This window comes from Patiria miniata, unplaced genomic scaffold (genome assembly GCF_015706575.1).
Source record: "Patiria miniata isolate m_02_andy unplaced genomic scaffold, ASM1570657v1 HiC_scaffold_5, whole genome shotgun sequence".
NCBI lineage: Eukaryota > Metazoa > Echinodermata > Asteroidea > Valvatida > Asterinidae > Patiria > Patiria miniata.
Window position 1 is genome coordinate 30011548 of NW_024037072.1, and position 72089 is coordinate 30083636.

Consider the following 72089-nt stretch of genomic DNA (forward strand, 5'->3'; position numbering starts at 1 on the left):
GACTTTGTAACATGTTTGACTCAACTTGCCCTTTTTATATAGATAAAGACTTTCATGTCATTTTCATGGTTTTCTTAATAGTGTACGTTTTTCTGCTTTATTAAATTGCAGATAATCTCAATCTTAACCTGCGACACAACAACCGTGAGTGCTTGTCAAATAAGTGACATTGTATAAGCCTGCAGGCAGCACGATCATAGGCTAAAATTAAGGCTTTTATTGGAGTATATATATCTGTCTTATAAGGCCAAAAAAAAATAGTCGGTCTCTGATCAGTGCGCGCGTCGATTTTAATCATGCGCGTCAACCTTTTTTCTTCAAATTGTCAGCGTTGGCTACAACAGCGCCCTCTATTGCCACACCTCCTCAAATTGTTGTACCAAGGAATGGGGAAATTGCACAAAGGCAAATGATGGAGGGCACAAAGGCAAATAATGGAGGATACCAATGTATATGAGGACATAAAAAGCAAAAATAGTACCCACCTTGTCTGTACAATCCAAGCTTGGAAAAAAAAAAACGCGTCGCCGCATCAATTCCGGAACTTTGGTCTGACCAGAGACCGACTATTTTGTTTGGCCTAACCAAAACATTTCAAATGTGACCTCATATAACGGGCTCTCTGCTTTTGGGGGGGGGGATACTGTACAGTGACTTATCAGGAATGTCATGAATGCGGAGCATGACTCAACTGCATGGTGTTATACGCGAGTTTAAAATGGGGGGGGGGGCCTTAGGTTGAGGTGATTGCGGACCGCAGGCGTATACTGCTTGGGGGAATAAAAGCTCGAAGTGATCTATAGAAAGCTGCGGGCCAATGAGTAAATTTTACATGTGTACCTTCTGTCCAGTTTCCATGACATAGATAGCGCTCGTGCATGTATACATAACAAAGGATTTCACATTTACACGATTCGTTGAACGTCACAATGTAAAATTGCATGACCTCGATAATGTAAGTCTTTCCGCCCTCCCTGGATACCCATAAAACTGACACAGGGCCTCAAGCGGCAGGCTTGCCAAGGTGATGAATGGTGCACAGGTGCGCTTTCCAACGTCTGTTAAACAATAAGAGACACGATGACTTTTTGAGCTGCTATTCGCAGTTGACCCCTGCCCTATAATAGCGAATTCCCGATGAGCATTTGCGCTGGGTTTCCCAAGCTCCATACATGATACACCGCACTATATGCATGAAGAAAATACTCGAACGTTATACATGCCACGCTCTAAAGTTTTAGCGTCGTGACGGTTCCATCTGAAACCGATTGAAATCATCCTGTTTTCACGCTTTAGCCAATGTTGTATGTTTCAAGTCAATTAGTTGCCTCGTGAACGACTGCTGCATGGTATGTGTACATGGATTTGGTGAGTTTTATCTTAACTGGGTTTGGACATATGATTGATGTTTGTCCATTTTCCGAGTCAGGCAATTTTAAATATAATTATGATACCCAACTCTATATCGAATTCCCTGCTGGTCACTCATGATTCAGTCAACAATATATTTAACATATAGCTCTCCCTCTGCCATTCCAATCCTAATTTCTAGGTAATGTACTAACTCTTTGATATTTTACTCGGAAACATTGATTTAGACATGCTTTGAAAAAATCCTTGAGTATCCGTGTTCTCTGACATTAACACCTATTAGCCCCAATGATGTCGAGTCGATGTGTAGCACTGCCACTAAACCAGAGGAGCCGATACGGCGACCAGGAGAGATACCCCTTGGGAAGTTCTTTGCCGGGCAAGTCGTGAGGATCACCGAGAAGGAGAAGACAGATACTTACCTTGGTGAGATGCGTACCCTGCACGATTCTGCATCCCGTCACTACGACGTAGTCGTACTGAGAGAGGCTAGCGAGCCTGAGAAGGCGGGCCACACTTTTGAGTCGCCACCCCCGGTGAAGATTCGTAGGATCATCGTGGATAAGGACTCGAGGTCAGAAGGCGTGGGACCCTCCATGAACAACGCACAACTGGAAGGCTCCATGATTGGCAACGTGACAAAGATCACCGAGAGGAAGACCCGTAGTCTGTACCATGGAGGACTGTTGGTTACCCGAGAGGAAAGTTAGAATAAGCAGCCAACATTGTGTCCACGTTAGAGTTAGCGATAGACGCCTATATAGGAGTCGCCTGTCAAGGCGCACACAATAAAACACCATTGTTACGTTATATAAAGAGGACTGTGACTTAATCATTGTCTCCTGTGAGTTATTGGGCCTAATAGGGTGAGAGTGATTGAGTGTGAGTATCGCTGGTCCACTGCAATGCCTGGGGGTATACTTCCTCCAAACGAAGTAACGTCCCGGGTTTCCCGGTAACCGCTCATCGGGAAAGCCTAATCCTGTCAGCGTCCGTCCGGCGGCATCTCCCGGCTGGAGGCAGGGACGAAGGGTCGGCGGACCGTTACAATATGTATTTCTCTATATAGACAATTTTCTTTAGTCAGATCTGTATGCACAATGTTTGAACCTTTTCTAATATTAGTATTTAATGTCATATTTTGTTTTTTAACTCGATAAGCCTTTAACTTTTTTTAAAATGTATTATTTTTTAAATGTAAATCACGTGCAATTCAGCTGTGGCTGCCATTCGTGATTTGTTAATAAACCATGTTGAATGAATGAATGAATGAATGAATACATTCATGGCTCGCGCTGCGCCTCATGACGAACGTTCGTTCAGCTAGAGATAGGTGTGTCTGGGTGCCAGACTGTGTGGGTGAGACCCAAGTTGCTGTGAAAAAAAATCACGCATGAGTGGGTTTACAACTTGGGCCTGTATTGGCGTCAATATTTGCGACTTGGAGACCACGCGTGAATATTGGCGTCAATATTGGCGTCAATATTTGCGACTTGGGTCCATGTCGTAAATATTGGCGTCAATACTGGCGCAAATATTTGCGACGTGGAGGCCTTGTCGTGAATATTGGCGTCAATATTGGCGTCAATATATATGTGCGAGGATTAAGTTTAGCAGTTACAAAGTAGATGCAAGTCAAACGTCATTCCTGTATACAAAGACCTCTTTTTGTGCATGTAAAATCGTTTTTCCATGGTAATTGATATTGGGCTGTGAAGTGTACATACAATTGTGGCCCCCTTTATTGTGTTTCTTGTCTGAAGCATTGGACTCTAAGTTTTGAATATGGCTGTCAAAATTAAAATCCTGCCTTTACCAAAATGACATGAATACATTGTAATAATAATAAAAATGAAATTTAATTATCATTGTTTTTTTTTCAGAAAGACAAAAAAAAAATCTAAATATAAAACCATCTACATGTATGGTAAAGTGACAGTAAATGTATTTTTGTATTGTGTTTTGTACTACTCGGTAGCAAATTACATCGGACCCCTTTTGCACTTCTCGACTTCACAGCGACAGTAATAACTACAGTGAATACGCATTTTGCACTCCTAAATATTTTAGCTTAGCTAAGGTATGAGTGAAGAGTTTATGTAAATCGAAATAGGCCTACATGCACTTACGGGGATAAATTCCTGGAAATACTCGCTGAGTACAACATAATGTAATGCAGTGTTTTTCGAGCCAAATAAAAATAGGCAGAACTGATACGCACAGTTTTCCGATGGGAATCTGTTTTTGCTTTATTATGTACGCCACGGACGCGAACTTCTCTAAAAACATGAGAAGAAAATATGAATAGGGGGAAAATGAATTCGAACGAAATAAAATTCGGACTTCATTTCCCTTTTTAACAAAAATCATCCGAAGCCTAGAAAAGAAAAAACAATTTGTGTACAAATCTGTTCGAACCCACAACCTCGCGGTGCAAAATATCACCCCTATCAACTGAGCTATCGCACTGCTTTGCCCGAACTCTGGGGAAAAAAATTATATACCTGCGTGAGTATCATAAAATTATCGTAAAGGGCGCTAAACAAGCCCGGGCACGTTGTAAAAAGAGCCAGCCAACAGAGGGCGCTGATTTGTTCTTTCATTTTCTCGTGGCGCACGTGGGAAGGTCGATGTCTCCGTTGTGCAGCAGGTAAAGGCCTTAAATTTGTAAAAAATGATGCCGATTCTTTTCATTCTGGAATGCATTTTAGTGGGAAACAGTATTCTGTTGTGTAGGATAGCCCTTATTGACCATTAATGGAACCAAAATGACGTATTCAGAACCATAAGTCCACGACTATGGAGAATCATTCACGTTTGTTTCACTTGCACACCGTTCATCAAACATGTGCGTACACGCATACTGTACTGACTGCGTTGGGGACCATGTTGCATGTGCACATCACATCACACATAGGCGCGACGCGTGCGCATTATCATCGGGTACAAATCCTGTCAACACACCGTCAATACTTCACATTCTAATTTGGCAAATGTGATATACTGGAGGTGTTGACGTTGTGTTGACGGTGTGTTGACATGGTTGACGTCAGGGGCGTAAATCAAGGAGGGGGGGGGTGCTAATCCTATTTTGAATGAAACACCATGCACACAGACCATGTGGATGTCCACGGGCGAAATCTTTAAAAATCAATTTCTTCTCCCGTTTGGAAGACCCGCACTGTATCTTCGTGCAACTTTCAGTGTTTGTTTCCCTTAAAATGATTCAACTATGAGCTAAAATCGTTTGATATGTTAAGTACATGTACATGTACTTTTAAAATTATGTTCAGTACTTATAAGCACTGATAACATTTGCAGTATCGCCTCATTTAAATAAATATCACCCTTTTTGCCGGCTTTCATTGGTCGATACCGAGACCCATGAGAAGTCACGCCGAGTGACGCTCATGAATATGCTAATATAAATATGCACTTCGTCATTGTTGCCCGGGCCAAAATCGGCCAACCTAAAAACCAAGCACGTGAGTTTGGACGGCAAAAAAATCCTCGTCACAATTTTGCTTGGAGGTAAGTTCATGGTGTAACATAAGAGTTTGCAAAAAAAAGAAAGAGTTATAGCCCCATCTGAAATTCGGAACATACTCTGATGATATAGGTGTTCAACTACTCGTGAAATAAGAAGTCGGGGGATTCCTAGAAATTGACATAAATACATGGGGGCAGTTTTAGAGCGATTTCTTCCGGACTTTAAGGTCAGCTTTACTAGTACGTTTCGGCATCGATGACGGCGACTTTTTCACTGGCATGAAGTTTAGAATTTCTTCTTTCATTATCATTTGACATTTGAATCATAATACTGAGCATATTTTCTGAGAAACACAACGTTCAAATAGTCATGTTTGTTTGGTTGGTGCATGAATTTCACTGCTCGGTTATATTGTCCAAGTACGTAATCGGATTAACTTTAGACCTTGGCAGCCACACGGCTGCACTAGTGCGGCTGAAATATTTCGCTGCGCTGTATCCTAGAGCGACACTGCACGTTAAGAAAAGCTGGCTGACTTTTTTTCAAGCTTCTTGCGCTTGCGACAGTATAGAGTTTTGAGCTATTGGTTGCATTCTGTGATCAGCTTTTGTGCTCCGAACTGTCATTCCAGGCAGAAACCTCAATGTTACAGCTAAAGAACCACAAAAAAGTTGCTAGAATTTTGGATATTTTGCTGTCGTTTTACTTTTCTATTCAATAAAATAATAAAAATGGTGAACCTGTACAGCGCTTTCCATCGTATCAATAATCTCAAAACGCTATACTACAAATATGATCCCATTCATCAGGCCACGAGACCATGCAGGCGGCAGCTGATATCAGCGCACATATTCAGTCCTCTACCTCACAAGCACCCATTCACATTCTTGGCAGGAGCGCCGAGGCAGTTGTTGTAGAGTATCTTGCCCAAGGGCACAAGTTCAAGTTTTGTTATTTGTTGTGTCGCACATGGAAATCTCATTGAGCGACCCTTTCTCAAAAACGTTTCAGCCAATGTTTGAGTTCATGAACAGAAAATCCCTAAACTTAACACTGTTTTCCTCTCTTGATATAACATCAACAGCTTGTGATTTCAACACAGTCTCCAGGTGACAACCTTGACAGTGAACCCCTGTCTGGAATCTGAAGATTTGACATCAAGGAGAGACTCGGATCCAGGAGTGTTATATAACATCCGGCCAGCCCCGGTGATTTCATAGTGTGAAGCCTTCTGTGGCGAAAGACGTTTGCAGAATTTGATGTCATATTTAATCCACCATAAAGATACGTAAAAGCACTTCAGAAAAATGGACACAAAATTAGGACCGGAGGTGAATTGTCACCTAAGGGTGCACACGGATGAGAAACCATCAGTTTGTGTCACCTGTGGTAAAGCCTTTGCTCAGCAAGCTACTGGCATACTAAGCAGACTTGAGAAGATACACACGGGTGATAAACCATTTGTTTGTGAGACCTGTGGTACCGAAGCCTTCTCTGAACAAGGTGATCTACAGAAACTGGAGGGGACACAAACAGGTGAGAAACCATTTGTTTGTGCGACCTGTGGTAAAGCCTTTACTACACAAACAGATTTTCAACGACACCACAAGATTCACATCACCAATAAGAAACCATTTCTTTGTGAGACCTGTGGAAAAGCCTTTACTCACCAAATTCATCTACGGAATCACAGCAGGGTACATTCGGATGAAAAACCATTTGTTTGTGATACCTGTGGGAAAGCCTTTAATTGGCAAACTGCTCTGCACAGACATCGCAGGATACACACCGGTGAGAGACCATTCGTTTGTGAGACCTGTGGTAAAACCTATAATCAAAAAAGTACTCTGCATGAACATCGCAGGATACACACCGGTGAGAGATCATTCGTTTGTGAGACCTGTGGTAAAGCCTTTAATCAAAAACGTGTTCTGCATCAACATCGCAGGATACACACTGGTGAGAGACCTTTCGTTTGTGAGACCTGTGGTAAAGCCTTTAATCAGCATGGTGTTCTGCGTCAACACCACAGGATTCACACTGGCGAGAGACCATTCGTTTGTGAAACCTGTGGTAAAGCCTTTGTTTGGCAAAGTGCTCTGCATCAACATCACAGGGTACATACTGGTAAGAAACCTTTCGTTTGTGAAACGTGTGGTAAAGCCTTTAATCAGCAAAGTGCTCTGCATTACCATCACAGAGTACACACTGGCGAGAGACCATTCGTTTGTGAGACTTGTGGTAAAGCATTTGTCCGACAAAGTCATCTCCATCAACATCAGAGGATACACACTGGTGAGAAACCATTCGTTTGTGAGACCTGTGGTAAAGCCTTTAATCAAAAAAGTGTTCTGCATCAACATCGCAGGATACACACTGGTGAGAGACCATTCGTTTGTGAGACCTGTGGTAAAGCCTTCACCCAGCAGAATAATCTACAGAAACACAACAGGACGCACACAGTTGAGAAACCTTTCGTTGATGTGACCTGTGGTAAATCCGTTGCTCTGCAAAGTGTTCTGCGTGAACATCACACTGGCGAGAGACCATTCGTTTGTGAGACCTGTGGTAAAGACTTTGTCCAACAAGGTAACCTCCATCTTCATCACAGTGTACATACTGGAGAGAGGCCATTTGTTTGTGAGACATGTGGAAAATCCTTTGTCCAACAAGGTAACCTCCATCTTCATCACAGGGTACATACTGGAGAGAGGCCATTTGTTTGTGAGACATGTGGAAAATCCTTTGCTCGGCAAAGTGTTCTGCGTGATCATCACAGGGTACACACTGGTGAGAGACCATTCGTTTGCGAGACTTGTGGTAAAGCCTTTGCTCAGAAAAGTGCTCTGCGCACACATAACAAGCTACACACAGACGAGAGACCATTTCTATGTGAGACCTGTGGTAAAGCTTTCACTCAGCAAAGTGGTCTACAGAATCACAACAGGGTACATACTGGTGAAAAACCATTCGTTTGTGAGACCTGTGGTAAAGCCTTTGTCCAACAAGGTAACCTCCATTGTCATCACAGGGTACACACTGGCGAGAGACCATTCGTTTGTGAGACCTGTGGTAAAGCCTTTGTCCAACAAGGTAACCTCCATCAACATCAAATGGTACACACGGGTAAGAAGCCATTCGTTTGTGAGACCTGTGGTAAAGCCTTTGTTCAGAAAAGTCAGCTGCGTAAACACTACAGGATTCACACTGGCAAGACTTAAGGCAATTGTGCTGTATAATTGTTCCTTCAATCGAAGATTTGTAACTTGTTACGGGCCCAGTATATCCTGATTGTCCATGAAATTGTTACCTATGGTTTACTGCTACTTACTTGTGGTAGCAATATGCTCAGGTGGCGTACATCAAATTTCCAGAATTTCTTTTGGGACGCACAATCGTAAATGGTAGCTATTTGTTAACTTTTTGTTTTGAAAAGTATGCAGTACATGCATTTTTGAGATTGCAATACACGTATTATGTAACATTTTCCAAAGCATAACGTGACTTATGAGGAAATAATCATTCGTACCATTATAGCCTAAACTTGCATGCATTTGTGTATTCCCAATTAGTCGTACCATCATGGTAATCAAACAGCCCCCCCCCCTCCCTTTCCCGAAGGGGAAAACCCGAGATGTGCGTAATGGTCTAAAACACACATTGATGTATATGGAATACCCAACGTTTGTTTTTGCTGCAATACTTTCACAAATGAATGGATTTGGGGATTGCGTTTTATAGCAGATATTGTTACAATGGCCCATTTACAGTTTTAAGGTCGTTCACAGATTCTGGGGGGGGGGGGGGGATAAGGAAAAATGCTGTTCATGTTGCCTGATTCCCTGATCCCACAATGGAGAAATTCATGGCCATTGTAATGTCAGGGTACCAATCTAGCTGGATTAATTGCACCCGTTCACGGATGAGACCGATTGCAAACAAAATGTGGACTATAAATGGGAGATAGTCTTTGAGAAAAAGCCGGGTTTTTTTTCCAAACGATAGTCAGTATACCAAGTGTTGGAAATTGATACACAAACTATTATTATTATTTTTTTTCTTGTTGTTTCTTGAAAATAACTGCACTGGTGCCATGATTTTACAGGACCGTTGAGGCTGTCGTTCACAGTCCAGTAAGGTATTTCATAATATTTTGGTAGTTTTCGTATCTGCAAAATACGTTGTATGTTGCTTTTTATGTAAGGAAATGTAAGTAGAATGGTACAATAATTCAATATGTATTGATTTTGCGATGTATTGATTTTGCCAGGGGATTGATTACTCGGAAGAATTAGTTTCGTATTCCCGATTCCATAGTTATTCTTCCAGAGTGGTCTTGGGTACATTTGTAATTATTATTTGAACTCTGAAAAAAAATTGCCTCAGTCGTTAGCATGGATGGATGTTGCTCAACGTATACGTTAGGATCAATACACCGTGGTTTTAATTTTCAAAATTTCTTTCCATGGACTGGTTGCTATGGGGCCGCACAAAATGCCGATTTTTGTTTTTAGCCCTCTCAGTGGTTCGACCCCCCCCCCCCATCTCATTATTGAAATATATATGTACATTTTAATATAAAGCATAACGATTGCGCTATGCTTGCCGGCTACTTGAAGCAGTCTTTTTATTGGTCCTTCGTATTTAAGTTAGTAGTAAAAGTTTAACATAAAACAAACTAGTTAACGACTTTAAAACCATAGTGTCGTGGACACATGTTGGCCTAAACGACAGAATTTCGGGGGATTTTTTTGTGGAAAAGTTTGGGGTAAAACGATGGCGAATACGATATAATGCAACATGATGTTACTTTGAAAGAGAGCGCTCGATCACCATGACGCACCATGAATGTGCAAAACCAGGTTGACTCGCATTGCGTTAACTGTATACATTTGCATACGAAAATCGTATTTCGATCACAAGACACTCTTCAAATTAAAAATAAAAATCGATTTGAGAAGTCAGATTTGCGTTGTGGAAGTTGTTTTGGAATGATAAGCAAATATACATACTTGACCAAAACTAAGCAGGGGAGACAGTCGCAACTTTATCATTTTGCGGTCTCTTAAAGTTGATGACCTCCAAAGGAGTTGGCCGGCTGGCGGTGGCATTAGAAAAAAATGTAAATGCTGGGGTGCAGGTGGAGTGGAGGGTACAGTGTTATATCGATTTTCGATAAAAGCTTGTCCTGGTATTGGTCATAAATATGAGAATTTACAGTTATTTTATGGCAATTAGTTAAAAGCAAATAATTATCGCTCGTGCATGACTGTAATTATGTACGCATTATTTTGTTTGGGCCACGCCCCTCCCCCAATCGTGCGTGCGTAATTGATGGACGGCCCGCGATTTTTGCTTCCAAACGACATCCGCATATGGGTGTGCGCTATGGCGTTTGAACTTGACTTTTCCAAAAACATGAGAAGAAAATATAAAATAAGAAGGGGAAAAAAGGAATTTGAACGTTTCGAAATTCGGACGTTATTTCCCTTTTTAAAAAATATCCTCCAAAGACGCAGGTTAGAAAAGAAAAAAATTGGGTGAAAACCGTGTTTTGAACCCGCAAACTTCGCGGTGCAGAATCAAGATCCTGTATCGACTGAGATATTGCGGTGCTTGCCAAAACGTGGGGAAAAAATAATTACATGTATATACCTGCGCACGCACCATAAAAGTATCGTAGAGGGCGCTAAATATATGCTGATGTCGTTTGGGAAACGAAAATTTGCGGACGGCCTAATAATATTGTGTTACAAATGGAGGCTAATGAATGTTGTCGCTTGTCTCCCATTTTACCCTATGCCAAGATTTCAGCTAGACAAATAAACATGTACATTGTTTATTGGACCCAAAGTGTGAAACACCTTACCAGATTTTATTAAGTTTGTTAAAAGTTTTTTTTCGATCGTTGGGTTTTGTGAACATAAAAAAACTGCTTGCAATGTTTCTTCATTCATTAAAATTACATTGATTGTCAGGTTTTAAGCTTCCAGTTTATCATTGTTGTAGTAAAGGTTGTTTTTAGTTTTTGCTTAACGGTTGATTCTCTATATTTCGTGCATTTAATTGTTTTATTGACAGGGTCACTTTGAAAAAAAATAAAGTTTTACTGAAAAAACATTTGAGTTTTGTTCGTCCATGGGATTCTGAACAGCTTCGTCAAGCATTTGGTTTCGAATGTCGTGACCTTCGCTTCTCCACTGAAAAAGCCACCGTCGTGGCACTAGCGCATGCGCGGCGCGTTGGCCATCTTGTAAGCCCTAAGTCCGGGCGATATTTTTTATTGCATATTTAAAGCCAGGCTCCAGCATAACTCTACATATAGCGAGCATGTGGTAAGGACAAAAAATCGCGTCCGGCTGATCAGAGGTGTATTGCCTTATCTCTTCAATTTTCCAATTCCATGGCAAGGAACCCTTTTGTGTTCACGAGGCGGACGGATTTCCGGCCTATTATATACTCGGGTGCACCCATAAACAATGAGCAGCCATCGTAATTTACCAAGTTACCATGCATGTGTTTTTAAGAGATATTTTCACAAAGTTTAAATCAGTTCCAGTTAATTCACATTTTGGTTGACCAAGGAGATACCCCACTTGTAATTAGTATATTCCTTAATTTTATGAAGCACTTTTAATAAGTTTGAAAGACAGAATTAAGTGGATTTTCTGAAATTTTACAGCTAATTATACACTGATCAAACAACATGACATGCGTTTTAGTGATTAGATTTGACAATTAGACTTTAATTTGTAACATGTTTGACTTAACTTACCCTGTTTATATATAGATAAAGACTTTCATGTCATTTTCATGGTTTTCTTATTAGTGTACGTTTTTCTGCTTTATTAAATTGCCGATAATCTCAATCTGAACCTGCGACACAACAACCGTGAGTGCTTGTCAATTAAGTGACATTATATAAGCCTGCAGGCAGCACGATCATAGGCTAAAATTAAGGCTTTAATTGGAGTATATATATCTGTATAAGGCCAAAAAAAAATAGTCGGTCTCTGGTCAGTGCGCGCGTCGATTTTAATCATGCGCGTCAACCTTTTTTCTTCAAATTGTCAGCGTTGGCTACAACAGCGCCCTCTATTGCCGCACCTCAAATTGTTGTACCAAGGAATGGGGAAATTGCACAAAGGCAAATGATGGAGGGCACAAAGGCAAATAATGGAGGATACCAATGTATATGAGGACATAAAAAGCAAAAAATAGTATCCAAGCTTGGAAAAAAAAAACCGCGTCGCCGCATCAATTCCGGAACTTTGGTCTGACCAGAGACCGACTATTTTGTTTGGCCTAACCAAAACATTTCAAATGTGACCTCATAACGGGCTCTCTGCTTTTTGGGGGGAGGGGGATACTGTATAGTGACTTATCATGAATGTCATGAATGCGGAGCATGACTCAACTGCATGGTGTTATACGCGAGTTTAAAATGGGGGGGGGGGCTTAGGTTGAGGTGATTGCGGACCGCAGGCGTATACTGCTTGGGGGAATAAAAGCTCGAAGTGATCTATAGAAAGCTGCGGGCCAATGAGTAAATTTTACATGTGTACCTTCTGTCCAGTTTCCATGACATAGATAGCGCTCGTGCATGTATACATAACAAAGGATTTCACATTTACACGATTCGTTGAACGTCACAATGTAAAATTGCATGACCTCGATAATGTAAGTCTTTCTGCCCTCCCTGGATACCCATAAAACTGACACAGGGCCTCAAGCGGCAGGCTTGCCAAGGTGATGAATGGTGCACAGGTGCGCTTTCCAACGTCTGTTAAAAATAAGAGACACGATGACTTTTTGAGCTGCTATTCGCAGTTGACCCCTGCCCTATAATAGCGAATTCCCGATGAGCATTTGCGCTGGGTTTCCCAAGCTCCATACATGATACACCGCACTGCATGCATGAAGAAATTACTCGAACGTTATACATGCCACACTCTAAAGTTTCAGCGTCGTGACGGTTCCATCTGAAACCGATTGAAATCATCCTGTTTTCACGCTTTAGCCAATGTTGTATGTTTCAAGTCAATTAGTTGCTTCGTGAACGACTGCTGCATGGTATGTGTACATGGATTTGGTGAGTTTTATCTTGACTGGGTTTGAACATATGATTGATGTTTGTCCATTTTCCGAGTCAGGCAATTTTAAATATAATTATGATACCCAACTCTATATCGAATTCCCTGCTGGTCACTCATGATTCAGTCAACAATATATTTAACATATAGCTCTCCCTCTGCCATTCCAATTCTAATTTCTAGGTAATGTACTAACTCTTTGATATTTTACTCGGAAACATTGATTTAGACATGCTTTGAAAAAAATCCTTGAGTATCTGTGTTCTCTGACATTAAAACCTAGTAACAATGAGTGGATATAAGCATATAAAGCAAGAAACCTTTCCTTGCCAATAGTATTATGCATTAAGTATTGATAACGACCAGTAATTATTGTTGGGATTGATCTTGATAGTGTGATATTTTCTGATATTAGTCTGGCAAAGTTTAGCTTCATGGCATTTCTACATTTGAATGATAATTCGTTATTCCTGTTTAAAGTGATGGTCGGATTCGTATAAAGGATTTAGTTAGTGAATTTTTAATAACTTGGGATAACTGAGTTTACCCCAATTTTTGGTGTCTCAGAAATCTCGGAGTACCCAGATTTAGTTTCCTGTTGTTTAACTGTAAACACCTTGTATTAGTGACTTCTACTTCTACTTCTACCCCCGGGGGGTAGTCCCAAGTGCCCCCACTCAAACATTTAAAATTGGCAGCTTGCCAAGGAATTATTAATTGTCCGAGTTATAACAACAAACATGAAATTTTCTACTTTTGGCTTCTCTTAAGCGCAAGGCTGTATGAAATTTAAAAGGAAAAAGAGCACGCTGCTTCCTCCCCCTCGCCCCTCCCCTCCCCCGCTCAGTTTCGAATTTGCAGCACTTGTGGTGGCTGGCAAATTTGGGGGAAATGTTGTTGGGTTTATAAACTGGGACAATTGAATAAGATGCACTTCAAAAGACTGTGTCTTACTTACACAATGTGGGATGCTGGGCCTTGGCCTTAAGGCTGCCTTAAGGCTGGATTTTAGGGCCTTGGCCTTGGCCTCGAGGCTTGAGGGCAAAAGCCTTGGCCTTGGCCTTGGCCTTGAGGGTTCAGGGCCTTGCAATTTTGAGTCAAGGCTCTTCAAGACCCATAGATTTTTGCATTTTCCAGATAAATCTGTTTGAAATTTTGCTGTTACCATTTTAATCGTATTACCATGGAGGAGGGAAGCACCCTATAGATTTGTGTGTTGGGCACACTTCCATTTTTGGAGCATCACATTTCGTTACCATTGTAGTAGATTTGCTGCAAAAATATTCCGTACACTTGTGGGGCTAATGAGATGATCACTTTAATTGCATATAACTATGGAATAGATCTGATTGGTTGTATATGTCTCCCTGATAAGTGCTAGAGATTTGCATGTATCTGTTTTAGATAATACTGATATTTCTGACCATGTTGGCCCAGCAAATAAAAATTTCCCAAATCAGTTTCTTGGATCCCCCTTTTGTTACACTTGAGAGAATTGTGTGTCAATATAGAAGTAAATCATTATTTTGATTAGTTAAACCATATTGAAGACCTGAACTTAAACTTTAATAGATACAGTGCAGTCATAAAACGGTGTAGGCCTATGCGAGCATGTTAATTGCTATTAAAGAAATGTTGTTCTTCGTAACGAGCAATTCGTGATGATAGGGGCGGATCCAGGGTGGCCAAAAGGGGCCATGCCCCCCCCCCCCCAAAAAAAAAAAAACCCGAAACCATTTTTTTCTATGTGACGTCGTAATAAAGGCAGGCAATGAGTACACCACCATCTTTTCTTCAAAAAACATCGGTTAAAATGGTCAGAAATTGCCTCAAATCGAACCACAGAGCATCTCGAATCCAAAAAAATTTCGGGGCCCTTAAGCGGGCCCCGAAGCCCAAGCCGTAATTTTTGGACCCACTTTTTGGGGGGGACCAAAATTTCTTTGCCCCCCCCCCCCCCCCAAATTGTGTTCTGGATCTGCCCTTGCGTGATGATGTGTCACTCATGTGACTATAATTAGTTCTATATCAGTGGTCATTTCATAAAACAGGGCCTTGGCCTTGGCCTTGAGGGTTAAGCCTTGGCCTTGGCCTCGAGGCTTGAGGGTCAAAGCCTTGGCCTTGGCCTTGAGGGTCAAAGCCTTGGCCTTGGCCTTGAGGGTCAAAGCCTTGGCCTTGGCCTTGAGGGTCAAAGCCTTGGCCTTGGCCTTGAGGGTCAAAGCCTTGGCCTTGGCCTTGGCCTTGAGGGTCAAAGCCTTTGCTCCAAGACTGGATCAGACAGCTAGGCCTACCATGCACCATGTGTGAGTGACCGTCCAGAGACAAGTGGTCACCCCCTTATTTGTCCCTGGGGTCTGACCAGTGGTCTTTTATTAAAGAGGGTACGGTAGATGAGGGCGTAAACCACTAAACCCGTTCTCGAGTGACCCGCGAACAGTGTTTGACCAATTTGGTTAAAATTGGTCAAAGTATGTAGCAGCAATAAACAATGTCAACGTTTGTTACTAACTAACCAACATACGGACTAACGGGGAGACATAAGTAATTGTAGAGCTGCTACCCGCAGCTAAAAATACTCTCAACTCTCCAAGGTGTTGGAGACACACAAACATTAATTAAAAAATGTTTCATCTTCTTGTAAATTTCTGTTCAATTTTGGAGGGTAGCTTTTTGGAGAAATTGCCTCCCGAAGATGGCCAACCCCCGGTATATAGTGGTGAAGCCCATCGCCATTTTGGAAACTGATGCCTTTACTCCATTGCAAAATAGGGCCATTTGGTGCTTTTGGTATTTTATGCTTCACGAATTTGCATATTCATGAGTGCAAGTGTAATGTCATTTTAGACAGAAACCTCAATGTTACAGCTATTTCAGTACAATAATTAGTCAGAAGTTTAGATTTCAGTGCCGTCGTAAACTTTCTTTTCTGTAGTGATTCATTGTTGTTTCAGTACATGGCAGTTAGCCAATGAGCGCAGTTTTCACACAAATGTTTTCAATGAACACCTTTTGGGCCCACAATTTGCCCAGAAATCGCCCAAAGTGAACAGTACGTGGCTTCCTGAAATGACATCACAGCAATAGCGCCCTCTTTTGTCAGGAAAAGCATGGGAAATTTTAAATGTTTTAAAAAGTGCACTTTTAAATAAAAATTAACCAAAAAGGCATGTGATTGTTTTCATACATTTAAGAGGAGCAGAAAGTTGCAGAAGTTTCCTTTTTATAGAAAAAATGAACCCTTTAATACCTGCAATTCATTATGATGTGATTAGTTATATACTAGTTGTCATTTTATATGACAGAGCCTTGGACTTGACCTTGAGGGTTAAGCCTTGGCCTTAGCCCAAAGATTCGAGTGTAAAACCCTTGGCCTTACGGCCTTCGCCTTGGCCTTGAGGGTCAATGCCTTAGACTTACATGACAGAGCTTCGCTCCAATTATACTGAATGCAGCTATACCATATAATAGTTTGTATTGTTTTGTTGTGTTTATTGGAACTCGGGGACATGATCATGTAATTCAAACACGCAACTCTGACAATTGCATTCATTTATCTTGGACTGAAGACGAGTGCCATGAAGTCATGGATGAAGTGTAGTACATGTAGAACAGCATTTTGAAGCATGTAAGTAACTGTGTGTGTTTGTATGTGTTTTTAGCACAGTCTCCAGGTGACGACCCTGACAGCAAACCCCTGTCTGCATATGGTCTAGAACCTGAAGGTTTGGCATCACTGAATTAAAGAGAGACTGCCAGGAGTGTTGTGTAGCATCCAGCCTTCGTGAAGATGCTTTTGTAGTGTGCAGCATTTTGCAAAGACAGATGGTTGCTGAATTTGATGTTGTACACAATTTATGAAGTCGGCCATAATTAAGCACTTTACAAAAATGGACACAAAAGCACCTGAGTTGATTTGTCAGAGGGTGCACAAGGATGAGAAACCATTCGTTTGTGCGACCTGTGGTAAAGCGTATAATCAACAATGTAGTCTACGAAGGCACGAAATGATGCACATGGATGAGAAACCATCATTCGTTTGTGCAACCTGTGGTAAAGGCTTTAAACAACAAAGTAGTCTACGAACGCATGAAATGATACACACGGGTGAGAAACCATTCGTTTGTGAGACCTGTGGTAAAGCCTTTACCACTCAAGGTAATCTTCAACAACATAACATGGTTCACACTGGTGAGAAACCTTTCGTTTGTGCAACCTGTGGTAAAGCCTTTACTCAGCAAAATGGACTACACCAACACAGCAAGATGCACATGGATGAGAAACCATTCGTTTGTGCAACCTGTGGTAAAGCCTTTAATCATCAAAGAAGTCTACGAAGGCATGAAATGATACACACGGGTGAGAAACCATTCGTTTGTGAGACCTGTGGTAAAGCCTTTACAACACAGACACATCTTCAACGACACACGAGGATTCACACAGGCGAGAAACCATTCATTTGTGCAACCTGTGGTAAAGCCTTTAACCAACCAAGAAGTCTGCAAAGGCATGAAATGATTCACACGGGTGAGAAACCATTCGTTTGTGAGACATGTGGTAAAGCCTTTTCTACACAAACACATCTTCAACGGCACACGAGGATTCACACAGGTGAAAAACCATTCGTCTGTGCAACCTGTGGTAAAGCCTATAACTGGCGATATGATCTACACACACATCTAAGGTTACACACGGGTGAGAAACCATTCGTTTGTGAGACCTGTGGCAAAGCCTTTACATCACAAGCACATCTTCAACGACACACGAGGATTCACACAGTTGAAAAACCATTCGTTTGTGACACATGTGGTATGGCCTTTACCACACGAGAATATCTTCAACAACATAACACGGTTCACATCATTGAAAAACCATTTGTTTGTGCAACCTGTGGCAAATCCTTTATGACAGAAGGTAGTCTTCAAGGACATGCCATGTTTCACACTGGTGAGAAACCTTTCGTTTGTGCAACCTGTGGTAAAGCCTTTACTCAGCAAAAAGGACTACGTCAACATAGCAAGATGCACATGGATGAGAAACCATTCGTGTGTGAATACTGTGGTAAAGGTTTTACTCTACAAAATCGTCTTCTGAGACACGAAATGATTCACACTGGTGAGAAACCCTTTGTTTGCCTGACCTGTTGCAAAGCCTTTTCCAGACAGTCTTGTCTAATCCAACATGGCAGGGTGCACAGTAGCGAGAAACCATATGTTTGTGTGACCTGTGGTAAAGCATATGCTCACAAATGGGTTTTACGCCAACATAGCAAGATTCACACTGATGAGAAACCGTTCACATGTGCAACCTGCGGCAAAGCTTTTACTTGGCAAACCTGTCTTCGCCAACATGAGAGGATTCACACAGGGGAGAAACCATTTGTTTGTGTGACCTGTGGTAAAGCTTTTCCTCGGAAAAGTGAACTCCGCAGACATGACAGGGTTCACACTGGTGAGAAAAGAGTCCCAACAACATTCCCTAAAGATAACGAAGTCCACACATAACCATAAATCTGGTTGTGAAACTTTTGGTACACATTCACATAGTAAACTATTCTATGTGTAGCGGGCATGATATAGTCAAATGCTATACGCCGACACAATTAATTTTTACCGGTTATACGCTTGTGTATTTGGCTTGAAACCAGTGAGTTTTATTTCATTTCCGGCTAAAAAGAGATAAGATTTCAAACGTTGTATATCTAATACAAATATTCTCGATAAAGAATATCTATATTACAAAAAGGAATGAAAACCCAGGGTTCTAATAATTACAAAACAATTAATACAATTAATACAATGAATATAAAAAGAGACTAAGGGCCTATCTTGATCCGTTGTTGTACACTTGACGGGACTTGCTTGACTTGACAGAACTTGACGGGACTTGCGGAACTTGACGGGACTTGCTTGACTTGATGAAGGGAAACTTGGAGACTTGAAGACTTGACTTGACTTGACGACGCTCTCAATACTTTGAACAGTGAGAGCAAGACAACTGGACGAAAAAGGGGTCCAAAAGGATATGTCTATACCCCTTCTCTAGCTGTCAGTTGATGAATGCAAACTGTCCAGTTAAGCACTCGTGTCCTTTGTTCCTAGAGCAGGACAGAGGATGAATACATGAATATGGCAGGTTCAGTTGGAGGGTTACAGAAGACAGTTTAAACAGTGAAGCTGGGTGCTTCCAACTACCTGTCTCTGCTAATTGCAGTTCAGTGGTCAAGTCAATATAAATATTAACTTCATAAAATACTAAGTAAATGGAATCTACAAATAAGCAAAAGTGAAAGTCCCTTTAAACAATAGGCTGTGTGTAACGTTGTCATGGTCACCAGTGCTGGTCAATGCCCTCTACCACTAGTGCGCATATGTACGTACATGCACATGTACATGTAGGTTGGTCTTACCCAGAAGTGAGTAAGGTACCCCAAGGACATTATACCAAGACCAATGCCTCAGGCATGACAAGGTTACACCTGTTGCATCATAACACTTAAAACAATTCAGGGAATACAAATGACTCATAATAAGAAAGTAAAAGTTGACCAGGATGAAAAATACCAAGATCCTGAATAATCAAATTAATCCTAAAACAAAAAGGAATATAGAAGATGAAAACTTGGATATAGAGAAAATAAAGAAAAAGGCTAGCTACTGAAACAAACTAAACTAAGATAAAACTTAAAAGGCTATACTAGATATATCAAGTAAAATGAATACACTTGTCAAATAAACAAAGAGAACTGTTACAAATTCACAGAATTTGTACTAAGGAAATTATTCCTCTTTTCACTCTAGTCAAAAGTAACTGGGAACGATTATAAGATAGCTGATTGTCTTTTGGAATATGCCAAAAAGTTAACTGAACAATCAGTGGATGCCTATAATAATAAATCATGTTTTTGTACATGTAGTCCTACAAACTCTTCTTTCTTAAATAAAGTTCCACTTTATTTAGACTAGAGTCGCCACAAGTCTTTTGTACAAAAATGGCAAATCTTAGTACATAAACTTTCAGATCAATCAAAGAAAATCAAAGATAACTCAAACCGTTTAGGTAATTGATGAATTTGGAATTTGTTCTACTTTCAGAGAACATGGTTACTTCTCACATCAAGTTATGTGAAAATTAATGCATCAAACATCCAAAAGAAAATAGTGCTTGCTTCAAGAAATGACAGCAACGAAGCAATAAAAATGTCAACTGCAGTAAGAACTTCTCAAGTGGAAATTGGCCAAAGTTGGAATGTCCAAGAACTTAATATTCATCTATCAAGCTTAACATTACTTTCAACTCAAAATACAGTGATGGCATGAAAGGAACATAATAGTAATAATAACAACATGTGACGACTCGGTCTAAACTTTGAGTAAAGAATAAACACTTTAACCTAGGAGTAAAAGTAAGATAAAAGTATTATCAAACTCACCTAGAGCAGGACAGAGGATGAATATGGCAGGTTCAGTTGGAGGGTTACAGAAGACAGTTTAAACAGTGAAGCTGGGTGCTTCCAACTACCTGTCTCTGCTAATTGCAGTTCAGTGGTCAAGTGAAGGGAAAGTTCACTGGCCACCGAATTTATACAGTTCCTCCTCAAGGACTTTTGTGGTTGGTTGCAAGTTCTGCTACCAACCGCCCACACGCGCTGCCAAGCAACCCACACACTTCTAAGAAAGTGAATGACCTAAGTCTGGGGGAGTTAGGAATTCGAAAAAATGGGGGGGCACAAAATTCATCCTATTACATATGCAAATATGACAGAAAACATAATGGTAAGAACATTGGAAAACGATTCGTTTGTGAGACCTGTATGCAAGCCTTTTTCGGAGATATCTTCTTCATGCATATAACATTGCATGTCATAAGTTACATTTATATACATGGTTCTAATTTTAGTTGTACTTTTACAAGGAGTCACCGTGGACAGTTGATATCCTTTCAAAAGTCTGGAATACGGTAAGTCATAAAAACTTGCACAATCCATGACGTGAAATAATAGCTATGACAGCCTAACTGTATATCTGTTTACGTATATCTGTTAATGCATATTGTGCTCTGTGCTTGTTCAATTCACCTTTGAGATCCTTTTTGGTGCTCCGTATGAACTTGCTGAAAAGGGGTAACTTCCCTCGTCTGTAGAGCAGGGCTCCGAATAAAATGATGTCTAAGAACAGGTGCGGATCCTGGGATTTTTTTAGACAGGGGGCACACTGTTGGAGCAAAATTATTTGCTCCGAGAATTAATGCGAGCGCGGAGCGCGAAGCCCTTACGGCGTGGGGTCCGGGGCCCGCTTAAGGGCCCCGGAAAATTTTGGATTCTAGATGCTCTGTGGTGCAATCTGAGGCGATTCCTGGCTCCTTTCCCCTGAATTAGTTGAGCACAAGTGTTTAAGATTTTAAGGATTTTTGTAAAACATACTCTTACTTTTACAATTTTGAAGTTACTGTGTGCTTGAAAGTCGAAAACCATTTTACGTCTTTATATTTTCTTGCTTTTTATTTTGGAAAAGGAATTGTATTGACTTCGTTTTGTAAACTGTTGCAACGATGTGTTGTGGCATTTGCTCCGAGGACTAATGCGAGTGCGGATCACGCCTGTCTTACGGCGTGGGATCCAGGGCCCGCTTAAGGGCCCCGGAAAATTTAGAATTCTAGATGCTCTGTGGTGTATTCTGAGGGTATTCCTGGCCCCATTTCCCCTGAGTTATTTGAGCAAAACGTTTTAAGATTATAAGGATGTTTTTCATTGGTTTATAATATACTCTTGCGTTTACAAGCCTTTTCAGTTTCTTCTGTTCTTCACTTGTATAACCAAACATTTTCGTCTGCATAGTTATTTCCGTGCTTTTTTTGAAAAAGAATTGTATCTTGCAAGGATGAGTATAGGGCATCTTTCCGAAGACCAATGCGGAGCGCGATCATCTTTCGGCGTGGGGTCCGGAGCCCGCTTAAGGGCCCCGGAAAATTTAGAATTCTAGATGCTCTGTGGTGTATTCTGAGGGTATTCCTGGCCCCATTTCCCCTGAGTTATTTGAGCAAAACGTTTTAAGATTATAAGGATGTTTTTCATTGGTTTATAATATACTCTTGCGTTTACAAGCCTTTTCAGTTTCTTCTGTTCTTCACTTGTATAACCAAACATTTTCGTCTGCATAGTTATTTCCGTGCTTTTTTTGAAAAAGAATTGTATCTTGCAAGGATGAGTATAGGGCATCTTTCCGAAGACCAATGCGGAGCGCGATCATCTTTCGGCGTGGGGTCCGGAGCCCGCTTAAGGGCCCCGGGAAATTTTGGATTCTAGATGCTCTGTGGTGCAATCTGAGGCAATTCCTGGCCCCTCTTCCCCGGAGTTATTTGAGTAAATTGTTTTAAGATTACACGATTTTTTTCATTGATTAAAATATAATCTTGCTTTTACAAGCCTTCTCAGTTTCTTCTGTTCTTCACTTGATACCATGTATTTTCGTCTGCATGTCTTCGTGCATTATATTTTTTGAAAAAGGAATTGTAAAAACTTAGTTTGTAAACTGGTGTAAGGATGCATTCTAATGTTTTGTTTCAAGTTGAAATTTTCAGTTAACCAACAAGAAAAAACCGCTTGAACATGTTAATTGAATTCAAGTTTAAAATTAGTGTAATTTAATCAAACTAAAACAGAGGAGCAATTAGCCTGCATTGTAACTTCACAGCTCAGTTTTATCTCATGACTACAGAAATTAATCATACGGTCATCCAAGTTTCTCCCTCTTTTTTTTTGCATGATGTAAAATGCCCAAACATTTTAAAGAAATGTTCTTTTAATTCAGTCCAGTTTCAATTTCAAGAACAGGGCCTATTACACGTGCATGTATTTGTAAATAAACCATCGGCAGATCGACGGTGCAGCAAGACAATAATTGTGTGAGACACTGCGTCTGGTCTTTACATTATAATAGACATCGGGTCTTTCGGCGCCATGATTGCAATTTCCACATGGTACAATTTTGAAGGTGGATTCGTCATTTAGTTATGTAAAAAAAATTACAGTAAATAATTGTTGATGGTAACGTTGACAAATAGACATCGGGAATAGGTGTATACCTCCCGGTCCGGCACGGATGCCGGCCCGCGTCGCCACCGGCGAACTACGATCAAATTTATCTCGCTTGCCATTCAAAAAGCAACACACTTGCGTTCCGTCTAGCTTGCAAGAGCATGTCTCGAGTGCTAAAACTTGCCTTTGGGCAATAACTGCTGATTGTTTTTGACCTCAGACAAACAGATCTCTTTTATGTACCAAACTTATCAGATTTGTTTTTTCTGCAACGCGTAGTAATGTCAAAACCCAACTTTTGGATCTCAACTTTCTTCGTTAAAAAAACGTTTTATGGACGGATCCATAACCTTCAGGGGTGTTTCAATTTTTTCAGGGTTTTACATCGTTTCTCGAATAAAGTCTTTACGAAAATTATATGATGACGTGACGTTGAAGAAGTCAATTTAAAACAAGGACATGTTTTGGACTCCGTGAAAAAAAGTATAATTTGTAATTAAAAAGCGCGTGGAACTGCTGGCAAATTGTTTTTACTAAAACACACCCTTGACCAATGGTGTGGTCCAAAGAGCACTGCGCAACGTGGTTTGTCGCGCACATAAAGCTGCATGTTCGTAGAGAATAAATCGTGTATATACATGTACGTTCGTATGAATCGCATTTAATAACGGTATATGCAGGGTAATACGTACATGTACATACGTATGTACATACTAGTACAAGTAGTACGGTACGGGGTACGTACGATGGGATGGCGGTTTATTTGCGAAGCTTCTCGAGTCGAGTACGCAATGTTTGCAGACTCATGTTTAATATCGGCGCCGGTATTTTTGTAAGGAGGTTCCCTCCTCCTTCCCTCACCTCCCCTCTTTTTCCCCCTTCTATTCCTTTTTTTATTTGGACTCAAATTTGACGGGGGGCACGTGCCCCCGCGGCCCTCCCCTGGATCCGCGCCTGAAGAAGCATAGACGTTGGTCTTGGACAGCTCTAATTTTGTCCTGGAAAAAGTCGTGGAGAGGGCACGTTGGATTAAGACTTCCTTGGGAACGTTGTGTGTGTTTGGGGTCCTTTCAGGTCAGTGGAAGGGATCACCCAGGGTCATTAGCAGCCGGGACCCAACAGCATTGCATGGTGGCAATTTATTGGAGGGATGTCATCATCAACAGGATAGCATGTACGTTTGTTGCTGACTAGTGTCAAGGCTTTCATAAGTAAGTTGAAATTGGCGCTAACGTTGACAGTGAAATTGGCGCTAACGTTGAAGATATCAAACATATATACGTGTAGAATGATCAATTGTAACAGTCATTGTCTTGGATACCATTTACCCCCTCGGTCCTCTTATTATTTGTAATCGATCTGGCAGAGCATATGTGTCAACTTAGTCTCAAAACAAAGGGGTTCAAATCTTCATTTTACCATGGGCGGTTGGGCTATTCAAATTTTTAACTCGACCTTCACCAGATAGTTTATCCCTTCGCTTGCTGTGTTTTAGGGCATTATACACAACGTAATGCCCTTTCTATTTGTTTTTATTTATTTCATATCCAACCCTACCCTGCATCTACACGACCCTGTTCCAACGTGTCCCTTGCCCTACCCTCTCTTTCCATGCAACCCCTCTCTTTCCACCTCTCACCCCCTACCCTCAATCCTACCCAGCCCTGCTCCTCCCTACCCTACCCTACCCTGTTCCAACGTGTCCCTTGCCCTACCTTCTCTTTCCATGCTACCCCTCTCTTTCCGCCTCTCACCCCCTCTACCCTCAATCCTACCCTACCATATACATTGCCCGATACAGCTGTTTCCATCCTGTCCCATCGTATTTTTCCCCAGTTTCTTCCCCAATCATCCAATTTCCTTGAATCCTACTTTACTGCTGTCCGAGATTTTATGATTGTATAATATATAAAATAATTGTGTTTTGTGTACTTAGTAATATATTGTTTGGCTTTGTAATAAATGAACCAATCCAGGGCTGCATAGCTTAATGTAATTTATGAGCCACGATCTGGCAACATTTTTCCATCACGGACTTCACGGTAGATATATCTGGATTGCGATTGCCAATCGCTGTGGTCAAACCAATTGAAATTGGGAGAGGAATGGAGTAAAAGCAAACATTTTCGCAATGCCACTCCTTACTGGAAGGAAGCCAGGATGTTTTCCCGGGTTACTAGCTGCAACACTGCGAAATGGAATTGGGAGGGTGGACATTGACACCATCAAGTAATATAGTCGCACTTTCAAAGTTTTTGATATGAAAACACTATCTGTTAACAGGCAGTGCTACATACTTGGCTAATTATGTTAATAAATTTGGGATCCACTTTTTCCTTTCCCCGTTTCATCTGATTTTGCAAATCTGGATGCGCTCTTTAAAATGTGGACGTATCATTGAGCTATAGCAAAGTGAAGCAGACCAACCTACCCAATAAAAATTACAGTTTGAAGTCATATTATATTATTAACAATAATTTCGTCAGTTACTGTTCGGATATATGCAAATGATGGACTGTAGCTCAACGACACCAGGAAGTGATACCCGAGTGGACTTGAGTGGGTATTTTGCAGAACCCTGTTATTTTCGTTTTCACGAAGTACTCACCCAAGTTCACTGTGCGCTCATCACTCGGTACTTTTTCGTTATTGCACTCATCTTTATTTCACCCGTTTATTAATGTGCTTTTATTATTTTTTTGTGTAATCCCACAAGAATACGGATTAAATACACTCCTGTCAAATGTTTTGAAAGGTTTTTATCAAAAATGCATGTAATTCCGTAACAGTGTTGTAACTTTGTGAAAAAGGAAATCGTTCGCGCCAGTTTCCGATGTGCACACGCACACTTGGGTAGCATTTTTTACGAGGTAACGCTGGATCGTGGTGTCGGTGACGATTTACGCGTGAAAATGAATCCAACTGAGCTGCTGTTTGATCGATTGACCTGAATACACATTTTAAAAAAATGTAAGCGGCCAGACGTTTAGATCTTCTTCAAACGTAAAATGGATTCATTTTGTCTCTGAAAAAAAACACCTTTTGAATATTTACGTGGGATTTCCAGGATTTGTTCAAGTGTGCAACGTTGGGGAACAAGTATTGCTTAAAGCTATAGTTTATCATTTGCAGCCATCCGAAAAGTAACTGGGGTAATTATTGTTGAAACACAAACTTGGTTGAAAGATATGAAGGGAACTAAACTCCCTGTGAAATTATTCTTTCTGGCAAGCTGTCATTTTGAAGTAATCAACGAAAGAAGGCCTTTCCAACGGTGCGTCTTAAGACGCACCGTAGGAAAATTTATATTAGTAGTTCGTTTTGTTATTAGGCGAAGCGCGCGCAAGCATTGGCACGACGCACACGCGCGCGCGGTTGCTGTAATTCGTCGGATCAGTGCGCGACGTCGCGTATAGCTGCAATTCAAAACAATTCAAAACATGATTCAGTAACTTTTGATTTGAAATTGAGATCTTAGAATGCTGCCTTTCTCGGAATGTACAGCTGAAGCTGAGCTGAAACTTCATCAGGTTAGTTGTTCAGTATCCTTCATTAGATTTTGAACGCTCTTTTGCTGCTTCAAACGAACAAAATGCACAAATTACAAATGATGGACTATATCTTTAATGGCCTCGATCCGCAATTTCAATTTCGAACTTTATGACACTGAAATTGTTTCCAAACGTTCAACAGCAAGTTACAAGGTACAGTAGCAGTACATGCATAGTTAACTGAATGTTTGAAGTTTGTCAACAAAGTATTCACTGCATGAGTCTAGTACGTTTTGGAACCGTATATATACGTTTTGGGATCATATTAAATACAGCAGGTAGCCGCACGTGTTACTCTTAGAGTCTTATAGCCAAATCACTTGGAACTCTTATTTTGACTGCACCAGACCTAATCTAATAACCGTTTCGAACGGTCTTTCATCCGTCTGACGTGCGGTGATGAACGTATACAGCCTGCAGAAACTTCAGCGGTGTGTCCAGTTGGGGGGGGGGGGGCACGCCCTCCTTAAAAAAAATCGTGTCCCCATGCAGTCCCCCCTACTCTTCAAAATATTTTAGTCATATTAGTGACAGCCATGGTTAACGGTTCTCTACAGACGGCCCTGGCCCACTCCCCCCCCCCCCTCCCCGTGCATGCCACCCACCCCCACTCGCCCCTATGGTGAAAACCCTGACACGTACGCTGCTGAACTTGTGCTTGATATTAATTAAGCGGTTTTTTTTTTCAGGGGACAGGATAGAGAACAAACAATTTGGTAAGAGGCTTCTGGCTCTATGATTAATCCTCCTAGTCCTATCAATACCCTCGATGCTCTAAACTTCCTCCATGATGATTGGCTTTTGGATAACACACTGTGAAATCTGCACCCGCAAAGATGAAAGACAGAGATAAGGGGGATGCATGTACGTACACAGTGGGGATGGCCTAGTTCCATGGGCTAGCCCATGGGTGTCGCAAGTTTTTTTTCGGGGGGGGGGGGGCAAAGTACCTTTCCCCAATCCTTGTTCTTTCTCTGGGCGGGGACATTTACCCACCCCACCCCCATTGACACCCGGCCTGCAGACGCCCATATTGTTAAAATGTGTTAAATTGTGACTTCATACCTCTTTTTTTTAATCTTGTTTTTCTTTCTTTTTTATTTCTTTATTTTAATTTTTTTTCCGGGGGTTGGGGTGTTGGAAGCGCCCCCCCCCCCCCTTTGCTCCATCTTGTCGACGCCCATGGGCTAGTCTAACAAACTAAAACCTGGAACTTTAAGCGTAAGCTGTGATTTGGAGAAGCCTCGCGAGGGCGCCCTCTTGTTCTGTGATGGGATCACAGCAGCCTCGACTCCAGGGGCGCGTGCACGTTCCTACACTAGTCTGATTCCCGGACGGACCAAAAGATTCCGACTATTCCTGATGAATCTAAAATTTAAGACGTGGGCGTCGGGAATAATATTGTCAGGTCTGGGAACCAGACTAGTTCCTACACTAACGATCGCGCAAGGCATGATGGGAAACAACAGCACGCGCCCCTGGAGTCGAGGCTGTATCCACGGGGCACGAGGATGGGATCATAGGCATCGCACACTAGGGGAATCCCGCTGCATATGCAGCGCTGAGGTCATCTCATTGGAAATGGGTCAACTCGTACCCGAGTTAACTCGTACCCGAGTCAACTCGTACCCCAAAATTGACACCCAAGTCAAGTCGTACCCGAGTTAGGTCGTACCCGAGTCAAGTCGTACCCCGATCAACTCGTACCCGAGTTAGGTCGTACCCGAGTCAAGTCGTACCCCGATCAACTCGTACCCGAGTCAAGTCGTACCCGAGTCGACTCGTACCCGAGTCAACTCGTACCCGCACTCGCTGGTCAACGTGGTCGTACCGTGCACTGAGTGACATCGTTTTTGCCGGGCCCGTGCGCGCACTCGCCGGTCCACGTGGTCGTCCGTGCAGGGTGACATCGTTTTTGTCGGGCCTGTGCGCGCACTCATCGGTCAACGTGGTCGTACCGTGCACGGTGATATCGTTTTCGCCGAGCCTGTGCGCACACTCGCCGGTCAAAGTGGTTGTGCGTGCACGGTGTTTTTGCCGTCGCGTAGTTAGTGTCGGAACCTTCGCCGTTTTTCAACGGCATTAGGCCTTGGTGTAAGTTGTAGTTGTACATATTTAATACGGGGCTAATTTTCATACTTCAAATAAATGTTCTACCCAAAGTATGCATGCTTTTATCAATTTATTTTATTTTTATATTACAGATGATCCTGTGGTTTTCCGATGAACCATTTTCTGCTGCTCGAACCGATCGATCGGATGGTCTAGATCTAGCTGTCACACAGTTCATGATGAATCGAATCGGATGTCAAGTTTCGAGGACGAAACCCGATTAGCTCAGTTTTGTTTAAGATAATAAAACTTTCTCTTGCACTTGAATTACAATTTGCTAATGTCAAACAATCTTTCACACCCAAGGATCAACTAACAAATTGGTCCCCTAAAACTTATAGAAAGAGCATCTCTGAATGAAACGAGCCACCATTTTCCTTTATCGTGTTTACTTCCTTGATGCCTCAAATGTAAACAAATAATTAAAAATCCTACATTTCTGTTGTTACCAAAATAATATTCTAGTTGAACTTATCGCAGAAACTTTATTTAAGCTGCACAAGATTTTTTTAACGACATTTACCGAACTAATTGTACAAAAAATGACCAACATATTAAAGAATCATTATAAATTAAATAACGATGTCCGTGTGACTCTTTTAAGTTTCCTGTAATATATTTTCTCTTCAGATTTGTACTTTCAGGGCCCCCAATCTTCCCAAAGAGATTTGTGCCATGTGCAGTTATTATTCAATAAATGATGCCAAAAATGGAGTGAGTGAACGTTGAAAAATATTACTTTTACATTACAAAATTCATTTTTTAATAGCAGCTTTCTTTAAAAGAAAAAAGGTCTAAAATACTAAATTCGTAAAAAGAAAACTATGCCCTTAAAACACCTTAGAACAAAAAAAAGATGTAGCAGTTCGCACAGTCACTCCGCAATCTCAGTGATCCAGGGTCTCTGAAAAAAAGAAAGGAAAAACATCATTACTAAGAGAAAATACTACACAAATTTTAAAATAACACATCTGACGATCTGGATGAAAAGTGAAATTTACCGTTTATCAGCGAGGGCTCCGTCGACTCGCGAGTACCACACTGATGCCGTTTTGAAAATGTTCTCCGCGCAGTACCCGTCCGTTCGCGATGAAGCCCTTGCTGATGAACGGTACATTTTCCCTTTTCATCCAGATTGTGAGCAACATTTGATACCACCGCCTTCAACTAATCCTTGAACTTTATTTGTATTTCTGGCGGCGTAACTACTATTTCTCAGTCGCCGTTTTTGAGGGTAAAATCGGAAGTTTTGTTAACCATCCATCCGTACTTCCAAACTAAAAAAGGAGGGGAGTACGAGTTGACCTAGGTGCGAGTTGACCCGGGTACGAGTCGACTCGGGTACGAGTTAACCTGGGTACGAGTTAACTCGGGTACGAGTTAACTTGGATACGAGTTGACTCGGGTACGAGTTGACTCGAGTACGAGTTGACTCGGATACGAGTTAACTCGGGTACGAGTTGACCCAAAATCATCTCATTGCGACATCAGTCACTTTCATGATGACTGTGTCTTTACAATATTGCCAGAATGTTCGTTGTTACACTTTACCCAACAAATTGTAACAAGTTGTATCCTTATTTTCCGGTCCACCCACCAGCGAAATTCGCCAAAAAAGAAAACGGTAACCGTACCGTACGCAGACGAGTACGAATTTTTTAAGGTAAGACTAAGAACTAAGATAAAAATCGGAACAAACCGCCATGACCGCGTACGTGCACCACGTCTGTTCCTATTTCAGCCATTTCCTCAAACAACTTACGCTTGTTTTTCCATTTTGCAAAAAGTCTTGGAAAGCATTCCGGGAAAAATGTTGGTAATCCTTATAGGACACCTCTATTTTTTTTGACTTTTGAAGGCTAAAGCAGCCTTTTTTCTTCAGATAAACTCATGTTAAACGTCATTTTGAACATGTTGAAAACACTTTTAAAGAAAATGTGACTTTCCTACCTTTTTTTGCAGTTTTCCATCTTTGTTTTTGAATCTGTTTTCTGTTTGCCATCGTTGTCTTTTACCCCTTAATTTCCCTCATAAATCAACTGCCCTCTTCCATGTCTTCGCACAAAATTAAACCTCTTAATATCTTAATATTCAACGTGTCATTACCAACTGTTCAGATGTATCAAAAATACCAGAATATCTTTTTTGAGTGTCATTCAGTCAGTTGTTTTGGTGAGTCTTTTAACCTTAGGAATGGGGTCCTAACGCCTAAAAGTAAGGATTACCAAAATGTTGCAACCTGATGCCATTTTTTCTTCATATACCGATGTCATCTCAATGAAGGTCATTCATTGCAAAAATGATGATAATACATGAATCTGGGACTGAGAAACATTTCCAATTTTGTTAGGAAATAGGCCCTACTTAGAACATTTTCTTGACTCTCCATAGACTTTGTACACAATTGCGGAAGTGGGGTCAGGTTGCAACATTTTTTCCTACGTACAGGCCGGCCAGGATGTTTTGCAGCCGAGGTGCGCTATGCAGCCGAACGACATCAACTGTAGATGGCTATCGATGAGACTAAACAAATCCAGTCTGGGGATTCGGGCAGGCCAACCCGGAAAATTCCGAGCATACCTCACACGCGTGTACTACCGGAGCGTTGGCTGCGCATAATGTTTTACCTCTAATGTAGTGTGTCCTGGGTCCTTGCTCTAGTGTGTGGTTTGTATTGTGGGCTTTTCCAGTGGGTTTATTGAAAAAAAGGAGTCAACCTATTGGGAAGCTAGTGGAAATTTATGGATTTAAACCATTTGTAAAATTAATTCCCAATCAAAGAGAAAATAAGCCTAAGTTTTGAAACATCAGCTTAGAGCGTATTTCTCAATCTCATCACGTCGATGTTTCAGCAATTTGCAAAGCAGTTGAAATATCTACCAGTATTGGGTATATCTGCTCGTATTGGGTCCGAGTTGGTTGTACGCTAGGGTCCTGCACACCAAAGGTTTAATTACAAATTACTCGCTCAATTATAAATTCAACACCCACAACAATTTTGTGAGCTTGCCGTGGTCGCTGTGTTCGCAGCAAAAATGCTTGCCGGTCCCCAGCCGCATCAACGTCCAGCGTTCATCCACATATCGTCCACACTTGGCGGTGCAGTCTGGCTCAGCGCGAGACCGGCCGGTGTCATATGAAAATCAGACTCCTATGAAAATCGGACTCCTTTTCCCTACTATTGGTGAATCCCTTGCATGTGACAGGTCACTCTCCCACGTATGATTCTAAGAATGGCATATTATCGTTCTTACGTATGGGCAAGTCCGTATTTCATGGAGTCGGATATTCATGCTACACCGGCTCCGCACGCAAAACGTGTTGAAAGTTATACAATGACTATATACACTGAATTTACATTTCAAGGCACCAGTCTGCACTGCGAGGGTTTAGCGTCTATATGCACATGCTCTGTTATTCATGCTAATACCGTGCGTGAGGTATGCTCGGAATTTTCCGGGTTGGCCTGCCCGAATCACCAAGTCTGAAGTTGGTTCGTCCCATCGATAGCGCCCTCTACCATTGATGTCGTTCGGCTGTGGCGGCCTGTAAACGAGCATTATCCAAATCCAGACTTGGACAAAGACCATTAAGATAGAGGCACTAATATTGGGGAAAAAAATGTTACAACCTGTCGCCACTTCTGCGATTGTGTACAAAGTCTATGGAGAGTCAAGAACATTTTTTGGTATTTCTAATAAAATTGGAAATGTTTCTCAGTGCCAGATTCATGTATTATCATCATTTTTGCAATGAATGACCTTTATTGAGCTGAGATGACATATGAAGAAAAAAAGTGGCATCAGGTTGCAACATTCTTTCCCTGAGGTTTGCTTATGATCTGGATGCAAAGTAAAATTTACTGTTGGTGAGGGCTCCGTTGCGATTACCATGCGGACGCCATTTTGAAAATGGCGTCCAGGTGGTAATGGGGCCAAGTTACTCAGGCTAATTAAACATTGTTGTATCAATTTGCGTATCCAACCTCATATTTGTTGGATAATTATGAATGTGAGTTTTGGCGCACTTTGAGAGGGCTCACTGCACACTTCGAATTAACGTCTAAAACCAATGTGGAAATAACCTCTCACTTGCACCTGAGTAGGTCAGTGTATGACAAGTTGAAATGGTAGGCCTAAAGGCCTATCAAAAGTTATTTACAATGTCTATCAAACTTAATTTTCTCAAGCAAGATTGCAATTATGAAAAATCAAATGTGCACTTTGCCCGCCTGGTGCTGTCAACATACTCCATGCATGCACATTATTAGCCTGGAAAAACCCAGCTCAAAGGCTCATGACAGGAAATTCTAAATCGTGATTTTCCCATGTCATGAGCCTGAGAGCTGGGTTTTCCAAGCTGGCACTTTACCAAGAATGTTTTACTGACTGTTTGTCAACTAACTATAAATCTTTTCACTTCATTTCAAAACGTGCAAGAAATAACATCGTTCTTGAAATGGTGCTCAGATTGACACTCTACTTTAATCCTACTAATTTGGTATTGAAATTCCTGGCTTTGAAAATTCCAAATTATGAGATAAATTTTTACCTTTTTATTGTCTAAAAAAAGAGTTCACAAATAAGGGTGAGATTGTGTTTTGAAACCTCTTGCTGAACATGCTGAAGGAGATCAGGAAGAAACCCCTAGATTCTGTCAGAATTTTGACAGTTTTATGGCATAAATTAACAAAAGTTATTCAGGTTTGTATTATTCATTTTACACAATTTCTGTGTATGGGGTCATCAAAGTAATCTCTTTCCTACACATGGAGCACTTACATCATTTCCTGGTTTCCTGTCATAGTGTAATTCCACATGATGGCGGTGCTAAATGGTGCATACAACATGCATGCCATGGAATGGCACGCTACAACATGTACGTCGCAGGCATCCGCCATTCCCTTCAAAGCTCTTGAACGTATGTCATGATTTGCTTGTAAAAGTCACTCAGGCATGGAATTGTATTCTTGGAATGTTCCTTTGTTGCTACGAGAAACAAAATATTGTGGGACAGGCATCTTGTGCAGCTTGAATCGTTCTGAACTTGCAAAAGTGGCATGAATGCAGTGCTGGTTTTTTTTTTAACAAATTGGATTTGTGGTCACATGATGCCAACTTTCTGCAAACTATTATCTTCTGCGCTGCAGATATATCTAGCTACAAATATCATTAGTTTAAAAGTGTTGACACAAGCTACCTAATGGAGGTGAAATAACCTGTATGCAAAAGACGCTTACATTGTTGGGTTGCGGCATGGTGTCGTTGCAACAGGGGACATTCAGTTATGGTGTATTTATCTTTTCATATGTGGTTTTTGAAAGTTCACTAAAAGGGGCTTAGACTAAGTACATGTAGGCCTACAGTGAAAGTTAATACATGTACAAAGAATATAATTAGTCAAACTTTGCTCCGTAGTAAATGTACATGTGATGTATCAGTAAAAGACTAAAAGTGCATACTGCCCTCTGTTGTTTTTATAAATTGACATAAACTTCTAAGGTTATCCCGAATGACTGGATCTTGTGTCTTGATCTCTGAAGTCCTTGGCTTGACTTCTAGTTGTGGTTGCTCGATAGCAGATAACTTTACAATACATTTGCAAACCAATATGTGCACTTATTATTGTGTCCAAAACATGGAGTCCTCACCAGTGGTCACAGAGTGTCGTCTACACTGTTCATGCACTTGCACGTTGTCAATAGTTGAGAAGGGTCCTGCTTTGACATTGCCATTATCCATGTATTCCTTTTCCTGTTACATCTGATTTTCTAATTCTTGACGCACTCCTTGATGCAGTCTTCCTCCAAGAGTGATTAGGAATAACAAAATACCTACCCAACAAATAAGAAATTGTTTGAATTCACTCTAACTGATACTGAACAGCATATATTACCAAGTTCAGAGGTAACACTAACAGTGACGGGAAAAAATATCACACTTTGGAGCTCCAATTTGTAGAATGACCCACATATGTAATAAACATTTTTTGTCGATACATTTCTGTAGTATATGAATACATCTAGTTTGCACTCAAGGGTCCTTATGACTTGTACAACTTCATTGTGTGGTTTTTGCAGATGTATACATGTATTTTTGTTTTCTTTTGGTACATAATTTTGAATTCTGCTCCTCTTTTATTTGATAGCAGGTAAAAGAATGTCAGCAGTTGACATTTCAACTCAGGTTTGGAAGAAGCAACGAATCATGTATCCCTTAGAAGTTGTGGAACAACCCAGATCTTTGGGAACCCCATTTGTCAAAGACACTGATTTGCCGTCTTCTAGTTCATACATTGTGGGAGAAAAAAGTACCACAGAGAAAACAACACATCCAAGCTTGTTGGTAAGTGAAAATATCATCTGGGCAATTCCACGGTTACTCACGTTACATTTTTGATGTACTTTTGAGTTTCCTTGGGCTGTAATTACCTTACTGAAAAGGTTTAATAACTGTTATCCCCATGGTAGATAGAGTAGACCTAGACCTACATAAGCGTCAAAGATGACATCCAGAAAAATATGTTATGTATGATAAACAAGACGCACAAAATCGGTTACTCACGTTACATTTTCGTAACGTGAGTAACCAATTTTGTACTAGTTAGCCAGACAGGTTGAAGCCATCACCCTCGGGCAGCACACTTATATTTCTGGCCTTGCTTGCTGCGAGTGGGTCGCTGACAGATATTTCCGGCCTCGCTCCCTGCGTGTTTGTCTGTCATCCGTTCCAAACACCGCAAAACTTTTGCGTGTATACACGGCCTCCAGCGCGAACTGGTTAATAACGAGGCAAAATCATTGAAGCAAAAATAACAATAATAACGTACAAGACTTTAGATTAGTTTTGTTGTTGAAAACTAGTCATGGGCAAGGAAGATAGAAATTGACTGTTTAAATTGATTCCTAATTTGTCTTTCTCGTTTTTTCCCTTCTAGCTGATGAACTACCAAGGACCGGTAAATTTAGTCTGGTATCTGGTTGCAGATGATGTCATATACCCACATCCATATGTTTTAGAGGGAGTGGATTGTCAAGATGGGGTCTGTACCAAGACCATTTTGGCCAAAGGACAGATCATAAGGTATGGATTTCATCATTTTTACATAGCTTACACATGACCTTTACGTCTTTGATTCACCTAAAGGTTATCAAGCATGTCAAGGGTTTAAATATTTGTTATTAATTTGCTGTTGAATTCTCACAAGTTATAAGTCTGTCAAGGTCATTATCCTGTCAAGAAAATCAAGTCACAAGCTGTTCAAATTGCATTCCTTTGTCACAGTTCATTCCCCAAAGTTACGTTAGAAGAATTTGGAATCGTATTAAACAGTACTTTTCAATATTGCTTGCCCATGAATAGTTTTCAACAACACAAAACTAATCTGAAGTCTTGTAAGACATTAGTCATTATTATTGGAGTGCCATGGCCTCATGGTCTGAAGCATTGGATTCGTGGTCTGCGGGTAATTCTGCAGGTTGTGGGTTCCAGTCCAGCCTGCGTCTATGGTGCATGTGCCCTTGGGCAAGGCACTTTGTCACTCATTGCTTCTCCTCACCCAGGAGGTACTGTGAGGGCAGAGATGGTTATTGTGATTGATTTTAGCTGCTTTGCGCCCGAAATGGCATCATCGGTCTGTATACTCCCCAGGGAGCTGAGATGGTATTTGGAATGTTTCATTGGCCTAATGAGCAGGGTGATAATATTTAGTGATGTAGCGCCTTGAGCACCAATACTGGTGGATATGTGCGCTTTATACGCATTATCATTAATTGTGATAACAGTATTAATTGACTTGTGATTGACTTGTATTAGTTCTGTTCTTTAGTGTTTGACAGCAGATCAGAACATCCTTGTACATGTTGAAACATGGACTGATAATTTGTTGTTGCTATTTCATTGGTTCAGTTGAAAAATCTATACAAAAAGGACTTTTTTTAATGGAAATGTAATTGTTCTAAGAAGGTTAACAGAATTATTTTTGGGAATTATAAGAAAAGAATATTTTGTGAAAACATTCAGTTCAATATTCTGGTTAAAAAAATGGTCCATAAGGGATCAAGCATGTTGCCTTTGCTTTTTCTTTCAACTAGTTTCCCAGGGTTGTATGTGCGGAGTGTCAGCAAGGAAGATATTCCGAAGACGTTAGAGAGACGCTTAGACATCCTGAAGGAACACTTGCCAGGTATGATCATGTTAGACAAAAGGAAGACCTTAAAACTGGGCTCTATTGAGTCTTAAACATGTTGTTAACAACCTGCCAAACACATGTTTATTCCCTTATTGATGAAACAGTCCAGTCTGTTATTTATATTGTATATGTATATGGCATTTTATGTCTGAATTAGTTTAGGGACTTTTCATAAGATGGAAGTTTAGGGACGTTCAGAGTGATATGATTGGTGACACAAAGTGGGGCACTGTGGTCCAATGATGACGGTGTTCGACTCGTGTGCCGTGGTACATGGGTTCGAATCTTGACCATGGGAACATGGTGCTTGTGCTCTTGAGCAAGGCACTTTACCATTATTGCTTCATCCTTTGGATGGGACGTAAAGCCGTAGGTCCCGTGTGTTGTGTAATGCACGTTAAAGATCCCGGTATACACTTGTTGGTAAGAGAAGGGGTTTGCCCCGGTGTTTCTGGCAGTGGCAGCAATTATGCGCCGCAGCACCTTGCAAAAAGGTGCTACATAATGGGTCTCATATGTTCATATACTTCATTTACCTGTCTTTGGTTGCATTCTCCCCCAGCGCTTTGTATCCTTTGGAAAAGGCGCTATATAAATACGATTATTATTATTATTATTATTATTAAAGTGAGTTAGTATACAAATAATGAATGTTTATGAGTGCAATGATGAAAATATATTTATGAGTTGAAAAATGGAATGTTCCATTCAACGAGGCCAAGCCGAGTAGAATGGAACATTCCATTTTTCAATGAATCAAAATATTCTCTCCGTGGCAAGAATGCAAAACATTCATTATTTGTTTAATATAACATCCAAGTACATCACTGTCATTCGATTGGAGGATAAAACTATAAGAACAAACAACATTTACAAACTTGTATTAGGCCCAAAAAAAAAATATATTCGGTCTCTGGTCAGACCAAAGTTCCGGAATTGACGCAGGGACGCGGTGGGTTTTTTTTCTTCAAGCTTGGATTGTACAGACAAGGTGGGGTACTATTTTGCTTTTTTGGTGTCCTCATGTACATTGGTGTCCTCCATAATTTGCCTTGGTGCTCTCGATCATTTGCCTTGGTGCAATTTCCCATTCCTTGGTGCTCTTTGGTAAAAAAAATTGAGGAGGTGTGGCAATAGAGGGTGCTGTTGGAGCTACCGCGGAACATTTTGAAGAAAAAAAAGATTGACGCGCATGATTGAAATCGACGCGCACCCTGACCAGAGACCGACTTATTATTTTTTTTTTTGGCCTTCTATCCACTATTTTTTTTCTCAGTTTGTTCAAGGCTAACAAGGTTTAAAAGTCAAACCATTAACAATTTGAAAGATAATATTGTAATTTCTTTAAAGAATGCAAAAGAAAATCAGCAAGTTCAGCTCGTAAAGCATCAAAGGCAAGATTTGTACTGCTCAATAAAATGCATGATGTGGTTGTATAGCCCAACTGTGCATCTTTGCGCAGTGCTATATGTGACCCGCTCTGCAAAAATGAGTCTGATGTCGCATAACTTGAATTCAAGCTTTTGCCACTTTTAAATGGAAACAGTAAACATTTGCTTAAAATTTGGACGTTTTGTTTTTGTTTTATTTTGGTTGTTTGATAGTTTTAGTTCAAATATCTTACGCAGAAATTTAAATATTGTAAGAAAAAGACTAACAAAATTGTGATTGTTGGTGCTTTTCTTGGTTAGTTACAGTGTATTTGTAATTTTTCAAACCTCTTTTTCTCCATTGAGACCTTTCTAGCTTTGCAAAACCTTGACAGAATTAAACAAGCACAACAATGCAACCAAATGTCCTAGAGAGGTCCGTAATATACCAAATGAAAGCTTATTTCATTCCCATTTTATTAATGTAGTGAACTCAAAATGTCAGTTTTGCCACAACAGACTCATTTTTGCAGAGCGGGTCACATATGATCTAATGTGCAATAGATCAAAAGGGATGGAACGAAAATGCACAGTGCATGGAACCAAAAGTGCACGGATATGACATACCCCATGCAATGGTGCGATTAATGAATGCCGTGTGACATACAATTCTATAGATCAAATGACAAGGATTTTCTTTGGTGATATATAATATCCAATAAATGTCATTTTATGCATTTTTATTTTCCATACAGGGACAGGGTTCAAGCTGAAAGACCCAACTGAATATAATCTCAGTTCTGTAAGAATCTGCTTCCATGTGAAGTTCCCAGATGCAAATAGATGCCAGGAAATGCTTTCACTTGTAACGAAATCATTGCACAGTAAAGGTGAGCTATTATGTTGGGTGGAGCTCGTGCTGTGTGGAGCACTGTGCTCCAATGGTTGCATGGTTGTATGTGCATGATTCAAACCTTGATGGGAACATGGTGTTTGTGTTCCTAGGCATGATATGTTACTCCAATTACATGTACCTCCTTCCACCTGTGTGCTAATTGGTACCAGTGTAGGTAGAGAACCTATAGCAGGCGCGGTTCTACGGGGGGGCTGGGGGGGGGGCTTTAGCCCCTCCAAAATTTTGTCTAGCCCCCCCAAAAAAAATCCATAAAAAAAAAGCACCAGCAAAATGTAAGAATTTGACGTACATGGGAACGGTCTCTCCCAAAATGAGAAGGGTGCATTTGTACACTTTTAGTTAATATAGTGTGCCCGATTGTAGGATTTTATCCGCGCTCCCCATTCGCTCGTACCCCCCGCCCTGCAAACAGGGCGCTGGGAAGGGCAGATGAGCTTCACAGAATCTTGCGAATTCCTTCGTGAATTCCAAACGGAGCCTGAGCAACTGGCGGGACTTGAAAATTTACAAAACAGATAAGTTTTACAGATTTTCCTACATTATTATGCTTTTCAACCAAAAAAAGGGCGCTGCATTTATGTTTGAGAATAAAAGAGTGACGAATGACTCAGTCTTAACGGCCGTTTTAAACCTTGCAGGGTCGTGGCCGTGATGCCTTGCCGGTCACAGGTCACGCAAAATCTATCCAATCAGAGCGTTGATTCGTCAGCCCTTCCCAGTGTCCTGTTTGCAGGGAGGGGGGTACGAGCGAACGCTCCCCATAGAAAATATGACACGAGCACAGGCTTCGAGTGGGGGCCACCCCAAACCCCCTTTAGTTACGCCACTGCCTCACAACGCGGGACACCCCCAATCTAACCACGAACGCGACCTGCAAGTATTAACGGAAATCCCACAAATTAAGTTCATGCTATATAAAGCTACACAATTAATTGTTGACGAGTTATGTATCGGTCAGCGCAGGTGACCTCGGCTCTATTTTGATGAAACAGTCCTTAGCTTCAATAAGTGTTGATTTAATACACCCCTTTTTTGCTGTCGAGGCAGTTTGGCAACTTTGTGTTTTGGGCGTTGCCCAACCCCAGTGCATTACATCAGCTACTCGGGTAAACACCGATTACTTCATATTTTCAGATTTGTAATTTATAACAATGACATGGTGCAGCACTGCCGTCATGAAAGATTTCCCAGTCACGCACTTTGATTCAAAGCTAACTCTGCAAGGAAATTCGTTTCAATTTATATATTTCTTTCAACCGGTCTTTATTTGAATTCTCTGTTCCTTGTTATTGTTGGATCTGTTATTCTAGAAAAACATTGTAGGAAACCAATCCAGCGATTCCTTTGTTCCTTTGAACTACATGCCAAATTCCTCACAAATTACAGCATTTGTGTTTATGTCAATTTTGTTGTACACTCTCAACCATTAGATCATGTCCATAAATAGCCCCATCCCTGTATAGTTTCACCCTGTATTGTTTCGCAAGTAGCACAAGTATACGACACAATTGTTTCGATGTCCCGGGGTAGTCCTGTTACCAAGGTAACCGCGAAGATCGTAGACTGGCACATAATAGCACCCTGATAAGGTATCTATGACGGGCAAAGATCAGCCCTCACGCGTGCCACAAGTTTTCGGGGGTGTGCTAAATATGGCCCGTGTATGGCACGTTCCTCGCACGTGAAACTCAATTGTTGACATCAATACAATAGTTCTTTACAATAGTTTTCATGGCCAGATTTGGTTCACTTATTATGAGGTCGTTCTCTATACAAGTTTGGGGGGCTGTAGCCCCCCCAAAATTTTGTCTAGCCCCCCAAAAATAAATTCCGTAAAAAAAAAAAAAAAATGCATTAGCAAAAAGAAGGATTGTGATGTACATGCGAACGGTCTCCCCCAAAGAAGAAATAGCCGTGACAAGGGTGCATTAATTGATATAGTGTGAATGATTTTAGGATTTTATTGGCGCTCCCCATTGAAAATATGGCATGGGCCCCCCCCCCCCTTTTTTTGATTTTCGGAGGCCTAAGTGTCTTGAAAAAAATAACCGGTCAACATTTCAGCACGCCTCCCTGAAAAAATTCTGGATCCACCGTGCTAGCCCCCCAAAAATATTGGTTCTAGAACCGCGCCTGACCTATAGCTCTGATTTCATATTTTACTGAAAAGTTTTGTCAGGGCCTGATGACCAGAGGTAATAATTATGGGACTATTTCAGAAATTCAGAGATTTACATGTAAGCATTATAAAATGTGTGTATGCTAACTAGAAAATTCAGTGCTTCAAGCCTTGTAAATACTTCATCTTCAAAAGAGATACAATTTGGCAGTGCAAAATAAAAAGAATAATAAGCTGCTTCAAACTTCTTACCAGCAGAGTCTATGGTTTTGCTGAACAGCAGAAAAGTTGCGCTATTGTGCTAACTAAGCACAATATTGTGCTAACTAAGCACTGTTTCATGGTGTGGATACACTAGCTGTCCCGCACAGATGGCCATCCCTATTGTTGTGTCACTGAATTAAGCAACTTTTTCCTAAGGTTAGCGCGCCTTATGCTGTGCTTACTGCTTACAGTTCAAATGAAATAGACAGAGGCTCTGTTAGCTCAGCTGCACCGTGAAATTGCGCCAACTTGTAAAGGTTAGAGGCGTATCATTTCAATCCAGGCGTCTAAAGCACAACGCACATCATGTCAACGCACGTCATGTCACCTAGGAGAAAGATTCTGCACTCTTACATCTCAAATACTCTCCTGTTCTTTTCAGAGCCACCTTTACAAAGAGAACCCCGCATTCTGTCCGTCAGTCAGTGCAAAGGATCCGTACTGGGACGAGAAGAACTCACGCTGCGGGTCACCAACCTCAAAACTGGTACTGTGCATTTTGTGGGTTGTCGGGGAATTTCACTCTATGTATTTGCAGTTTCCATTGGTCTGCCTCTTCCATGATAAGACTGTGCACATATGGCACAAAGTGGTTATGTTTTACATCTGTTATATCATTGAGTCAGGAGTGTGTAAATTTTGAGTGTGAAAATGTACTTTTTGAATAAGATCTGAACAAATGCTACAGTTTTTAAGGGAACTATTGCAAAAAAAATTGTCCTTAGGATATGCATGAGGTTTTTCCAGACTTTTGTCTGAAATCAGACTTTTTGAATCTGAGAGAAAGCCATTATTAGTATAGAATCTTTCAGACAATTTAGCTATTTTTAGACTTTTTTAATTGACAATCTCATCCCTTTAAGGAGAAGCGTACCTTACACTGAAAAAACTACCATATATGTTATCTTTTCATCTAAAAAAATATAGGAACTGGACTCTGAACCTATGCTACGATTGAAACAGCTGTGTTTATTATTTCCTTTCAGATGATGTCTTTGTGTTTTTCCATTGTGAGAGCACAGCACCCAGATCCAGCTGGCAGGCATTTGCTGAAGTCATCAGTATTTCCCGCCAGAAAGCAACGGTAGGTTGTCTGCTGTTCTCATTGATTCAAATCTTCAAGTTGTTGTATTACCGTCTGTGGTGTACAATGTAACAGAACGAACAAAAGGAATAAAACAAGAACTTGAAGATAACCCGGCCGGTGGTGCAAACTCAATGAATTTATTCACCTTATTTAAATATAACCCCTTATGCAGTGTTGTGGGGAATTCCAAGGCATAAGGATATAAACTCAAGCAGTGGCAGAAGTTTGAATATCAGTGGATAGCTACTACATTTCCCCTTTACTTTGACTACAACTCTGGTGTTGTTTGAGAGAGCCAACACTAAAGAAATATGAACCTTTACTGTTCTCTAGTGCTCGTACCAAAACGCACATATTTTCTTTTTCTTTTTTATTATTTTTATTTCTGGTAACTAAATCAAGGACTCCACAAAAACACTCTAGGCACTGAAAGTCGCAAGCCTGAACAAACCTGTAGAGAGAAGACAATGAAGGAATTAGTCATTTAGAGGTGGGAGGAAAACCTAAGCAGAATATTCAGGGGGAAACTCACAGAATCAGGTAGAGACTGAAAACCTTATCCAGATGTGGACCAGGGCAGGAATCGAACGGGGGCCACAGAGGTGGAAGGTGAGAAAAGTACCCACTCTTGACGGCCTACATTTAACTACTTGTGTCTCCCCCATACAGCCTGTGGACATTGTAGTCAAGACGCCCCCATACCCCGACCAGCAAATCAGCGAACCACAAACAGTAGCCATCCAGATACGATTGCTGGATTACTCTCTCAGCAACACAATGAAGTATACATACATCCCTGAACCGAAAGGTAAATATAAAATCTTGGGTCAGAAATGCAAAAAGTCTTAAATGGCTGCCATAAAATGCTTGATGGGTTCAAAAAGTGTACAGTGAGTATGATGTAAATAGTTTACACAAGATCTCTGTCATCGTTACCCTTGCTTATCGAGACTTTTTCACATTCTTAAGACCAATTCAGCAGTCTGTGGAGTATAGACCATGTTCAATTTGTTTACAAATTGGATGTTGTGGTCACATGATGCCAACTTTCATCAAAGTGTCTGTGATATAAACTGTTGAAACTTGGGCAAATTAACATGCAAAAGATGCAACATTTGCAAAGATCAAAAAATGAAATGATCAAATTATCACAAAATATCTTACTGGATTGTTAGGAAATGACAGTCTAAAGCATCCTGTAAAATCGTGGCTCCCGGTGTGCTGACATTTTCAAGAAAAAAATTAATTTTTCCCAAAGCTGGTTAGCCAACCAGCATTGGAGTAAACTGGCCTTTTTTCAAAAAGTACACCTAATTTTTTATATCTAGATATTCCGCATTTTCTTTGTAATTGATTACACGTACACCTGTGAAGGGATGCAAGCCTTCTAGACTGATTCTCTGACCTTACAGTTCCCTAAAGTCTATTAATTGCTCCCTTTCATCTTAAGTGGGATCAGGGAACTAGACAACGAGAACATGTTTTTTTTCCCAGCATTTACAAGCACAAGTCAGTTTAACAATATTTGCTATAACATACTTACCCTCCAAATCCTTTTACTTCTGAAAATTGCAGCAAAAGCAAATGTTTTATATTCCTTTAAATGATTGAGTCGGGTGCTTGTTAGTATGACATAGCAGATTACATTGTCTATGTTGCTTGATATGACCTTGTTTGGTACATGTACCATGCAGGCCAAATTTCATATAGTGCTGCTAATCTCATAATTTTCTACTCTCTGAGTCTCCGTCTATTTCGTGGAAACCATAAGCCGTATAAGCACTGCAAAAGACATGCTAAGCCCATCATGACCCCTATAGTTTATGCCTAGAATCCATGAGCCTAGCCCATAGAGCTTTAGTAAATTACTCGAGCGCTAATTCCACATTAACAGCACGGAGATACTTTGAATCCATCCTCGCGCAGACATTTTGAATTCATGTGCATGTTTGTAGAATATAATGAAATTAGATGGAATGAATTTTAAAAGTGTACTCCAAATGCAATGCATGAGGACAAAATACACAAACAATTTAAGTGCGTCATGATGGTTAAGAAAGTCACAGCAAAAATATGTTGTTTGCGCTGTTTGTGTCAGAGCAAAATGAACCGTTATTTACTGATTATACATTTCAGTTTTGGGCATATCGGCTTTGACAACGAACATGTATAGAATACAAACGCAGATGCAAATAGCCGTACAAAAGCCGTACCAAATTTTGAGTTGTCCATAGGTTTGTGCACAAACGTGGATGCACTCAACAGGCATCACTTTGTACATTGAGTCAGTGTTCTAGTAATTGAATACAGGTCTCAAGAATGCGATTTAGTCTCAAAGCCGATACGCCCTGCACAAACGTGGATGTGCTCAGCAGGCATCACTTTGTACATTGAGTCAGCGCTCTAGTAATTGAATACAGGTCTCAAGAATGCGATTTAGTCTCAAAGCCGATACGCCCTGCACAAACGTGGATGCGCTCAGCAGGCATCACTTTGTACATTGAGTCAGCGCTCTAGTAATTGAATACAGCTATATGACCTAGTCGACTGTTTCCTCCCTTTTTCATGTTCCAGGGGTGACCAGGTCTGAACAAAAAGTGAAACTCAGAGAGCCCATCTATGTCCAATACTTCACTTGTCTTGGAGCCTCAGCAAATATCAATCCAGGTAAACTCAACCTGTCATCATTGTCTCATTAGCCCTCCCAGACATCAGTTTATTAACCCCCTGTACAGACTTACGTTTGAATTGAATAAATCCCCCGTATTTAAATTGAGTTTGAATTTAAAATCGGAGCTATGCCAATGCCCATGTGTTTGCTTTAAATGCAAGCATTCAAAACTTGTATCAACATGTACAGTTGTACACAGAAAAAACAAAACAGTTGTTTGATAGAAATGCATATTTACATATGTAGAAATAAAAGTACAATGGTCCAGTCTTTAACCGCTTGCAGTGCCATTTGTAGAGGGCATGGCCACTGTGAAAAGAAGCCATTCGTTTATGACATCATCCGTCTGCAGCCACATACTGACTTGGTAAAGATTAGGTTAGTGCTTTTTTATTTTTACATTATAACTAGCGATTGCAAATTTGTTCTAAATTTCAGTTTTGAAAATGACCCATGAAGAAAAAGGAGCCGGGAGTTCCCGAGCCAATGGTCTTGATCGGATGTATGTCTACAAACACAAAGACTCACGGGCAGTAAGGAAGGCCAAACCAAACAAGGTGAACGCTGGCTCCCAGACTGAGGAACGATATCTGAGGCCTGGTGGTTTGGGGGAAGGATATGATTCTGAAGAAGAACTTGGAGTATCTGATGATAGAGTTGATTACAATCGTCTGGAAAGATATAGATCTCTGATGATGGGGTCTGAATCCCCACCTCATGACCCGTCTACAAACGACACTGAAGCACACCCACAAAGGGGAGGTGGTTTATCTCGGATGTATTTCAGTCCTAGAGATGTTCTTCGTAGTTTACAGTCTTCGAAGTCCAACCAATCAAACAGCTCAGATTCGACGCTACATCAAGATGGCTTTCAGAGTTCATCTGTATACAGTAGTAGCAACCTCGAATCAGAAAACCTGGTCAGGGACATGTCACTGGTCAACCTTCAGTCACAGTCACCACATGGAGGAGAGGGATTCTCATCTGCTGCCAGCAAAAGAGATACTGTCAAAAGTGTGAAGGACTTGGATCAAGACTTAAAGGACGAGCCAGAAAACAGTCCATCTAACAACACAGAGACTGGTGATTCCTCTGCCGTTTCAACATCCATTTGGATATTTGGTAGACACCAGTGTGAGTTTTCGATTGAGGGTACCCTTCAAGTGATAGAAATTGTTCTACGATCACCTGAAGCCAGTGACTTGCCTGATTTAGCCGGAAGCAACTTGTACCCAGCCATTGTGGACAAGGCAGAGTTTCCAGTCAGTGTTAACAAAGCAGGATTGGTTGCTGTCAAGACAATTGATGCAAGTCTGTTCCAGGAAGAGGCCTACTCCATCTGGTGTAGATTGGAGCACAAGAACCTGATAACCATCTTTGGCATAATAAAGCAGGAAGCTAGACGTTGTCTTATTCTTGAATTCCCAGAGGAGGGATGCTTGGAGAGATATTTGTCAATGGCAGACCCAGCCTCCCTTCAACCAGAAAAGTGGTGGAAATGGATTGTACAGGCTGCTGAAGCATTACAGCACCTTCACAAGAATGATCTGGCTCACCAGGAGATTACGGTGGCAAATTGCCTGATTTCAGCTGATGGAAATCTCATGCTGAACATCCCAACAAATCTAATTGCATCGAAAAATTTCTTGGAAGAAGGAGTTGCGGTCGTGGATGAAGAATTCAAAACAGCTAAAGCAGGTGATATTCTCTCATTTTCTGTTCTGGCTCAGATTTGGCTTCAAAACTGCAATCTATCTGAAAATGTTGCAAAGACCTTTGACTCTTTTTGGAAAACTTGTACTCGAAAAGATAGACCAAGTGCACAGGAAGTTGTGAAGATACTGCAGAGTTACAATCAGTTGGGGACATCTGGAAGTTCCGCAGTACCACTCTTAAACATGGTGCCTCCAAGCCCTGACCATGATACAGACCAACAGGGTGCTAAAGATTTCGCAGGTCTTGGGAGCTACTTCACGGATCCAATTCCTTGTTCCCCAGATAGTGGCATTGTTGCGACCAGCGAGTCCAAGAAGTCTGTCTTAACTTTACCAACCGGGCCTGAACGAAATGACTTGGAAACCAGTCGTGAGTCAGCCTTCTCAGATTCTTCTCAAAAGAACGAGAACAGTTTAAATACATTGGTTTTCGAGTCTGTCACCCTAGGTCATGAGCAAACTGAAGCTGGAAACCTGACTAACTCTCAAGAAGGCAACAAGCCAAGTGGTGAAGAGTCTCCTCCAACGGAAACTCAGGAATCCGCCAACATCTCAGATGATGACAACACGGAGATATTGGAAGAGAGATCTGAGGGTGGACAAGGTGGCTCAGATAGGCATGAAGAGGGTCATGAACAGAATGGTAGAGATGAGGAAGGTTCTAAAAGTCACCTGCGTCCTCCTAAGGTAACCAAACGCATCGATCACACCGGGGGAAAGCTGGAGCTTTTCAACGGTGAAATCTCCTTGGAGATCCCTCCAGGAGCTCTTCGGGAGGGTCAAGTGGAAGACATCACACTGAGTGTGGACTGGAATGACAAGCATGTACCACCGTTGAGACTTAGTGACATGAACGTAGCACCGGTAGTCCAGTGTGGACCAACGGGTCTACAATTTAACAAGCCAGTGCAGCTCAAGTTGCCTCACTGTGCCGTGATACCAGATAACAAGCACTGTAAAATGACTGTCCATTGCAGCAAAACTAAAGAAGGTTAGTTTTTCAAAGACATTTGCCCAGTCTATTTGAAATTAAAAAGTTTCAGGAGTCACGTTTACAAAGTTTACATTTCCTGATGAGAGTACGCCACAGTACTTTATGATGATAAACCCTGGCACAGTAACATTGGTGCTTCTCTTTCCGGAATACTTAATATACACCTCATGTACACCTTGGTACTTTAATTAGGGGAATAATGGTGCAGTAGTGCAGTTTTAAACATTTGGCTTCGTGATGATGGCCGAGCCAAAGGTGATGGGGCCCTTAACCGGCCTAAACCAGACACGTTTAAAACTGTTCCACCACATTATTATTCCCATTCATAAATACTTTTGAGGTCAAAAAAATTTCTTTAAAAGTCAAAAAAATTGACAAAATTAGATTTAACACAACTTTTTACTGTTTTGAGTTTTGTTTCATTCAAACAACCAAGGAGAGACGCCACAATGGAATAGGATTTCAAAGCCAGAGGATTCAGACATGGCGGTGGAATGCCAGGATGGATGCTTCATTCTCTCAGTCTGTCATTTCACTTCTTTTGCTGTCACGTTGGAAAGTGGGGAGGAGATCTTTGCCAAAGAGATCATGTTTGTTCCCTACGGGCAGGAAATCAGTACATTGCAGGACGATCAAGAGATTCGCATCTACTTGTATAATTATCATTCCAGTAACAGGGAGGTAGGTTACACTTTCATTGGCAGTAGTATTTAAAATTGATCTGAGTACTTATTGTCTGTGTCACAATAGAGCCTTAGAGCCAAATATGATGTTCTGAACAGGGAATATTGTGGACCTGGTGATACTGGGCTTACTTTGTGAGAAGGATGAAAGGTTGTTAAAAGAATAATCCAGAAAAACAAATAGATGTGCAAGATTTAAATGTAATATACAACATTTGCTTTTGCTGTTAGCCTCATGACCCTAATGTATGTCTTTGAACAGCAAATACGACAAGAAGAACAGTACCTTGGCGGGAAGCAACTAGATGCCCCCAAAGCGTACCACGTTCTGGAGCTCCCAAGAGGCAGCATGGTTGTCAAAGTAGAATATCATGATAAGTCGTGGCTGTTGAGATCATCCCTCACAAATGTAAGTTCTGACCAGGGATGTGATTTCTCCGGTTTTTTTCGGAAATCCGGTTTTTGGGCCTAAAAAGTCCACCAACGTGAATCGTGTGAATCCGTTGAGAAAATAGGGGGGTAGAATGTGCTAATTAATTATTCATAATGAGTTTTGCTTGCCGAAATATCCGAAATTCATTTACGGACATAAACTTCGTTGATCGATATGTATGCCGTACGCACATATTGAACACCCAATGTGAGAACGAAGTTGAAGACCATGCGTTGCCCTTAGTGCGATTATGTGATTTTTCGCTCGGGGCCGAGGTTGTGGTTATGTAGGTCTAGTTCCTGTGTCGGTACTCGAGATGCACGTGTTGCGCTGGTCAGGTGTGCAGACGAGTGCAGCATGGTACACTGGTACCCTTCGCGTGCTAACAGAATCAATGCTATGATGAAGGAAAGGACCGGAACCAGTGACTACTGCAAGTACTCACAGGTTCGTTTTCCGTGCGTAATCGGCCGAAGTTGGATCGTAAAAATACCAAACAACCATTGATGGAAAAAGAGGATTTCTGCAAATTAATTCACAGAACGTGATCTTCATTTTCTGTGTATGTATTTTCCATTGAAATGACGAGATTGCAAAACTCGAACCTGTGGAGAAACATCTTAGCGTGTTTCTGCAGTCCTGCAGAATTTTCGGCCACGTGGGATGGGCCATACACAGTGCAGCAATGCACACTGACACTGTGCCGGGCCGGCCGTGTGTACGATGCGATGTACGGCCGACCAGACTGAATGTTTGCGGTGCTAGCGGCCGTGATGTACGTTAAGCATAATTGTGGAATAACCCACCTCAAATATATTTTTAATTAGGTGCGGCAAGTTTTAATCACTTTTGATTGCTAGTCTTGATAATTTTTGTGGCGCAAATGAGAATAATCCAGGCACTAAATACATGAAATGAAACGAAACATGGAATGAAACGATTCCTTGCTTTACTACAAATATAGAAATGGTGAAATAATTTTTTTCCAACAATACTACCGACGCTATTTTGAAAGGCATGTTATCGGAAGCAGAAGTGATTTAAGTTTACAATTTTGATTTTTTTTTACAAAAATATTAATAATATAATTTTTTGAAGCCGTGGTTTCGCAGGTTGTTGTATCAAAAATTCCCCCACAGGTTTGAAAAAATCCTGGGAGAACAACATGGCTCTCAACTTTGAGTACAGAAAAAACTTTATTAGAACAAGAGTACATTTTAACAAATAAAGGAAAATTCTTCATAAAATTAAAACAAATTCTGCTTCAGAATTTCAGAGGAAAGTGCCCAGTAATTGCCTCAGATTGCACCACAGAGCATCTAAAATCAAAAATTTTTCGGGGCCCTTAAGCGGGCCCCCAACCCCACGCCGTAATTTCTTCGCGCTTCGCGCTCGCCAGAGTTTGCACTTCATGCATACAATTTTCAGGTTTTTTTGTCACAGACCAATCGCATCCCTGGTTCTGACCGAAATCACTTAATCAAAGCATTACGCATAACAGATTCCTGCTGAAATTTGGTGCAGAAGTAGAACCAGAAACTGGGCTGCTATGACTCCTTTTTTCCCCTGAATGTTGACTGTGGTCAGGTTGTACTAGCGCCCAAGCCATTAGTGGACCTACGATATAAACAACAGTATTTTCACGAACATCCAGCTCATAAAGTTACCAAAGTCACTTGACAAAACTTCCTTATAAAGCGCCTACTGGCTTCTCCACATGTCAAAGATGAACTACTGGGGCTTCAATGGTACTCATCACAATCATTTTTTGGAGCTGCAAATCAATGGAATTTGGCCATGTTCAGGGTGCACCACCACACTGCCTACACGCCATGCTTCAAATCACGCGTATTATGTATTGACATGTACAACACACATACATATATATACATGTACAGAGGGGAAACAACCACGTGACATGTAGAAACCACACCTGTGCATCGGGATGCATCAACGACAGATTCATGAAATGGTACAAGACGCACTGTGGCTACAAGCTCTAGCGTGCACAAACAATCGTTGCCAATGTAGACACGAAACAGTCATTGATGCATCTAAAAATGGTATATCATTAATGCCTCATTAAAGTTGTTTCTGATTGTGATTACAAGCTATTGTCAAAAGATACTATGTTTATTCAATCATATCAAGGGAAGTGCTCGCTTTTATTTTTCTCAAGACATTCTTGTTCCGCAAACTCTGGAATCTTCAGTCCTACGATCAGTGCAAGTTTATCTGGAGCAACAAGAGTGAAGCAGTCAAGTTTATGTGTCGCATTTCTGCTCAGCAGCTCACCAATGATGAAAGAATGCTGTTAGAGATATCTAATCATGTAAAGGTACAATCAAAATCACCTTTTCCTTTGGGTAAAACCTTTGTAACACCAACCTAGCGCAGCAAACATTGGATACAAATTTTATTAATGTACATTGTACATGCTGCATTTGCTAATGGGGCAATTCATTGACAATTTAAAATTTCCTGGATGACCATGTTGGTTTTGGTCAAATTGTCGCGATTTGTGGTGCTAGCATGAAAACAATATGGTTTGCCTCTGGGTCTGCATCACGGACGCCATATGGGTGCAGGCCAGTGAATGGCCCAAAATTGCCTATGTGGGGTCGAATCATGATTTGTATGCACTCAATTTTCTTTTATATTAGGCCAAAAAAAATATATTTTCGGTCTCTGGTCAGACCAAAGTTCCGGAATTGACGCGGCGACGCGGCTTTTTTTTTTTTCGCTTTTTTTTTTGTTCTTCAAGCTTGGATTGTACAGACAAGGTGGTGTACTATTTTGCTTTTTTGGTGTCCTCATGTACATTGGTGTCCTCCATAATTTGCCTTGGTGCTCTCGATCATTTGCCGTGGTGCAAATCCCATTCCTTGGTGCTCTTTGGTAACAAAAAATGAGGTGCGGCAATAGAGGGCGCTGTTGGAACTACCGCGGAACATTTTGGGAAAAAAAAAGATTGACGGGCATGGTTAAAATCGACGCGCGCGCTGACCAGAGACCGACTTTTTTTTTTTTTTGGCCTTATAGAGCATTTTGTGGACCATGAACTTGAAGGTTTGTAAAATACTGTAGATGGTGGAAGCTGTGTACAGGACTGCGAGCTTGTCCACTGATCAGCTCACGTCATACGTCATTGATGCTACCTGTCGTGCCGTACCCGCTCAAAACAGTATTAGGCCCAGCATGCGATCATCTTTTTTGGGGGGGGGGGATTTGTCAGTATAACTATTGTATGCGGAACTATTTCCAAAGGAAAAATTACGATTTTCCACCACGATCAGGTACAGCGTTTCACTGCACTATTCGGTAACACCCCTGGTGAAGGCTCTCTCGCAACTGTTTACATAATTACTTGAATGGAATTTGCCCTAAAAGTAGGTTATGTTCGGTTGTATTCCACTGACGTGACAACATTAGTTTTTGGATTTAGGACATCAAACGGAGTAGGAACACACAAAGTTTATTTAATTCTCTAATTGGTACTACGGAACTCATTTTCTGAACTTTTTTTTTTACGGGAGTGTACCATGGCCTATTACAGATCGCTTTAAGAATCATCCTGATGTAAGCAAATCGTTGGAGGGTATATATATCCAAGCCAGCTTGAGTTTGCCCTCGCTTTATCCTGAAAATTAGAAAGGGGAATTACAATGTATTTCTAATCAATGACTATCCAATTGTCTAAATTTGGTTTCCAGATGTCACAGCAGACTCTTCTTCAAATGGACACTGCCAAAAATTCCACCCTCGTGCCTGATGACTTGCCACAACAGGCTTCAGAAAACTCTTTACTCATTGCACAACCAAGTAGCAGTCTCACAAGTGCCGATGCGGGTATCAGTTCCATGCCTCGATTAAGTATTGACAGTATCAATATTTTTAATAATTACGCTCTATCCCCATCAGGATTCACGGGTGTGGTTCTTCCACCAGGTTCACCACCTCTCATACCTAATGAGTTGATGAATTCACTTTGTGAAAAATTGGATCAAACTCATGTTTTGGGTTGGGATTGGACAAAACTTGCCTCAGACTTTGGGTATGATAAACACATTGCATTTCTAAAGAGTAGGCAGTCACAGTGCCCAACTTTCTCCCCAACGCTTGAAATTCTAAAACTCATATATCAGGAACAGAAGATCAAATCACTCACTGCCCTTGAAGAGTATTTTAGAACCATACAAAGAGAAGATGTTGCTGGTATAGTAGCTGATTATCGGGCAGCACATACAGATGAGGAAAACATGATAACCAGTGTAACCCCCAGTCCAGATGAGATCAATAGTCCATTGACTGCAGACCAGATGCCTTTTTCAGATCCTCCAAACAGCCCCTCTCCAGATCTCATTCAAGATATTGCCAACAGGGCTACCTCAGTCAATCAAGAGGTCCCAGAGAATCTCAATCAGTCTCTTGAATTGGTTAACAACAACCAGATGAGCACGACTCGACAAAGCACAGAGCCATGCGGGGATAGGCCTGTGTGCACAGACCAGACTGAGGCAATGCAATATCAACAACCCTCGGAATCCACAAATCAACCTTTGGTAAATTCAAATGAAAGACCTGATTCCTTTGGCACACCAGACGATGCCACACCATCAACACATATGTCTTGTCACAGAGCCATTGATCAGACAGACAAAGATATGGAGAATCTTGGGCAACGCATTCAGAAAATGTTATTTAAGGATGATCGGGCTGAAGTGTAATGCAACATTTGCGTGTACAATGTATATGTTTGCAATGTGCATTTTTTAATAATTTAGATTATTGGAACTTTGATTTGAATATGTGAACATTGCCATTGAGGTACAAATATTTGTATGAATATCGTTTATCCTTACAATTTGTTAAAGATAACTGACTAGCTAATAATTGACAGATTTTAAAGATGCAAATTAGGTCAAATATTTATCACGAGAGCTCTCAAACATGCATGCAAAGTGGATGTCCACAAAAGTGTGGCATTTGATGAACAATAAAACCACTTAACTTTAATATACAAATAAAATTACATCATGGACTTTTTTGTCATATCCCTTTTTTATATTCTATTTGGTAAACTGATGTTATTCGGATCATATCCGTTGGATGCTGGGATATTCAGATATTTGGTATATGTTGCACAGCCCTAGTACCTGTACCAAAAGAATGCATAATTTCCTTGGTATAAATGTAGCATATATTAGTAGGTACATATTTACACTCTGTTTTGCTTTGAAAATGTCATTTTAAGACCAGAATGATATGTATATTTTGTTAGTTTAGGTGGCAGGGAGAAAGTTTGAACTGAAGCTTGAGACAAATTGCCACACAAAAAAAACGCTGTTGACAAAAACATACATATTTGGGTTTGTAAACCATTCATTTGGTGGTGTTGGGATTTTGGGTGTTTTTTTTTGAGTGATAATATATAGTGATGGGTGATTAAAGCATTACTATAGGATTGTAGTTCTGTATATCAGAACTGATTGGCAGTATCAGCTTGCAAGTAAAATTTCATGTAAGCAGACTTAATTACATGTATGTGCTTATATAGGGTAGCATCAAGAAACAAAGCAATTGAATGGAAATTTGTAATTTTGCATTAGTAATTTTGCAACCTTTGTGTATTAAGAATGGTGGTATACCTATGGTATACCAATGGAGTCCATGCACGAACAGTAGGTGGTGCTTCGTGACTACTTCTAGAGCATTCTAACACAATCCCGACGGCACTTGATGCTCACAGGAGGAGACATTAGTATGAGTTTGTGCACATTCTGAACAAGAAATTGCATGTTCTTTCAAGTGCATGGTCTCCCCCAAATCTCTTCTCAAAATCTTTGTGTTCAGTGTCCATTTTTTTTAAATAATATTTTTTTATAATAATAATCAATTACATGCTCAAGCTTGAAGTTTGGGTACTTGTTAATATTGTGCTTGTATGTTTGCAGTAATCTTCAACACAGCTTGAATTTGATGTGTTAATCGGTGCACTTGACTAAATAAAACCAAAAAAAATGACTGAAACGACTACCTTTGCTTTGTAGGACAAAATACAACTTTTGCAATAAAAATGAGGTTGGCACAAGCAGAATATGCGACAAGGTCAAATGTTAAACTCAACAACTTTTGAATCATATTATCTTGTATTGTTGAATGGTTTTCATGTAGGTAGGCCCCTTATGTAGAAATTGCTACATATATGTGCAGAAAGTGTGAATACAACTTATTTCATCAGTTCATTGAATACATCACAGTTCTGTCTGAAAATATAAATTGTGTAAATGTCCTAAAACATAAATGAGTTTGACATTTTGTCATTTCAACCATCAAGTGTTATATCCACGCAGCTTGCAGTTGTTTTTTTTTTCAAGGCTAGTCAATTGAACTAAGAACTGTGATGAACAGAAACTGTTCACGATCTGTCAAATAATAAATAGTCATAATGTAATCATATACATTAAACAGTACTTGATAATAAAAGTGTTGCTTGTTCTATTTTTTGTTATGATCAGTGCTAAAGCATTTCCCTAGTGTCAGTCTGTTGAAATTCCAGATTGCCCCCTAAACTAAGCTCCGAATTGCAATTTAATTATATTATATTTTTGTGTATGTGGGTGTTTGAAACACAAATGTGGAGGCCATTGTGTGACATTAGGGTCACATTTTTAAAATAACCAAATTAAGTTCAGCTTCACATGGTTTTTAGTAGGTCAGCCAAATATGGAAAAGTACCCTGGAGAATAATTTCACTGCATTTCTGGGTAATAGCTGGCATCCATGCTAGATCATTTCTTTGAACCATAACAAACAACATGTGGGTGGATGCCACCGTTAATTTTGACCCTAAATATACCAAATTTGCATAAATCTTTAATACCTGCCATGTAGTATATTTTTGCCCTTATTTGGGTATATCTTTTATTTTTTGATTTTTTAAAAATTTTATTTTGGTGTTTCTACTTCACATCCTTACTTCAATAACATTTTCTAACGCATATAAGCGACTGAATAATTATTAGTATATAGTTACGATCCAAAATGGCTCCTATTATACCCAAAAGTTGGGCGCATTTTACTTTGTCTCCGGATATCTTCAAGAAGTCTTGCCAAACATCAGTATTAATGAGCTTCAACTTCACCAAGTTGCTTACTGGCACAGTGACCCTATTAAAACCCTACAGAAAATCATGTGAACAATGATAACATTGTGACATTTAGCCCAGCAAACAAAAACGGGAAAACGAGGTGTCTGTTAATTAGCCTAATTAGTGAAGGGTTCCCTAAGGACATTCTCTAAATGATTAGGAAGAAAATTAATGGGAAAGAAAACATTTTGACGCTGACATAATTATTACAAACATGTTTGGGGTGGTTTTTTTTTGGGGGGGGGGGGGTGGTGTTTCCTTGAACTTATTCAAGGATCCCACGTTATTATTAGGCGACCCTTCGCCTAATTTAAGCCCAGTTTACGAACAGCAAGCTCGTTTTCCCCCGTTTTTGTTTGCTGAGCTTAATACCATTATGTTATCGTGTTCACCTGATTTCCCATAAGGGTTTTAATAGGGACACTGTGCCAGTAAGCAACTTGGTGAATTTGAAGCTCATCAATACTGAGGTTTGGCAAGACTACTTGATGATATCTGGAGACAAAGTAAATGTGCGCAATTTTGGGTATAATAGTAGCCATTTGGGATCGTTGCTATGTCCTCGTGATTATTATGTCACTTACATGCTTAAGAAAATGTTATTTAAGTAAGGGAGTGTAAATAGAATCACCAAAATAAACTTTTCAAAAAAATGAAAAATAAAGAATGGGAATAAATATATTACACTGCAGGGATTATTTAGGGTCAAAGTTAAGAGTGTCATCCACCTACATTTTTCTTCTCCATCCTTTGACTGATTGATCTTACATGGTTGCACAGGCGTAGCCAGGAATTTGGAGCGGGGGGGGGGGGGCAAGTGTGACCGGCCTTCACCAACCTGAATGCGAGCGCAAAGCGCGAAGCCCTTACGGCGTGGGGTTCTAGACGCTCAGTGGTGCAATCTGAGGCATTCTTTGGCCACTTTCTTCTGACTCTGAATCAAATTTCGCGTTTACAACTTTTAAGGTTAGATTTTAAGGGGTGGTGGTGGGTCATCAAAGTTGAATTTTTTTCTTGGCATTTTTTTGTTTTTATTTCTGAGCGTAACTCGTCACCGAGCGGGAACCCCCCCCCCCCTCCCAAGCATACGGGTCTGTTAATGTTTTTTTTGTATTGATCGATTTTACTGTGTGCAACACGAGTATAAAGTTGCCTTTGTCTTCAACCATAGTAATTTAAAACCGGTTCTGACGGGCTTGGGACCAATCAGAAGATTTAAATTGTCACCGACTTCACGAAGTAACACCCAAGTCTACTCCAGTGTTACTCCGTGAAAACGCTCAATGACAAAGTGTGGTTACCGTTTCACGAAGTAACACCCCCAATGTGCGCCCGCCTTTCAGACACTGGCGCGAACGGATTTTCGTTTTCACAAAGTAACAACACTGTTACGGAAATACAATTCGGAGAAAAACGTTTTGAAACACTAAATAAAAGCCTTTAAACTGGTGAGTTACTTCGTGCAAGCAAAAATACACGAATTGAACGCACAGTCTACCCGGATGTTACTTCTTGAAAACGAAAATTACTTAGTTCTGTAAAATACGCGCCTAGCGCACTCAAGCCCACTCGGGTGTTACTTCGCGGTGTCGTTGACGAAATGTCTGCAGTGTTTATGAATTTATTGTACAAGTACTTCATGTAGTCAGTATGTCTCCGACATCACACCTTATTTACAATCGCTGCAGGTTTGATAGTCCAATACACAATTCCTTCTCAATAACGTGAATGAATATAGGTAGAATACTTGATTTTGATGTATTTTTTTGAAATCTTCAGATTTGCATGGGGGAAAGGTTGTTTGACTGACATGTTGAAAGTTTTGCGTTCAGAAACTCCGAAAAAACAGATAGGAAAACCTCGTTCGTTTTGTAACCGCCAGACATCTTGGTTTTATTGGTGTACGTTCTTTCCGCATCACGAAAACATTATTCATTCATGCACATTCCTATGTGATTTGTTTTCGTTTTTCTGAAATAACACATTAGTTGTTGTGATCCTTGGACAGAACTTTAAAACGGAGGTTGTGTTTAAAATTCTGTAACTTGAACATTACATGAGTGATTTCAACGATTCTTGTACATGTACTAAACGAAAGCTTATGAATTGGGCTTTCATATCCTAGATTTTGAAAGTGCTACATGCAGAACATCAATAAAACAATGGCCCCGACAATTGGTATCGGCTTTTTTTTAAACTCAACCTGTACAAGTACACAGGCCGTCTATAGCCGCCTTTGGGGAAATGAAGAGAACTCGCTGGTATTTTGAGGATTATCGTGTTTAAGGCCGCGGGCCAAAGCCTGTAACATGCAGTTTCGTCTTAACTTTTTAGTGGCAACTTAATTTCTCGGTTATAAGTAGTTTGGAAGATGTTAATTGATATTTTACAATGTACACAACTACACATCACATCGTTTGCACAAATTAGAAATAAAGGGGACTTAAATAACACCACTTCGAGATTTCATCACGCTCATGTTTGAAAGGATCGATTCTACTTTAAGCGCCGTGTTGAGCGTTAAATAATGACATAATATTATTCATGCCCACTTCCTATTTATCTGTTGTGTCAAATTTGAAAGCATTTGAACTTAAAACATAGAAGTTATGGCAAAAATACTATTTTTTTTTGACCCAAAATATGCAAAATAATGAGGAAAAAAAATGTCGTCATAACTTTAATGTGCAATTGGGGCCAATGTGAACAGCCAGATTCAGATTCAGCACTATCGAATCAGTAAAGTTGACCTTATTTCAAGCTGACACCAAACAGTTAAGACGAACCTGAACTTCTAGACCTGATACAGATTTTGGCCCATGGCCTAATGCATAATATTAAAATGGCAAATAGATATGGTAGATCAGAGTTTGGGAATTGGATTTGATTATTGTCATGTTGCAAACGGCCAATCTGCAGTACAACGTGGCTGAAGTGACAGGTTACAAGTCACCCAGTCAGTTGCCGTGTCACGCGTAGCTGGTAGCATTTCTCGTCCACACAAACCGACTGCAACGCGAGGCCAGCGATCGACGGCTGTAAAAAGGGCTTCTATTAAGACAATTCGCGATTTTAATGCCAAACAACAGAGCCATTCAAACAAAGTTGTTTTAAGTAGTAACAGACCTAATACATACATATTATGTAATGAAATTTCCTTTTTTTTTGTCGACATCGACAAAAGTCTCCCAAATTTTGAGGTAATCAAAGGAAAGAATGAATCTTCATCTACAAGAAATCTCGTGAACGTGATGTCGCAAATATATTAAGAATACACACCTGCATGATGTTTCCAACAACCTCCATTTTTACAACGCGAAAAGATGGTCGCCATTGTTCAACAGGCCAAAAACGGTATGACCTTGTGACCCTAATAAAAATGTATGCCCACTGATTGGTCGAGCTTCGGATGGCCTGCTTAATATTCATAGGTTCATTGCACGTTCGCGCGTGCTTTTCACAATTTTTTTCAGGTCTCCATACGTACGTACATGTACATGTACGTACGTAAGTAAGTTCACACACGTACATGTACATAATGACTGCAAATCATGAAATCTCGCAAAAAGTCTTCATTTTTCAACCAGCGATTTGGACCAAAAAAAATAAATGGCACGTGTTTTACATGTAAATGAAGCGTACACTATCCTCTACCTACTGAAACTTGTCATTTCTTTCTGCCTTTTTTAAGAATCGAATGTACACCTAAAAACACTCGGCCCTCACTTTTGTTGATAAAAAGTATGATTTTTGTTTGACGCACCATAACAACACATTGTCAAAAGCAGTTATATTTGGTATTAAAATAAAGCACACGATTTTAACCTTTTACTTGCTTCGCCATCTTGGCCGATAGTGGTACATCTGAGTAGTTTAGTTGTCGTAGCCATGCGCGTCGGCAAAATGAAAAAGTTTTTTTTCAATGAAAGATGATGTCTCAAAAACGCCAAACTAACTGGTATGACTGGAATCCTGCTGCTGCTAAATTTTAACGTGTTTTTAGATGGGGTTACGATCGAGAATAAGCTTTATGTGGCCTCTCTGGACTCCCATATATTTGCACTAAGTTTAGTCGGGCACCATTTGCATATTAATTATCAACTCATTTAAAATAAATTAATAAGCAATTAGCAGTTAATTAAACCTATAATTATTATATACTCGGAAATACTCGGGCGCTATCGGATTGTCGACGAAACGACTTCGGCAAACTTCGGAAATTTTCGGAAAAAGGAGGAATTCCTCCCGTTTTAGTCACGTGACGTAAATTGTAATACATTGGGTGCGTTCGATTTAGCTTACACGTGTATACGCGGGGTTACACCCAGGGGAAAGCCACGCAATGAGGCTAATCAAACGCTGCGGTGTATTCGCCTGGCATGCTGGGGAAATGAAGGTCAAAGGTGTTAAGGGGCGGGGCCAAATGTGAATGTACACACAGCGTCGTCTGCTCACCGGGAAAATAGAGATGCGGCGATCCGGCTAATTTAATTAGCTCTAGATCATTGCAGTACGATAAATTAATGAGAGAATCAATAGATTTGCTCTAAATTATCGACAAGTATGTCATAAAGACCGATGTAAACGTAAATTTCATCCTAAATCGTTTGGAATTCGTTCCAAAAGTTGAGGCATTTTCGGCTTGAAAGAATTTCATTTCATAAGCCTGTTATTGATAAATTGAACTTAGGCCTTAATATCGAGAGTCGAGTCCATGACAACAAATTGCAGACAAAAGCCGTCAAAAATATTGCCACAGTGTCTTTTTTTTAATTTATTGACACACTTTCAAGAAATACATTTAGAAAATAACCTTCCATTTGCCTATTAAAGTATATAACTTATTGCTTCAGTCTACATTCATTGGACATTTCATAACTTGACAACTTTTGTTCTTGCATATCGTGCTTCTCGAAATTGAAAAAAAAAAATTGTCTGTGTATCATCCATGGATTATAACTATTATTTCAGTTTTCATTGCTTTTGACACTAAACTTATTTAGTGCTTACAAGATTATGTCGGTACATGATAAAGATCCATTTATTAGTAATTAATACCTCCTTTATTCATAAAAACAATAAGTAAATTTTCTGTTCAGGGAAAACAAAAAAGCAACTGTTTAAAAATGTGTATATAGCCGACAAATAAATACTTCTTTAATATATGAACACATTATTTACAAAATATCTGAACAAACATTGTATTGTGTGTTCGAGGGCTTAGAAGAAAAAATGCACATACATTGTATTGACATGGATGGGACTCACGTCTTTGGATCTTCATAATAAATGGGTGTCTTGTGTATGTTCTTCCAGTCAAAAATTATTTATAAATTTATTATAAGGTGTTGAAACATCAGAAAATCAAATTGACTCGAACATAAATTTGACTCAACTTGACCACAAACTGTGACTCAACTCGGCCTTCTTGACTTAATGACTCAACTCAACAGGAGTAACTTTCTGATAAGGACTCAACTGGACTCAAGTCACAAAACTCAGTCTAATGAAATGTGTCCAGTTAGTTGTTTTTAGTGCATGAAAATGAATTTCAGTCGATGCAATCTCTTTATTGTAAACTGAAAGAATCAAAGTTCAAGAAGCCTGTGAGTAAAACTTTATAAACAGAAATAGGCATTCCAGCAGCAAAGAACGTGTGAGGATAAACCCAAAAGCTTGAAAAGATCATATAGGAATTTCATCCAGGCTTGCACAAGAAAAGGCAACTCACACAGCCACTTCAAATGCCGCGGCTAGCCTGAGCCAGGATTTGGTCAGTGTTGGGGTTGGAGGGCAGGGGAAGGCACCATCTTGTTTTTAGGGGACACCAAGAGTGGACCCAAGAACATTTTCCCCTAAATTTCAGGCCACTGCAAGTGCTGCAAATTCGAAAAGCAGGGCGGGGAGGGGGGGGGGGGGCTGGACCTCTTTTGACTCTTGACCGCTTTCTTTTTCACCCGTGAGGGCTTCGTTTCCTTGAACACCTCCAATAGATGAGATGTCTCTTGAAATCTGCAAAAATAAAAAAAGAGGAAATGGGTGATGATTCTCAGGGATTAAAGGAATATGACTATGTTTTACAATGCAATTGTGGGAAAAGAATAATTTACTGACAATTTGTTGTGAACATGGTGACTGCTCTATGTTCCGACACCCCTATGTTCCGACAACCTAGATTGTGTTACTCCCGGTTAGGGTTAGGGTTAGGGTTAGGAATAGGAATATGTGCAGTCAGAACATAGGGGTGTCAGAACATAGAGGTGTAACCGTGAACATTCACCTCGGTTCAGAGACTGTTTTCTGGATGGCTTCTATTAGAACCTCGACTTGGATCATCTGATATTTGAAGTGTAATAACTTTAACATTTTGTCAGACCATTTAAGCTACACAACTGCACACACTTGGGGTGCAATGCAAACATGCTCTATTTGACCTTTCAAGTGACTTTGTTCATGGAGCGCCTTGTGCTACAAAATATCACAAGTGATCTTGCTTCAAATGGAATGCCTTTCATACAAAGAGAAAAACAATGATTACTACAGATCTCTTTAAGCTTTTCAGTTTATCCTCACAGTTTTCTGCTGGAATGCCAATTTCTTTTTCAATTTTAGTTTTCACACCGGCTTCTTTACTTTGACTCTTTCAGTCTGCCTTCATACCTTGCCATTATTTTGATCAGTTGTCATGGTTCACCATCCCATCATTCATGTGTGGTAGCAGACGACGTGGTTGTTATCCTGAAATCGAGGAAATTACAAGCGATGCAAGGGTCATAAAATCACATCGACTACAATTCACTTTCATGCACTAAAACAACCAACTGGACACATTTTTTTTAACTGAATGTATATAGATAATTATGGACCACATGTCATGTATCATTAATGGTAAGATAAAAAAATTCTAAATTATGCAAATTCTAAGCAGAATATTAAATGTCAGTTGACTATCAGTTATTTTCCAACCATTTATCCTATTTAGAGATATTGACAAGAAAATCAATTCATAAAGAGTCAAAATCGCTCTAAATCTTAAATGCAAGTATCTGTAGCACAAGGTACTATTGTGGGTGACAGAGCACCTTCTGATTAAGAGAGAGTCTACTTAGATTTCCTGTGGAAAAAAAAACCTACTGTTGATTATGAAAACTTGAAAAGGTCCAACGTGATTGATGTTCTGATGTGACATATATTTGGATTCTTTGGATTTTTTGTAAAAACCAGTGTTGTAGTACTCTTACTCGGTACTCGTACTCGAGTACTTCTCGAGTACTTTTTTAAGTGTACTTGTACTTGAACTGGTACTCGCATGTCAAAGTACTCGTACTCGAAATGACTGTACTCGTACTCGGGCAGCAAAGTGCTCGTACTCGACATGTCGAAATTGTACTCGATCATCAAAGTACTCGTACTCGAATAGGGGCCTTATCTTATCGATACTTACAGTTTGAAATGGTGGATTGGCTGCGTTTGTGGAGTAATCAAAGTTTCCTGATTTTCCTCTGTGCACGTCCGGACAAACACATTTAACAGCAACCCACGAGTAGGTCTGTACTGCCCTATGGCCGTATTTGGAAATAAAAGTACTCGTACTCGTACTCGGAAGTACTCGTACTCGGAAGTACAAGTACAAGTGCTCGGAGACCTGTACTTGTACTCGGAAGTTCAAGTACTCATACTCAGCAACGCAAGTACTCGGCAGTACTCGGTACTCGGAAAAAAGTACTCGACTACAACACTGGTAAAAATGTATTTCAAGTCATGTGGTCAAATATTTGCTTGTTTTGGGGCAAAAATGACCCAAAATACAAAGATATACCGGTACCTTTTTTTAAAAAAAAAGGCAGATTAATTAGTGTTTACCTGAAGCAGCTCTTCATGATGTTTCATAAAACAAGTTTCGCACACTGAATCTGAAAGAAAACAAAGCAATAAAACAAGAAACATTTAGAGCTCTACTTTTCAACGGTAATTGGAATAGCATAGCTGACTATTCAGTATTTGCCCAGGCTGTCAACAGAAAAACTTTAGGCCTATTGTTAGATGCCACATTTTGTTGACAGTAACTTTTTTGTTGACATCAGTTCATTGTTTCCATCCTAGGTTAAAGCAAATGACCAGTTGTGGCATGCAAATTTTGGACAGGTACAGTGTACTTTCTGCAGGCAAATGGCCACTTGTGTAAAATTGACGCCAAGTTTTGAATGTTCAAATAGGTCAAATGCAGTTTCAAATAATCAAATACTACATTTTTCAAAAATGAATGGCCTTAATTGTAAACACTAGTGTGTATGTGTGAACAATCATATTTAAATATGAAAAAACACAAATATTCAAAATTTTAACTTCAAGAATGAAAAATTCTGGAACAGGTTTAAGGTCAAATATTTAAAACTACTATAACTTCACCATAATTTGTAGGGCAATACCCCCCTCCCCGTGCTTTTAAAAATATCTTTTGGCTATCATTACTGCAGTCGTAATGCAAGTTTCAACTGCTATCATAATACAAGGCGGTAATAACGTTAGGATTTTTATCTGTTGGAAATAGACTACAATGATATATCAACCGAATGGTTCTCAGGCTCTATCTCTCCCTTAAAACATCCTCCCAAGCCACTGATTACAATTACAACGAAGACAATTAAATCTTTTTAAATACAAAGAATGATTCGATTTAACGTACAAGTAAAAACAACCAGGAGTCTACTCTACTCTAGTCTAGCTAGCATGGACATGTAGGACCCAGCATTATTATTAAACAGGAAAAAACCAAAAACAAACAAAGAAGGAAACTGCTGCAATGCTTGAACGACAGTAGTTGAAAACTGCAATACGGCTGCCGTAACAATAGTCACTTAAATTTGAATTAATGTTTAGCTAACTCCTTTTTCTTCGAAGCCCGGCCCTGTTCATGCTGTTATTGGTTATTAACCAAATAATAATTGAGGCTATATACTGTACTGAACTATCGCAAAGAACGTAGTATCATACTATCCAGACACCACTTATTTATATCATGGAGGGTGAAGTGCATTTTCAGACTCCTTTTTTTAACCATCGCTATTGTTACGGCAGCCATCCAGCCATGACCAGTCCATGGCTAGTGCCGTACCGCGATTTTCGACTGCTTTCGGTATGACATTGGCCTAGCCATAGCAGCCAACAGTCGGGTTCCGTCCCTGAAAATAAACGGACCATACAACTTGCACATAGTTTCCGATTATTTTGTCTGATAAATAAACTTTTCTTTCCATTTGTGTCATATTCTGTACATTTGTAGTTACGTCGCGGCCACGGCGAATTCTGCCCGCCATGTTTACTTTTAGCGAAGTCGGGCTAGCCCGTTACGTCATTACACCGGGACTTCCCACTAGAGACCCGCTGTCTTATCCGTCTCCCACTTATCCGAGAACGACAATACCTTTGACATCCTAATTTCACTCTTGGAGGAACCAATCTACATGGGGCGAAGTGGGGATGGGGCGAAGTGGGGATGGGGCGAAGCGGGGATTGGGCGAAGTGGGGATGGGGCGAAGCGGGGATGGGGTGAAGTGCGGATTGGGCGAAGTGCAGTGGGGATGGGGCGAAGTGGTTAGGGGCGAAGTGACATGGGGCAACGTGGAAATGGGGCAAAGCGTCCGACACCCGTACGTAGGCCTAACGCCGTGTGAAGTGTGTGTAGTACGTACTGTGCTGTGTGTAGCATTATAACCAACGTTATATTTTACGGTTTCTCCCACCTGATACTGTCCGATTTTTCCTGCCAAATATTGTCCGATTTTTCCTGCCAAACTGTCCGATTCCTCCTTCCAAATATTGTCCGATTCCCCCCTGCCAAATACTGTCCAATTTTTTTCTGCCAAATACTGTCCGATTTTTCCTGCTAAACAGTGTCCGATTCCCCGGGCCCCCTGCCAAATAGTGTCCGATTTCCCTGCGAAAAAAAACCGTCCGGTGCCAAATAGTGTCCGCTGAGCATGCGCAGTAGGCGCCAGACACTATTTGGCATGTAATACATGCCAAATAGTGTCCGGGCGCCGTCGATCGAGAGAGAACAAGGGCGCACGTACGTACGTCCTGCCGGACAGTATTGAGCTGCAAAAATCGGACAGTATTTTGCAGGAAAAATCGGACAGTATTTTGCAAGGGGGAATCGGACAATATTTGGCAGGGCGGGGAATCGGACAGTATTTGTTGGCAGGAAAAATCGGACAATATTCAGTGGCGGGGGAATCAGACAATATTTGGCAGGGGGAATTGGACAGTACTTAGCAGGAAAAATCGGACATTTTTTTTCGCAGGGAAATCGGACACTATTTGGCAGGGGGAATCGGACACTGTTTAGCAGGAAAAATCGGACAGTATTTGGCAGAAAAAATTGGACAGTATTTGGCAGGGGGAATCGGACAATATTTGGAAGGAGGAATCGGACAGTTTGGCAGGAAAAATCGGACAATATTTGGCAGGAAAAATCGGACAGTATCAGGTGGGAGAAACCGTAAAATATAACGTTGGTTATAATGCTACACACAGCACAGTACGTACTACACACACTTCACACGGCGTTAGGCCTACGTACGGGTGTCGGACGCTTTGCCCCATTTCCACGTTGCCCCATGTCACTTCGCCCCTAACCACTTCGCCCCATCCCCACTTCGCCCAATCCGCACTTCGCCCCATCCCCGCTTCGCCCCATCCCCCACTTCGCCCAATCCCCGCTTCGCCCCATCCCCACTTCGCCCCATCCCCACTTCGCCCCATGTAGATTGGTTCCTCCATAAGTGGGAGACGGGTTGGTATAGCCGGGTTAAAAAAAGTTGGATCTTTTACTTCAAGCTTTTTTTCTCGGTAGGGGAGAGTGATAGCTTGAGAGGTTGGTTATGAATTGTTTATTTTGGTCAATGTTGGTGGGCTAATTCTTTCCGTTGGTTAGCAATTAGTGAATCTGTTGGAATTGTTTTTAAGCCAATAAAATAGATTAGGATTTTTTTTTTTACATGTAACAGCTGGGGCGAAGTGGGGATGGGCGAAGTGGGGATGGGGCGAAGTGGGAATGGGGCGAAGTGGGGATGGGGCGATGTGGGGATGGGGCGAAGTGGGGATGGGGGCGAAGTGGGGATGGGGCGAAGTGGTTAGGGGCGAAGTGACATGGGGCGACGTGGAAATGGGGCGAAGTGTCCGACATTCCTACGTACGTACTGCACGCCAAACAGGTGAACTGACGCGAAAAAACACACAGACATTTTGCACAAATATTAGGGAAACCAAGTCAAATAGTTATCACAGGTAACAAGGAAAACGTTAAAACAGATTGTAAAAAGCAAATTCAGGTGAAAAGAGATCTTTTTTATACGATGTATTGACAGCTCGACAAGACACGCAATAGGATGCACGCTATGGGCGTTTTCGAATCCCTGTTCTTGACAACACCCGGGTTAACCACTGATCTCTATATAAAGACTGGATAGCTAATACAGAGCCGCACAATGTACGAATTTGACGCCATATTGGTGAGACCGGCTGGTGATCTACAAAGGACAAGATGCCGTTTTTATAGACGGCATGATTTCTTTTGTAACGTCGCGGTTCACTTGACTTATATTTTGACCACCACCACTGACCAAGGTTAACTACAATTTTTCTAACGTCGTGGTTACTAAAATGCCGCAAATATAACTTTTTCGGCGTTTTGAAATAATAATCACTACGGAAATGTGTCCCTTTTAGAACATCATAATATGTGTACGTGACCAAAATGCGCGTCAACTGTTGATACAACGCGCGCGTATTTATGCGTAGAACGTTCGTATTATACGCGGCCATCTTTGTGAGACCGGGGCGAATTGGTCAATATGCAAAGTCTACTGTGTGAATGTTGTATGCATATCCGCTATCCAGTCTTTATATAGAGATCAGTGGGGTTAACCCGACACGAGAACAGCGGTCTCGAACGTGACGAACAGACCCGAGAGGGCGTTCGCGGATCGATTTTTTCACTCCCCGGTTGATGGAGGGTTCGGCGAGGTGCAGCTTGAACAAAATGGCGGACTGTGCAGATTCACTGCGCAATAGTCGTAGCCTTGTTTTGTGCTTCTTTTTTGTTGTTGCTAATACCCTAATGATTGGAATAAGAATACCATTATAATGCAGGTCTGCAATTTCATCCCCGCATGTACGGTTTTGCAACAGTCGTCCTCGTTCATATGGAATAGGCCTAAGTACAAATTCAGACGATTGTCGGCCATTTTGCATTGCTTTATATCGATGCGACACGCACCCGCGCGTTCGTAACAACCAGTTCGAGAACACGTTCTCGTGTTACACGCGTGTTGTCAAGAACAGGGATTCGAAAACGCCCTATAAGCGCGGACACTATTTGGCAAGCGTCCGTAAACAATGTGACGTCATAGACGCATGACCAATCAGATCGCATTATGCTAATTAGCGGACACTATTTGGCACCGGACGGTTTTTGGCACGACACCGGATGTTCGTTGGATACACATCATTATTCAGCTCAGTGAGGGGTGTAAATATTTGTATTTCGGAACAGTAATAAGTTACTGTAACCTATTACTACGGGTAATATAACAATTTTGTAAAATTAATATGTTCAAACTATGATTTATATCCCTTTTAAAAATAACCCGTCTGGAAAATCAGCATCACACATAAAAACTAAACTCAATTCAAATTGATGACCCCCGCAAAAATGTACTACACAGACATTAAATGTCCGTGTATATATTATTTGCATATACGCGAGATTTGAACGGCTGAACGAGACAAGCATACAACCGTTTTGTCAAAACCCCAGCTGCGCGGTGCACTGCAGAGATGGCATGGATGCATGGTGTATGTCATGTATGTCTGTCATTGTCTGTAAGTAGCGCACCTTTCATGCCTTTTCAATAGTCTGAAGAAATTCCATGGATTTGCAGTTCACAAAGTGATCGTGAGTACCATTTAAGCCCTATTAATTCGTCATTGATACAGCCTGTATATAGGCTCTTTATTAGGTATTTTTGTCATGAATTTGCCGTGATTTTGGAATTTTTTTGGCATGTTTGGGAAAGAAAGTACGCTCCATCATGTCCATGATGTTTGCTATCCGGAACTAGGCTAACTAGGGCAGTCTGGCCATGCTGGCAGCGTAGGAAAACGACTTTACACCACCAAGAAATTGGCGTCTGGATACTCATGCCGGGGAGCGTCAAAAGTATTTTCCCATTTTCTGCTAGTAGTAGAGTTTTAGGTTCTGTATCTGTATATATCTGTAAAGTGTAAGGCTACGTTGCAGCAAACCTATTCAGGCATTAGCTCAACGGAGTATAGCTCTACTGAGTGGAGCGTTGAATTACGGGTACCCCTCCATACAAACGCTCCACCGATTTGCCATACTTTGGTAGCACCATACACGGTCGTCATGACGGTATGCATTTTGTGCATGCCCTCGCGAGGACAAGGCCCAAAAAAACTGATAAAGAAAATACAAATGAGGAAGACAGTAACCCTGGATAGATCCACACATTCATGACATTCCATATGACCCCTCAAATTGTTTCAAACAACCGGTAATTTTGAAAAAAGAACAAAATAGTCTGAACTTACCGCTCACAATTAAATGTGTCTGCCGAGTTGCACAGTCTATTTCACTGACATGACTGATGCATAATTCATTGCGCGCGTGTGTGACGTCACTATTGAAGAAAAACAAGTCGCGCTTAATCAATGACTGTTTCATGTACTGATATGTGCCCCGCACCAAAAACCCCCAGTCAGACGGCGCGGGGCACACATGACTACATAAAACAGCTATTGAGTAAGCGCAACTTGTTTTTCTTCAATAGTGACGTCACACACGCGCGCAATGAATTATGCATCAGTCATGTCAGTGAAATAGACTGTGCAACTCGGCAGACACATTTAATTGTGAGCGGTAAGTTCAGACTATTTTGTTCTTTTTTCAAAATTACCGGTTGTTTGAAACAATTTGAGGGGTCATATGGAATGTCATGAATGTGTGGATCTATCCAGGGTTACTGTCTTCCTCATTTGTATTTTCTTTATCAGTTTTTTGGGGCCTTGTCCTCGCGAGGGCATGCACAAAATGCATACCGTCATGACGACCGTGTATGGTGCTACCAAAGTATGGCAAATCGGTGGAGCGTTTGTATGGAGGGGTACCCGTAATTCAACGCTCCACTCAGTAGAGCTAAACGGAGTACTGAGGTACTCAAGGCACTGGGAGTTATGTCTATTGTTAGATGAATGAAGTACATGAGAGATATGAGACCCATTATGTGGCACCAGGGTATACAAGGTGCTGCGGCCACTGCCAGAAACACCGGGGTGAACCCCTTCTCTTAGCGACAAGTGTTACTGGGTTCTTTAACGTGCATAATTACACAACACACGGGACCTACGGCTTTTCGTCCCATCCGAAGGACGAAGCAATAGTGGAAAACTGCCTAGCTCAAGAGCACAAGCACCATGTTCCCACGGTCAGGATTCGAACCCGTGTACCACGGCACACAAGTCGAACCCGTAACCATTGGACCACAGCACCCCCAGAAATTGCATCACCGTTTTAAAAACCAAAAACTAAATTTTCTGCTAAGTAGTCTGTGCTTGCACTTTAGCAGAAATTTGGATTTTACTTTGAGTTTGACGATACTCTGAGTAACTTATCGCCTTTTTAACATTCTTCCATGGTCTGGCCTATAATGTGCCTATCAAATGTTTCCCCCCCCCCCCCCCTCCCGGTGTCAGGTCAACTCGCCCCCTGGCCGACTCTCCCCTTACCGACTCGCCCCCTGACCGACTCACCCCTTACCGACTCGCCCCCGTTGTTTCTCCCCCCCCCCTGTTTTCAAGACAAAAACTCAATTTTCTGCTACTGTGCTAGCAGAAATTTGGATTGTATTTTGACGATACTCTGAGTAACTTACCACCTTTTTAACATTCTTCCATGGTCTTGCCTATAATGTGCCTATCAAACATGTCAAATGTCCCCCCCCCCCCCCCCCCCCCCCCCCCCCCCCCCGGTGTCAGGTCAACTCGCCCCCTGGCCGACTCGCCCCTTCACCGACTCACCCCCTGACCAACTCGCCCCCTCGCCTCCTAGCAGAAATTTGGATTTTTAACATTCTTCCATGGTCTGGCCTAGACTGGGACCGTAACCCCTTGACCGACTCGCCCCCTCGCCAACTCGCATTCTAGCCGACTCTTTCTGAATTTTAATTTTTCTATTATCAAAATTGTGGATTTTTTATTTTCTTGTACACAGGCGTAGAGCATAGAATACAGGTCAACTGGTACGCGAACCAACTCGTACGCGACCAACTCGTACGCGGGTCAATTCGTACGCGGACCGACTCGTACGCGGACCGACTCGTACGCGGACCGACTCGTACGCAGACCAACTCGTACGCGTGAGTTTAGACGATTGGTTTAGCTCACATGGACAGATGAAATGGCAGATGAAATTAGGTTCGGTACGTACGGTAGGTCGGCATAATTTTACCTTTTCTGAAAGGTTGAGATTTTCAAATTAAATGTAGTTGATTTATGAATCCGCCAGTGCTACTTACATTCGCGATTTTTTAGAGAAGAATTCTGCGGTTTTTTTTTTTTTTTTACAAGTTCGCTTGATTGATTGGGAAGTTGTCTTCGCGATAACCAGTATGATTGGTTCCCGCCGCACCGCGCACTGTATAAAGAATGCATGATTGAATCGCTGTAACCTGTGTATGCCGCGGTACAATTGCTGGTTGGTTAGACAAGTAAAATGACAAGAAAACACCGATATTTGCGAGGTCTATTGTATAAAAAGGAGCTACT

The 72089-nt window shown here is 40.9% G+C and overlaps 4 protein-coding genes and 2 long non-coding RNA genes across 10 annotated transcripts in view; 4 read left to right on the forward strand and 2 right to left on the reverse strand.

The window, feature by feature from the left end:
• Positions 1–3920: 3920 nt before the first annotated feature.
• LOC119741897 (gastrula zinc finger protein XlCGF26.1-like) lies at positions 3921–10897 on the forward strand. The gene is made up of 2 exons (XM_038217838.1): positions 3921–4021; positions 5946–10897. The coding sequence occupies exon 2, from the start codon at positions 6169–6171 to the stop codon at positions 8080–8082; it is 1914 nt and encodes a 637-aa protein (XP_038073766.1). The 5' UTR covers positions 3921–4021; positions 5946–6168; the 3' UTR covers positions 8083–10897.
• Positions 10898–16627: 5730 nt separating this feature from the next.
• On the forward strand, positions 16628–18505 carry LOC119741898 (gastrula zinc finger protein XlCGF26.1-like). The gene has a single exon (XM_038217839.1). The coding sequence runs from the start codon at positions 16809–16811 to the stop codon at positions 18453–18455; it is 1647 nt and encodes a 548-aa protein (XP_038073767.1). The 5' UTR covers positions 16628–16808; the 3' UTR covers positions 18456–18505.
• Positions 18506–30156: 11651 nt separating this feature from the next.
• LOC119740917 lies at positions 30157–55593 on the forward strand. 2 transcript variants are annotated; one of them, XM_038216396.1, is made up of 15 exons: positions 30157–30313; positions 33457–33570; positions 34798–34994; positions 35587–35732; positions 36743–36834; positions 38966–39100; positions 41892–41996; positions 42496–42593; positions 43266–43404; positions 45171–45263; positions 45706–47973; positions 48413–48657; positions 48922–49068; positions 51272–51430; positions 52806–55593. In XM_038216396.1, exons 2-15 carry the CDS (start codon positions 33468–33470, stop codon positions 53817–53819), a joined length of 4941 nt encoding a protein of 1646 aa, XP_038072324.1. In that variant the 5' UTR covers positions 30157–30313; positions 33457–33467; the 3' UTR covers positions 53820–55593. The 2 variants fall into 2 exon arrangements, with proteins under 2 accessions (XP_038072324.1, XP_038072325.1); XM_038216397.1 differs by having other exon boundaries at positions 34801–34994.
• Positions 55594–60989: 5396 nt separating this feature from the next.
• On the reverse strand, positions 60990–65569 carry LOC119742127. 4 transcript variants are annotated; one of them, XR_005272818.1, is made up of 4 exons: positions 65519–65569; positions 64107–64156; positions 62904–62981; positions 60990–62255 (listed from the first exon to the last, which is right to left on the reverse strand). It is a non-coding gene; the product is annotated as an uncharacterized LOC119742127 (long non-coding RNA). The 4 variants fall into 4 exon arrangements; XR_005272817.1 differs by having other exon boundaries at positions 65531–65549; XR_005272820.1 differs by lacking the exon at positions 65519–65569 and adding an exon at positions 65359–65377.
• A 3522-nt stretch (positions 65570–69091) lies between these two features.
• Positions 69092–72089, forward strand: part of LOC119741528 — a 16736-nt gene continuing 13738 nt past the window's right edge. The window contains exon 1 of the mRNA XM_038217320.1: positions 69092–69201. The gene's annotated coding sequence lies outside the window, so the exon portion shown is untranslated. The remainder of the gene's footprint in view (positions 69202–72089) is intronic.
• LOC119741529 lies at positions 71871–72085 on the reverse strand. The gene is made up of 2 exons (XR_005272742.1): positions 71993–72085; positions 71871–71958 (listed from the first exon to the last, which is right to left on the reverse strand). It is a non-coding gene; the product is annotated as an uncharacterized LOC119741529 (long non-coding RNA).

Coding starts and splice junctions, on each gene's coding strand:
- LOC119741897 (XM_038217838.1), top strand. CDS start 6,169: ATGGACACAAAATTAGGACCGGAGGTGAATTGTCACCTAAGGGTGCAC.
- LOC119740917 (XM_038216396.1), top strand. CDS start 33,468: ATGATGGCGGTGCTAAATGGTGCATACAACATGCATGCCATGGAATGG. Junction 34,995..35,586: donor CAACACATCCAAGCTTGTTG/GTAAGTGAAAAT, acceptor TTTCCCTTCTAG/CTGATGAACTACCAAGGACC. Junction 48,658..48,921: donor ATCATTCCAGTAACAGGGAG/GTAGGTTACACT, acceptor GTCTTTGAACAG/CAAATACGACAAGAAGAACA.
- LOC119741898 (XM_038217839.1), top strand. CDS start 16,809: ATGAAGTCGGCCATAATTAAGCACTTTACAAAAATGGACACAAAAGCA.